The 56,039-nt window shown below is 43.7% G+C and overlaps 1 protein-coding gene across 2 annotated transcripts; it reads right to left on the bottom strand.

Annotated features, from left to right (window-relative positions):
- Positions 1-13,761: 13,761 nt before the first annotated feature.
- On the bottom strand, positions 13,762-55,672 carry LOC115515720 (solute carrier family 22 member 4). Of its 2 annotated transcripts, XM_030317802.1 has the most exons (10): positions 55,062-55,672; positions 43,062-43,165; positions 41,478-41,632; positions 32,662-32,833; positions 28,124-28,250; positions 24,044-24,144; positions 22,198-22,412; positions 19,463-19,645; positions 16,325-16,460; positions 13,762-14,194 (listed from the first exon to the last, which is right to left on the bottom strand). In XM_030317802.1, the coding sequence occupies exons 1-10, from the start codon at positions 55,452-55,454 to the stop codon at positions 14,119-14,121; spliced, it is 1,662 nt and encodes a 553-aa protein (XP_030173662.1). In that variant the 5' UTR covers positions 55,455-55,672; the 3' UTR covers positions 13,762-14,118. The 2 variants fall into 2 exon arrangements, with proteins under 2 accessions (XP_030173662.1, XP_030173665.1); XM_030317805.1 differs by lacking the exon at positions 19,463-19,645.
- Between the last annotated feature and the right edge of the window lie 367 nt (positions 55,673-56,039).

Here is a 56,039-nt window from a genome sequence, read left to right as displayed (position 1 = left end):
AGTGCACTTAATCCTTTCTAACATCTTATCTCAAGTAACAGTCCTTTTCTGGAACTAACTGAAAAGGAAAACCAAGCTTCTTGAAAATAAACTTTTTTTGTATCAATTCTCAAAATTGTTTCAATATTTCAAAATAAACTAAAGCTTCTCTGAGAAGAATGCTGACCTGCGCCCAGACCAAAAAAAGTGAAAAGGTCTTAAGAAATATCACTTGGACATCAGAAAACACTCCTGAAGGGTCTGAAAACAATTCAGTAGGTTACCAAAAAAGATTTTAACAAAACAAATCTTTTGCCAAAAAAGGCTTGTCTATGTGTACAAAGCAAAGAGCAACCTGTAGCAGCGGCTTCCAGTTCTAGGTGGGGCAGTGATTACTCTCTGAATGTTATTATTATTGAAACTGCATCTTTTAAAAGAGAGATTAAGAGGCACCTGGGTGACTCAGTCAGTTAAGCGTCAGTCAGGATATCACTGGTCATGGGTTTGAGCCCCACATCGGGCTCTGTGCTCACAGCTCAGAGCCTGGAGCCCACTTCATACTGTGTGTCTCCCTCTCTCTCTGCCCCTCCGCCACTCATGCTCTGTTTCTCAGAATAAAAAAAAATGTTAAAAAAAATACACAGATTATTAAATAATGGATTAAAATAAGGAAGAATAAACATCTATAACTCCTTGATTTATCTTCTATTCAACAAGATAGAATTTTGGAAACTTTATAATTCCAGGTTAAGAGACAATACAGTGCATTAGTTAAGAGCATAGTCTCTGGGTATAGCTGTCAGCATTCAATTACTGACTCCTTCAAGTCCTAGCTTGTAAACGTGAGCAAGTTTATAAACTTTCCAAACCTCAATTTCCCAGATGGTAGTGGTGAGCTCAGTGCCTAGCTAGCACATGTTAAGTGTGAAATAAGTATTAGCTATAGTTATTTTTATTTTTGCTTATTGACTAAAGAAACACTTTTGGAACTACAAGTTCTCCATAGATTTGGAAATGTTTACATTAAGTGAGCTGAAGCAGGCAGCCCTTAACTTGCCTGAGGAAGGAGAAGCCTCCAAAGAAAGAACTCCTCTTTTGGGAAAAGAGAGGAGGTCCAGGCTTAGTCCAATGTTATAGCTTCATTATTGGAGTGAAGGATGATTCAGAGGGTCTGCCCAGGTAATGCTGTCAACTCCACAGATTGTGTACAGATTTTATAGAAAGTGAAATCTGGAATAGCTATTTTTTTTGACAAGATCTCTGTGACATTTCATTTGCCTTCGCCTCAGAACATCAGAGTATGACTCAAGAGTGGAGGAATAGGGGTCTATCCCCCTCATCAGACAACATCCCAAGTAGCATTTCATCACCCATACCTATCAGTACTTTGGGTACAGTAGAACAGCTGCAGTTGAACTTGGCATAGCAAGACTTCATTTGTCAGTGGGAATGCAGTACTTTTGTGCCACTGGTGCCCTGGTGTCCACTGCAGACACACCTCAAAAATAATGACAGAATAGTCTATATTCATGGGCCCAACTGTGGTTAGAGGTTTGACTTTGAAGGAGTTTGGGGTTGCACAGATAGAAGAGGCAGAGAAATCACATTTGTGCTGGTATATGGTCCTGCCTTTTAAGTCCCAATTTATTTTGTCCTGGACAGATAGATAACTAACCGTGAAGAGAATGAACCGTGAAACATTCTTAGGACTAGAAAAAGTATGTAATGAAATACTTTGAACAAGTTTTTAAGGACTTAGATGTCTGGAATTTTACTTTTTTTTTTTTTCAACATTTATTTATTTTTGGGACAGAGAGAGACAGAGCATGAACGGGGGAGGGGCAGAGAGAGAGGGAGACACAGAATCGGAAACAGGCTCCAGGCTCTGAGCCATCAGCCCAGAGCCCGACGCGGGGCTCGAACTCACGGACCGCGAGATCGTGACCTGGCTGAAGTCGGACGCTAAACCGACTGCGCCACCCAGGCGCCCCTGGAATTTTACTTTGAACAAGTGTAATTTCCAATGTGAAAACCTACAATCTGGCTTCAAGAAATACAGGACAAGTTTTAAATTCCAGGTAAATAATTACACATTGCTACACACTTCAGCAACAGTAGGAATGTAAACTCATTCCCCTCAGGGTATACCTGCATAAAATGAAATGTCAAATATGTTGCTTGCCTTTTGAAGACTGGTTACCACATTCTAGAATAGATAGAAAAGATATTGGTGATGGCTAATGTTAGAAATATCAGTTCAGCCAAAAGGCTTTTATGTCTGTATGTGATATAGAAGGAAAATTGAGTCATTGATGTTACTTACTTCTTCCTTCAGTCAGCAAATAGGATGTAATGTGCCCAACAGTGTTCTGGGTTCTGGGAATGGAGGAAACAAACAAGGTATCTATTCTCACAGAGCTCACACTTTAGTGGGGGGTGGGGGGGAGATGGTGAAACTGACGATAAACTTGTGAAAACAAATAGGAATTTCTAGTAGTGGTAAGTGCCAAGAAAAGATAGAAGAGAATGACAGTGTAAAGAGTGACAATCAGTGGGTGGCTACCTTAGATTGAATGGTAAAAGAATATTTTTCTGAGAAGGTGATAGCTAAGTTGAGACGCAAGGCATCAGAAGGAACCTATCATGTGAAGATCTGGGAAGAGAGTGTACCAAGCAGAGGCGCAGCAAATGCTAAGTCTGCAAGGAAAGGGCATGTGCTTGGGGGTGTTGGAACAACAGAGGGAAGACCAGTGTGACTGGAACATAGTGATCAAAGCTAGTAGTGATGGGACATAAGGTCAGAGACATTGGAGGGAGGCCAGTTTGTATGGACACCAGATCATCTAGCGCCCTGTAAACAGTGGCAAGGAGTTTGGATTTTATTATAGGTGCGATGAGGAACTATCAGAGTATTTTTAAGTAGAGAAAGAAAAACGGGTGGTTTCTACCATAAAAAGAGCACTCTGGTTGCTATACCAATTGACTGGAGAGGACAAGAAAGAAAACAGGTCAACTGCTTAGGAAGCCAGTGTGGCACCACAGGCCAGAGCATATGATGGCCTGAAGTACAACAGTATCTGTGAAAGAGATGAACGGATAAATTCAGAACATATTTCGGAAGCAAAAGGTAACACGACTTACTATTGGATATGGGCAGGAGGGGAGGAAATTAAGGATGAATCATGGAGTTTTGGACTAAGCAACTTGGTGCCAATTTTTAGAATAAGGAAATTGATGGGGTGGGTGGGGGTGTGGGAAATTACAAGTTTTACTTCATTTTAATTTTTTAAAAAGTTTATCATGGTAAAATACACATGACATGAAATTATCATCTTGACCATTTTAAGAATAGAGTTCAGTGGCATTAAGTACGTTCACATTGTTGTACGACCATTCCTGCCATCCATCTCTAGAACTCTTTTGATGTTGCAAAACTGAAACTCTGTCCCCATTAAACACTAACTTCCCACTCTCTCCCTCCCCCCAGCCCTTAGCAACCATCCTTCTACTTTCTGGTTCTATAAGCTGGACCACTCTTCGTACCTCATATAACTGGAATCCTACAGTCCTGTGTGTCCTGGTGTGACTGGCCAATTTCATTAAGCACACTGTCCAGAAGGTTCATCTGTGCTATAGCATATGTCAGAATTTTCTTTCTTTTCAAGGCTGAATAATACTCCATTGTATGTATAGACCACAGTTGGTTCTTTCATTTATCTGTCAATAGACACTTCGGTTGCTTCCATCTTTTGGCTACTGTGAATAGTGTTGCTATAGGAACATGAGTATATAAATATCTCTTCAAGTCCATGCTTTCAGTTCTATTAAGTATATACTAAGAAATGAGATTGCTGGATTGCATGGCAATTCTATTTTTATTTTTTTTGAGGAACTGCCATGCTGTTTTTGTAGGGAACTGCACCATTTTCCATTCCCATCAACAGCACACAAAGGTTCCAATTTTTACACATCCTCACCAACACTTGTTATTTTCTATTTTTCTTTAATAGCAGCCATCTTAATGAATATGAGATGATGTCTTATTGTGGTTTGGATTGGTATTTGCTTCATGATTAGTGATGTTGGGCATTATGTTATGTGCTTACTGGCCATTTGTGTATTTTCTTTGAAGAAATGTCCATGAAGTCCTTTGCTCATTTTTTTTTAATTGAGTTGTTTGTTGTTGTTGTTGAGTTGTAGGAGTTCTTTATATATTCTAGATATTAACTTCTTATCAGATAGGTGACTTCCAAATATTTTCTCCCCTTCCATGGTTGCCTTTTCACTCTGTTGATCATGTCCTTTTATGCACAAAAGTTTTAAATTTTGGTGTAATCCAATTTATCTATTTTTTCTTTTGTTGCCTGTGCAAGAGGTATACTTTAAATATAAAAATAAACTTATATGTAAGTATATTAATATTTTAAACTTGTATTTCAGTATAAGTTTGGAGATAGTTGGATATATGAATATGAAGTTCATAGGAGACCTCTCATAGGAGAGGTCAGAATGAGATATAAATCAGGGAGTTATCTGCATACGGATGGTATTTAAAGTCGTAAGTCTGGAAGAAATTAACCAAGAGAAAAGATACATAGGAACATTTGGTCTCCTTATGAGATAAGATGGGATATGAGTCATATTGGAGTAAGATTCCATAGGAAGATATCGGGAGACTTTGTTAAATTTGGATAATATAAGTTATTGATGATCTTAATCTTCTGAGCTAGATGCCAAGTTAGGGTGGAAATTAGTCCTGATCAAGTATCCATCCTCTTTGATGTTGCGATGTTACAATAATAATAATATCAATAGCCCGTGACATCATTTAGTCCTCACATCAGTTCTATGAGGTAGATATTCTCATTGTCCTCACTTTACAGCCAAAGAGAAGTTCAATAATTTATGCAGTTGCTCTGGTTAGTATGTGACAGGTCCCAATTAAAACTCTGGTGGGTCTGCCTCCTTGCCTACACTTTTAATTATTAATGCTACATCTCATTATGTTTAAAACTGAAATCTAAACTTTTGCCCATGCCAAGTGACCGCATTCAGCCTCCTCAGGTTTCATATCAACATGGTCACGTCCTTGGTGAATAGTCTAAGAGAGATGGGGCAGATTCTGACACCTTAGGCTGATCTGCACTCTAGCTCTAGATCTTAACACTGTGCCAGGTTCTCATACACCTTAAATAAAGAAAAAAAGTGGATGGACACAGCATACTAGCACAACAGAAGTTGTCATGTTTTTTTCCCTTTCCTCTTGAATACTATGGTCCTTTGGCTCAGTCAGTCTCAGTTCCTCTACTGTCTTGTCATTCTGTTCACCTGAACTACAAACCCCAAATCCAACCAGGTGTGCATTTCACTCCTACCCTGGGATACTGGAGAAAAATCACACAACCATGTGAATTGGCGTCTCTACACATTTCCATTTCCAATCACAGCTGGACCCTCAACCCATTTGTCACTCTCCCAGCCGACACGTTCCTCCAACCCATCGGTGATCTCCCCTCTCTTGTATCTTTTTTTAAGTTTATTTATTTTGAGAAAGAGAAGAGAAGAGAGAGAGAGACAGAGAGAGGGAGAGGACCAGCAGTGGAGGGGCAGAGAGAGGGAGACAGAGTCCAAAGCAGGGTCTGCACTGACAACAGAGAGCCCAATGTGGGGCTCAAACACATAAGCCACAAGATCGTGACCTGAGCCTAAGTCAGACACTCAACCGTTCAACCTTCTGAGCCACGCAGGTGCCTGTCCCCTCTCCTGTATCTTAATTCAGCATCTTGGATTGAGAGTGAAGAGTAAAATGGTTTGAGTAAACAAAAGGCCCAGAGTTAGGTGACTGAATTGAGGGGATCATGAAGTATAAACTGGAAGCAAAAGGAACCAAGGTCAGAACTGAAGGGTTGTGAGGAAAACAAAAGGTACTGGAATGAGGCAGAGTTACTGTGATTGTTGACAGGGACGAGGGTGTGTCCTTGGCAGTGAGGGACTGAAGTACAGGTAAAGGTCAAGTACCCTGAAGCTGAGGTAGGTGTACGATTACTCATGCTCCTGAGCACAAAAGTCATCAGTATCTCAGACTGGGTTCCAGAGAGCTCACAGAATGTGGATAAGCAACTGGGCAGATTGTTGGTAACAGCAACCATAAGGGTACAGCATTAACCTTGAAGGAGGTATTTCATGTACGTGAAGGAGAAGGGGTTCTAGTTTGGAACCACCAGTGAACATCTAGGTAAATGCCGAGAATTTACCTGGCTCTGAATTTCACAGGAAGTGGGAAATAAATAGCCTCAGTGATACAGGACCAGAAAGGAAGTGGGGTGCTCAGGGAGAAGCTAGGTCTCTGTCAGGGTGAGGATGTGGAGAAAGCACCCAGAGATATACTTCAAGGAGGACAGATGTTTGTCCAGAGTGGAACAGAATGGCAGGAAGGCGACAGAGGGAGCGTGAAATGGTGGGCTTTGCAGGGATAGGAGCACAGAGGGAAGTTAGAAGGAGAGTGTTTGACAAGGAAGGTCAAATTTGCAGCATTAGATAAAAGTCTCACGGTTCTCAACATCAGGTTGAAGACTTCTGTGCCAAACTGAGACACTGATAGTTCACATCCTTATAATTTTTTTTCAAGTCCTCATAACTTTTTATAAGCCATTTGGCGGTCTGTTAAATAGAACCCCAGTGATAAGGTAATTTGCTTCAGCAGAGCAAGTGTGGCTTGGTGAAACCAAATCAGGGTAGACGTAGGTGACAGCTGCTCAAGCAGAGAGGAGAGGTACAAAAATGCCCAGGTCTGGGGCACCTGGGTGGCTCGGTCAGTTAAGCGTCCAACTTCCGCTCAGGTCATGATCTCACGGTTTGTGAGTTTGAGCCCCACGTCGGGTTCTGTGCTGACCACTCAGAGCTTGGAGCCTGCTTCTGATTCTGTGTCTCCCTCTCTCTCTGCCCCTCCCCTGCTTGCACTCTGTCTCTCGCTGTCTCCCGAAAGTAAATCAACATTTAAAAAAAAAAATTTTTTTAAAAGCCCAGGTCTGGATAGCAGAAAATGACTTTGACCTGAGTTTCAGCTCCACAGAGATCAGCCCTAGGTCAGGGCACTGGGCTAGCTGCCAAGGCCACATAGACAGGAATTTATAATTTGGCTAGACTGAGCCCACTATGAGCAAGAATTTTGTATTCTTCATGTTCTTCATCTTTGGTCCCTGAGACCTCATACTTAGTTGACACTTAATAAAAGTTTATATTTTTTAACTTCTTTATGATTACAAAAGTAATATATTTGTGAAACATTTGTGAAGTATCGAAAACTACAAAAAGGAAACTAAAACAGAAGTCATCTAAAATCCCCCACCCAGACATACTTACTGTTAACACTTTGAAATAGTTCCTTCTAGTTGTTTTTTTTTTTTGTGTATTTTACACATATTTTGTTCAAGCATGCATTCATTATTTGGTTAATACTATTACATACTATTTTTTAATACTTGCATTATATCACAAGTATTTTATCATATTATTAAAAATAGTTCTTAGGGGCACCTGGCTGGTTCGGTCATGACAACATGTGACTCTTGATCTCAGAGACATGAGTTCGGGCCCCATGTTGGGTATAGAGATCGCTTAAATAAATAAGACTTGAAAAAAAATTCTTAAATACTGTTTTTAAATGCTGAATAACATTCTTTCAAAAAAACACACCATTACTGATTTATTTAACTGTATCCAACTTAACTTTTTTTTTATTGTGGTAAAAAAACACATAACATTAAATTTTGCCATCTGCACCATTTGTAAGTGTACTGTTCAGCAGTATTATGCATATTTTCATTGTTATGAACAGATCTCTAGAACTTCTTCATCTTGCAAAACTGAAACCCATGGAACGCTAACTCTCCCTTTTCCCTGCTCTTGTTAACCATCTTTCTACTTTCTGTTTCTATGATTTTGACATTTTAGATACTTTATGTGAGTGGAATCATACAGATTTGCCCTTTTGTGACTGGCTTATTTCACTCAGGATAGTGTTCTTGAGGTTCATACGTGTTACAGCATGCAGCAGGATTTCCTTTTTTTCCCCCAACGCTACATAATGTTGCATTGTACATGCACACCACATTTTCTTTATCTATTCATCTGTTGGTGAACATTTGGGTTGCTTCCAGTTCTTAGCTTTTGTAAATAATGTTGCATGAGTGTGCAAATAGCTCTCCTAGAGTCTGCTTTGAACTGTTTTGTTGAGTCATATTGTCATTCTATTTTTAAATTTTTGAGGAACCTCCATATTGTTTTCCATAGTGGCTCCACCATTTCACATTTCCACCAAGAGTGCACAAGTATTCTAATTTCTCCACATCCTTGTCGACACTTGTTTTCTGCTCTTTTTATAGCAGCCATCCTACTGAGTATGAGATGGTATCTCGTGGTTTTGGTTTCCACTTATCTAATGATTAGTGACGTTGAGCACCTTCATATGCTTGCTGGCCATTTGTACATCTTCTTTGGAGAATTGTCTATTCAAATCCTTGGCCCATTTTTAAATCAGACTATTGTTTTTGTTGTTGAGTGTAGAAGTTTCTTTTACATTCTGGATAGTGATCCTTTATTAGATATATGATTTGTAAACATGTTTTTTCATTCCATAGGCTGCCTTTTCACTCCGTTGCCTTTGACACTCAAGTTTTTAAGTTTGATATAGTCCAATTTGTCTATTTTTGCTTCTCTTGCCAATGCTTTTGGTGCCATGTCCAAGAAACCATCCCCAAATTCAGTACCCTGAAGTTTTTCTTCTTAGAGTTTTTTAGGTCTTACATTTAGGTCTTTATTCCCAGTTAATTTTTGTATTATGGTGTAAGGTATGGATCCAACTTTTTGCATGTCAATATCCAGTTTTAACAAAGCCATTTGGTGAAGAGACTGTCCTTTCCCCAATGTGTAGTGTTGACACTCTTGTCTAAAATAATTTCCCCATATAAGTAAGGGTTTATCTGGGATCTCTATTCTCTTATGTTGATCTATATATCTGTCTTTATGCCACGACCACACTGTCTTGAGTACTGTTGTTTGTAGCATATTTTGAGGCTGGAAAGTGTGAAGCCTCCAACTCTGTTCTTTTTCAAGGTTGTTTTAGCTGTTTGGGTTCCCTTGAGAGTCCACATAAATCTTAGGGTGTTTTTTCCTAGTTCTGTAAAAATGCCACTGAGATTTTGACAGCAATTGCATTGCATTTGTAGATTGCTCTGATTAGTTGGACATTTTAATAATATTTGAGTCTTCCACTCCATGAGCACAGGATATGTTACCATTTATTTATATATTCTTTGATTTCTTTTAGCAATATTTTGTATTTTCAATGAATACGTCTTTCACCTCCTTTGTTAGGCCATACTTAGTTTTTTAAAATTGCAAATAATAATGTAATAAACATCTCTGCATAAAGAGTACATATATCTCTGACTATTTCCTAGTTGTGGAGTTAATAAATTAAAAAAAAAATAATCCAGGGGTGCCTGGGTGGCTCAGTTGGTTAAGCATCTGACTCTTGATTTCAGCTCAGGTCATGATCTTGTGGTTTGTGGGATTGAGCCCCGCATTGGGCTCTGCCCTGACTGCACAGAGCTTGTTTGGGATTCTCTCTCTCCCTCTCTCCTTGCCCCTCCCCTACTCACTCACACACATGCTCTACCTCTCTCAAATTGAATAAACTTAAAAAAAAAAAAATCCAAGCATTCTAAGGCTTTGGAAATGCTTTGCCAATTTATTTTCCAGAAAAAATAATCCAATTTACACTCCCACCAGAAGAATATGAAAGTATATCTCCTCATACAATCATTATTATTGAACACTATCATTTTGTAATCTTTGTTAGTTGCAAAATGGCAGCACATTGCTACTTCAATTAGTATTCTTTCAATTACTTGTAAAGCAGAATGCTTGTTTGGTATGTTTATTGGCCAACATTTTCTTATTTGAAAACTAGTAATTACTTTTGCCAATTTAACTATAATAATGACCATAATATATTTATTCATTATTGATTGATTGATTCATTTATTTTATTTTGAGAGAGAGAGAGAGCACGAGAGCAGGGGAGAAGGGCAAAGGGAATATCAAGCAGGATCCACACTTAGCGCCAAGCCCGCCATGGGGCTCAATCCTATGACTCTGGTGGCATCATGACCTGAGTCAAAATCAAGAGTGGGACTCAACCAACTGAGCCACGCAGGCACCGCTATTTATTCATTTTTATTTTTTTAATGTTTTTTTACTTAAAAACTTTTTTTAATGTTTATTTTTGAGAGAGAGACAGAGTGTGAGTGGCAGAGGTGGAGAGAGAGAGAGAGAGAGAGAGAGAGAGAGAGAGAGAACCTGAAGCAGACTTCAGGCTCTGCACTATCAGCACAGAGCCTGACGCAGGGCTCGAACCCATGAAACGTGAGATCATGACCTGAGCCGAAGTCAGATGCTTCACCGACTGAGCCACCCAGGCGCCCCTATTTATTCATTTTTAGACAAATATTTTATCAAGTACCTGCTATGTGCCAACCACTGTTCTAACTTCTGGGGATACAGAAGTGCCCCTCATGGAATGTAAGCTCCAGGAGGAAGAAGAACATTTGAAAAAATGAAGAAGTAAATTAGTTAGGATGTTAGAGGGTGATAGGAACTATGAAGAAAAATGAAGCAGGGATGGGTGAGTTGAGGACAGACAGAGAACAGGATGCAATTTTAGACTGGGTGGTCGGATAAGTATTTAGGAAGCAGGTGACATATGAAGAAAGACATAGGGTGGGGACACACAGAATATGGCCCTATCAATTGGTGAGCATATATAACTCCAAACTGGGAGCTATATATGTTCCAAACTAGGAGCTATATATCAAACTGGAGCATTTTTAGCATGAAAGGTTGTGGGGGGTATTAATAATCACCCTGGGCCAGCTGTGGCTCCTCTGGGAAAACTGAGACATGTAGTCGTCCTCTGTATAGATTATTGTAAAGACTTTGACTGTTTAAAAACTTGACTGATGTGGGACATAACTCACATAATAAAAGTATGTGCTGTGGGAGCATAAAGGGGGGAAGAAAAGCACCTGGCTGAGAGGAGAAGCTACTGGAAGGTTTGGAGTAGAAAAGTAACATGATCTCATTAAAAAAATTTTTTTTTTAAAGTTTATTTTGAGAGAGAGAAAGAGTGTCAGCAGGGGAGGGGTAGAGAGAGAAGGAGAGACAGAATCCCAAGCAGGCTCCCTGCTGTCAGCCAGCGAACCAGATGTGGGGCTCTATCCCATGAACCATAAGATCATGCATGAGCAGAGGTCAAGAGTCAGATGCTTACCTGACTGAGCCACCCAGGTGCTGCAAGACATGATCTCATTTAGATCACCCACACTGCTATGCTGAGGATAGATTCAAGGAAGACAGGAGCAGAATTAAGGAGGAGGGACTAGTTAGGATGCTAACAGAATCCAGGCAAGAAACTAGATTCTAGAACATGTGGTGTAAGATTGGCTGCCAGTCTGAGATTGCTATTCATAAATGCAGGATAGTGCTTTGTATACCTAATTTTTTTTTTATTTTTTTTTCACGTTTATTTACTTTTGAGACAGAGAGAGACAGAGCATGAATGGGGGAGGGTCAGAGAGAGGGAGACACAGAATCTGAAACAGTCTCCAGGCTCTGAGCTGTCAGCCCAGAGCCCGACGCAGGGCTTGAACTCACAGACCGCGAGATCATGACCTGAGCCGAAGTCGGCCGCTTAACCGACTGAGCCACCCAGGCGCCCCTGTATACCTAATTTTAAAAGTAGTTTCTAGAGGCACCTGGGTGGCTTGGTCGGTGGCTTGATTTTGAATCAGGTCATGATCCCAGGGTGGTGGGATTGAACCCAGAGTCGGGTTCCATGCTCAGCGTGGAGCCTGCCTGAGATTCTTTCTCTTGACCCCTCCTTCTCTCTCTGCCTCTCTCTCTTTCTCTCTCTCTCTACCAAAATAAATACATAAACTTAAAAAAATAAATAAAAGTAGTTTTTAAAAATCAGCAATGCATCTTCAGTTTAATGAAATAGTATTTGGGTATGTATTGATCTACTTGATCTTTGAACTACCGAAGAGATAATCATGTCTGTACTTGTTGCCTTTATATAAACAGATTTTCAGAAGACATAAAGCAACTGCACAAACAGCAATAAAAGGTAATTATAAAATCCTCACTTTTCATATTTAGAAAAAGCTTTGAGAGCATTTTTGATATACGCATTTAAATTTTTTAATGTCTATGTATCAAACATATTCACCAAGCTAGATTTACAAAGTTTTTCAACTAAAATATTTATCAATGCTTGCTAAATGCAAGAAAACACTATGCTAAACAGATCTACAGAGGATAAAAAGACAAACAAGGTAATGCCCCTAGCCTCTGGAAAGCAATAAGACAAGAGCCCAACTGAGTAAGGGTAACAAGTACATGAGGAGCACAGAGGAGGGAACAGCCACTACCGGTGGGAAGGAAGTTCAAGGAGAGCTTCTTGGGAGACAGCGTGACCTGCTGTCTGTGGGACAGGCTACCTAGTGCCCAGCAAGGTAGGTGGAAAAATTATCCAGACAGGCTGCATCCATGGGGGAGACAAAAGCACTGGCTGGATGAAACTGTACAAATGACATGACATAAACTATTCTAGGATATTCTAGTGGATTTTAAAGTAACAATCAAAAGCTAGGATCAGTGTGTCATGAGGATATAAAATATGTGTTAGAAATACAACAATAAAGAGAAAGAATTCAGGGTTAATCAGAAAAGTTCAAGATAAGGAACTTGAAATACTATGGACCATTTATTAAAGAAGTTATATCAAAATTTCCTCTACAAAATATTTAGTGAAAATTTAATCTTGGGGATAAGTATTTTTAGGAGATGATGCCACCAAGCATCATATAAAAAACCAGAGCTACCTCCTTCTATGAGCACACCGTAGTGCTGGGGATGTCAAAGGCTCAGTTGCTTTTCACTGTGCTGCTGTCGCAGAAGCCACTTTCAGAGAAAGCATGCTGCCTCAGTCTCCAGGATTAACTCCTCGCTGTGTTATCATCTCAGCATGCCTAAAACATGCTGAGACAGAGACCTGACATTTATTTTCTGAGCTTATGATAACACATTACCCCATTAGTGACCATTATTTTTTACACTGCTCATTCATGGAACCAGATGCACCCCTGGTGAGAGAGAATGTAGCTGCATACCATGCTTAGGAAGGAATCTATTAATGGAAAGAACTGTTTTAAAAGTCTTTCCAGATTGTTGGCTTGGACAGCCTTCTTCCTGAGTGCTGATGTCTCTTGGCCATGGGGCATACAAACCATCTTTACCAATCTAACTGGTTTGTGGCTTTCCTGATTATCTGTTTACTAGCAAAATACCTTTTCAACCAGTCTTAAGAAACAGAAAGTTCAATCATGTGCCTCAAAAGATCACAACAAATACAGACCATTCAAAACACTGTGAGTTATAGCCACTGAATTTTAGCAGGGAACTGTCTTGGTTTCCTTCATAAAGGCCAACAGGTCATATGAGCCACATATCAAGGTTTCTCGATCTCTTACTGTGTTTCACTTGTAAAACACTATTAATATCTGCCATCAATTCCCCTCAAAGGATTGTATGAAATTCTCTGGATAGGAATACTGCATATAATCATTTAGTTACAGCAATGTATAGGTTCACTTCAAAAATTACTCTAATTTTGAATGTTCACTTATACACATACACACATATACTGTTATCACCTAATAGTTGTGTTAATACAAGAACATTCTTTTTATTTGAATAGTATTTGTATGTTTGAAAATGAAGGTTCATCTTTGTATGAATTTACCAGTCCTTGACCAATGCATTTTTCAAAAAAATCTTATGAACCCATTTCATTGAATTAATTAGGAAGGTGGACTATCTAGAAATGGTTTGTTTTTAAAATAAGGGGATTATCTGGAAGAGTGGCTTGGAGTTTGCTATGTGACAAGCATTTCTCAACAGCAAAGTCATCTTAGTGTTAATCCTTAGGGTTGGTCCATTTCATCAGGAAAGACTTTGGTTTCTTCATAGAGTCTTATGCATCTGTTTTTCAGGTCACCAAATGGGGTGGAAATTTTATCAGAATGAAGTTATGAGAACTTTGGGATTTTCTTCTTTCTCCGTTGAATCTCTTGTGTTTTTCCTAAGTCTGAACCTGAAAATAAGATAAGCACTAAAGAAAATTAGTCAAGACTCTTCTCCTTAAAATGCTAGAGTGATGCTGAAAAACATTTATCCAGTCAATGAACATAACTCTAGTAATAACTCAGGAGTCTAGAGTTTGTATTCTATAATTTTACAATTCTCCTCAGGAAAGGATCGAGTGGTAAACATGAAGTTCTTGGCAAGCTAAAGTTAATATTGAAATAGTCCTATCATTAGAAGAAACAACGTTTTGGGTACATTTTGTTGTACATGTTCCTTCAGGGACCAGAATCTACTCACATACAGATTTATGTTTTTCAAGGCTTGATGCTAAAGTTACTTCATCTTATGTAAACTCACAACAGCCATATGAACTATTCCTGTACAACAGACGCAAATACTGAGGTTCAGTGAAAGTTAAGTAATTTTCCCTCATTTATGCAATAGATTTGGGATTTGAAGCCAGACATTTTCACTCTAGAATCTAAACTTCTCCCACACTACCACTCATCTTTAATTGTTTGCCAGTCTGTGATATTGTATAAAGATATTTGATTTTTGTCCCTGGTTCCTGACTCAGCGCTCCTAAATCCTTTGTCATTTCCTGAGTGATAGGGGTAATAGGACTGTCTTGTCTTTTGTTCTAATGAGGCAACTCCTGGTGGGTCAGTTGATAGCTTCAGGATGGAGACTGGTCACCAGAAACACTAGGCCTTGGTTAGCAGCCTGGAACTTTCAGCCCCACCCTCCAACCTCCAAGAGAAGAGAGGGGCAACAGGTTGAATTAGTTATTGATCATGCTTATGTGATAAAACCTCCATAAAACCCTCTGAACACCGAGGTGTGGAGAGCTTCTGAATTGGTGAACATATCCATGGTCCAAAATGGCAGTGCTCCCCAGCTGCACAGGGACAGAAGGTTCCTGTACCCTGGACTCTTCTGGACCTCACCCTTTGCACCTCTTTGTACCTCACCCTTTGTACCTCACCTCTTCATCTGATTGTTCATATGTATCCTTTATAATAAACTTGAAATGGTAAGGAGAGTGTTATCCTGGTTCTGTGAATCATTCTGGACAATTACTGAATTTGAGCACAGGGGTTGTGGAAACATCAGACTCTGAAGCCAAGTTGGATAGAAGTGTGGATAATCTGGGGACCTCATATTTATCACCAGCATCTAAAGTGAGGGCAGTCCTATGGGACTGAGCTCTTAAACCTGTGGATTCTGATGGAAACTCTGGGTGGTAAGGGTTGGAATTGAATTAAATTACAGGACACCTAGTTGGGTAAGAAGTGGTTGGTATCAGGGGAAAAACTCTCATAAAATCTCACAGACAAAAAAATATATATTGAATTATTTTATTTTGTATCTCTTTATAAATATGGACAAGTATTGCTTTTCATGTATGTATCTGCCATTGAAATTTCCTTTCTGTCAACTGCTTGTTGATGACCTTTGGCATTTTTCCTACTGAGTTGTTGGTCTTTTTCTGACTGACTGCTGAGAGTTTCTTGTGTATTAGCTATATTAGCCCCAGGTACCTATTGTGTGTTGCAAATATTTTCCCCCTGGATTTTTGACCTTTGTTTTTAGTTATGGTTTCTTTTCTTGCTGTGCCAACAATTTCTAAAGTTTCACAATCAGACATAGCAATTTCTTTCCTTTATTTCTCTTTGCTTTTCATATCATATTCAGAAAGGGCTTCTCTAAGGTTATAAAAATATATATCTTTTCTTCTAGAACATTTATGATTTTACATTAATTGCTCTTCAATTTATCTTGATGTATTTTGAAGTAGGAGTCAAGTTTTTTTATTTATACAACATAGCTAGCCGAGTTCTCTAACACCTTTTACTGAATAATCTAATTTTCCTCACTGATTTTGAATAGCTACTTTTTAGCATATATTGACCTCTCATATTTTCTTGGATTTAATTCTGAACTCTATTCTATTCCAGGGATTTCTATCCTACACCAGTATCACACTGTTTTAATTACCTTTGCTTAGTAATATGCTTTATTATCTGATAGAGCTACCCTCCATTTACCACCCTTCTTTTTCAGAAACTTCCTAGCTATTCTTGCATGTTTATTCCTTCTGAGGAATTTTGGTATCAGTTTTTAAAGTTCCACTTACCCTTTCACTTTCTGCATCTGCTCTAAGGTCTCTGGTAGAGTTACTCCAAAACTTTCAGGGAGAAAGAGGGTGATGATTCCAATCAGGACAGTCAGGCTGCCCATGAGGATGTAGGGCAGAACTCTGTTGTACGCACCTGTAAGGAACAAGAACATCAATTACATATAGGGATTTTTCAGATGCTCTTGGGAATCCTTTTATCATGGTGAACAATGGTATTTGAGAGCAGTTTTAAATCTGAACATTGTCAGAAGGAAAAAGATATGTAAAATATCGCAATCACAGTTTCTCTTTGGCAGATGTCATTGCCTTCATGATTTCCATACTCATTTACCTACATGATGCTGCATAAGGTCTTTCATGCCAGTTCCATTCTCTAAGCCACTGTTTAACCATGTGTGACCCATGTTCCTTTGATGGAACTATTTGCCTACCAAGTTTTCCCCCTTACGGTGGAAGAAATTTGAGAGGAGGGATGAGAGGACATCAAGGAGAGAAAGCATATTGCAGGGACAGATACTAGCCATTATGACTGGTGTGACAAGGTGTAGCCTTTGCTTTTGCCTGCAAAAGTGGGCTGCAGTGGACAGCTAGGTCCAAAGAGCCATGAGACTCTTCTTTTTTTTTTTAATAATATTTTTTTAAGAGAGAGAGAGCATGAATGGTAGAGGGAGAGATAGAGAGAGAGAGAGAGAGAGAGAGAGAGAGAGAGAGAGAGAGAGAATCATATACAGGTTCCATGACGAACTCAGAGCCCGATGTGGGGCTCGATCTCACCGAGCCACTCAGATGCCCCTAAAGAGCCATGAAACTCTTAAAGAAAAAAAACCTAAGTAATACGTTCAATCCAATTTCAATCACTAAATGTCAGGCACCGTGAATGCATTCTGCCTGGCTTTGGTTGCTTTCTGCAACATTTGCATGTCTTGGTTTTGTATGTGATTGTATGAGCCATTCCACCTCTTCCTTATCAGGCATTCCTTGGACAGGAGAATAATAGATCCTCACCTTGCTTCCCTTCTGCATACAGAGATTACAGAGGAACAACACACCCAAGAATTTCATTTGACAGAAAACGTTAAACTTGAATCTTCTGCGAGGTGTCTATGTCACTAACAGGAGTAGCTATTGTGGAATAGAAAGCTCTGTCTTGGATTCCTCTGTTTCTTAGGCACCAGTGGTCCACCCTTTAGACCAAGTGAGCAGGGTTTGAACGTATAGGGAGGAAGAAAGGAGAAATGACACCATTCTATATAATAATGTGCTTTCTTAGGTGTTGTTCAGGGCAGCCATGTAGAGTATGTTTAAGACAAGAAAATGCTTCATTTTCTCTGTGAAGATTTAGAGTGTACCTTTCCTGAGGATTAATATATAGTCTTTGTGTGTGTGTGTGTGTGTGTGTGTGTGTGTGTGTGTTTGAACCAGTAGGTAACCAATGGATGACTAGGAAGAATAAGGAGGTATATCAACATCTCTCACCATCAGTCCTCAGTGGGATCTGACTTGGAGGGCCAGATCCTACATCCATTGAACAACCCACTGAAGCCCTCTGTCGTGTTATTCCAGATTGAGAATTTTGATTATATAAAAACTAAAATTTCCTGCATTACAAAAAAATATTATTAAGTAAAAAGTGAAGGATAAACTAGTAAAAATATTTACAACATATATACAAAGGGCTAGTTTCTTTCAATTACAAAGAGCTCTTACAAATCAAAAATAAACCATTCAAAAGATGAACAAGAGACATGAACAGTCAGGTCACTGAAAAACAGATGCAATGTCAATAGAGACACGAAAAACTGCTCAACCTTATTTATAATTAAAGAAATAGAAATGAAAGCAACAATGATATCCATTTTTCAGATAACAGATTATCAACGATTTAAAAATTGGATAATCCCCATTGTTAGTGAGGATATGGAGAAATAGACACTCTCATATACTGATAGTTGGATTGTAAATTAGTACAATGTTTAGAGGCCAGTTTGGCAATATCTGTGGAAATTTTAAATTGTTCCAACAATACATAAATCTGAATGTATGTACTTAAATGAACAAAGGGGCATAGGGGCATAGATGAATGTTCATTGTAGTATTATTTGTAATAACAAAAACCTGGAAATGACCTAAATGTCCATCCATTGAGCCTAGTTAAACACATTTTTATGCATATACATACATTAGAAGACTATATACTAACGAAAAAGAAGGTAAGAGCTATATATACTAATAAGGAAAGGTACTGTGATACAATGTTAAGTTAAAAAAGTTGTGAAACATACAAGGTATTTATACAAGGGATACAGATATGCTATTTTGAAGGGGCACATGCACCCCAATGTTTATAGCAGCGCTATCAACAATAGCCAAAGTATGGAAAGAGCCCAAATGTCCATTGATGGAAGAATGGATAAAGAAGTTGTGGTATATATACACAATGGAGTATTACTCAGCCATCAAAAAGAATGGCATCTTGCTATTTGCAACTACGTGGATGGAACTAGAGGGTATTATGCCAAGCGAAATTAGTCAGGCAGAGAAATACAAATACCATATGACTTCACTCATATGAGGACTCTAAGATACAAAACAGATGAACATAAGGGAAGGGAAGCAAAAAGAATATAAAAACAGGGAGGGGGACAAAACATAAGAAACTTAAATATGGAGAACAGAGGGTTACTGGAGGGGTTGTAGGAGGGGGGATGGGCTAAATGGGTAAGAGGCATTAAGGAATCTACTCCTGAAATCATTGTTGCACTATAGGCTAACTAATTTGGATGTAAATTTTAAAAAATAAATTAAATAAAAGGAAAAAAAAGTTGTGAAACAGTATGTACAGTTTTTTTTGTGTTTAATTTTATTTTATGTGTATGTCTGTGTATACTTTGTGTGTGTGTGTGTGTGTGTGTGTGTGTGTGTGTATGTTTTGCAATAAAAAACAACAGAAGGGCTATTCACTGAAGTGTTAATATTAGCTCCTTTTAGTTCTAGGGATGCGATTTGGGCTGCCCGAGAGTGAAGAGGTAAACTTGCCCTTTTTCCAGTAACTTTTATGCTGTTAGCATTTTTCACAATGAAAAAGTTATTCCTTTATATTTTAAAAAAAGAACAAATTGACAAGATGCATCTCACCGAGGTAAACAAAGTAGGGGGCAATGATGCTGCCCACTCTGGAGGCCATGGATGTAACCCCCACAGCCATATTCCTGACCAGGGTGGGGTAAAGCTCTGCAGTGAAGACATACAGCATGGAGAAAGCAGAGGTAATTCCGAACTTTCCTAACATCGCCAGACCAATGGACAAGAAGTTGTAATCTGGAAAAGAGACCCAGTGTAAATAGAGGTGGTGGGGATTTGGGGTGATGGTGGGGGTTCAGAGCTGACAGCCAAGAAAGAATTCTTGAAGACATCTTGGGTACAAAAAAGTGATTTTATTAAAGCATGGGGACAGGACCTGTAGGCAGAAAGAGCTACCTTGGGGTCATGAGGAGTTGCTAGTTACATATCCTCAGGTTGGGAGGGGGTTAGGGATAGAGTAAGTCTCTAAGGAATTTTGGAAGCAAGGTTTCCAGGACCTTAAGGGACTGGGTGTTGTTACGAAAATATGCCATTTATTACCATTTAGTAAAACCTGAGTCATGAAACGCTTCATATGTATATCAGGGGGCCATAAGCTTGGAGTATGATTGCCAGCATATATCTTGGGGGTGAGATAAAGGAAGTTACCAAAGGAATTTAAAAAATCTTTTTTAATGTTTATTTATTTTTGAGAGACAGAGAGAGAGCAGGAGTAGGGGAGGAACAGAGAGAAACGGAGACAGAATCAGAAGCAGGCTCCAGGCTTTGAGCTGTCAGCACAGAGTCTGATGTAGGGCTTGAACTTACTTACGAACCGTGAGATCATGAGCCGAAGATGGATACTTAACCAACTGAGCCCCCAGGTGCCCCAAGGGAATTTTTATATGTTAAAGTAGACTTACAGGACCCTGGGGTGTGGGGTGGGGCAGGAGAATGTTAAGCCAAGATTCCCTTTTGCCCCTAGCAAAGGGTCATCAATGAGGCAGCTCCTAGAGGAAGGTCACTGCTGGTTTCCAGGACTTGTCAGTGGGCAGTAGGCAGTAAGGGAATCTAATTTTTCATTTGCCTTAGCTTCCTTCATCACCATGGTAAGCACTTAAACCCCTTTCCTTTGTTCTTGGGTAGGCAGGAGTGTCTGAGGAATATCACACATATCCCATCCTGGGGTGGGTAGGTTACTGTTAGTCTGTACTTTGCCCTCAACTTGCCCTACACTCCCTCCTCAGAAGTGGTTTTAGAAGTGAGATTTTCTTAACTCAGTTGCTTTTGTTGTCCTTTTTGCTTGTTTGGGGATTGTTTTTATAGTATAAAGATATTCCTCAAGAACACTTTTTCTTTAAATATCTTTTTATTTTCTTTCTTTCTTTTTTTTTAGGAGAGCGAGAGAGAGAGAGAATGAGAGGTAGAGGGAGACAGAATCTTAAGCAGGCCCCAAGCCCAGTGTGGATCCCAACATGGGGCTCAATCTCATGACCCTGAGATCATGAACTGAGTTGAAATCAAGAGTCAGACATTCAACCAATTGAGCCCCTCAAATATCTTAATAATTAGACACAAAGGTGGAGAGTGACAGGTTGCTTCCTGTTTTTCTGTACTGTTTTTCTAGCTCATTTATTCCTTCAGCGACCTTTGTCCACTTTTATGTATAACAACAGTTTCAGAGTAAGTTGTTAGCACGCTAATATAGTTAAATTTAATCTTCAAAGGGAAGAACCAATCCTTTTTATCCTGTTAATTATTAAGAAATATATATTTCTATGTATAATACTATGTATCAATGATCTATTGATAACATTTTAATAATATGATAAAGGTTGATATAAAGAGAAAAAAGAAGCAAATGTCTTTATGTGCTCTTTAACAACTTAAAGATTACAGACCATAAAAATCACTGGCCTAAGGGTGCCTGGCTGACTCAGTCAGAAGAGCATGCAACTCTTGATCTTGGAGTCATGAGTTTAAGTCCCACTTAGAGATTACTTAAAAATAAAATTTTAAGGAGTGCCTGGGTGACTCAGTCGTTTGAGCATCTGACTCTTGATTTCAGCTCAGGTCATGATCCCTGGGTTGTGGGATTGAGCCCCACATCGGGCTCTGTGTTGACAGTGTGGTGCCTGTTTGGGATTCTGCCTCTCTCCCTCTGCCCCTCTCCCGCAGTTCATGTCCTCTCTCTCTCTCTCTCTCTCAAAATAATGAATCAAATCAAATCTTAAAAAAAAATCACTGACTTACACTGGACCTGGCAAGTACTACAAACTACAACACTGGAATATGTGCCTCACTCACATAAAAGTACCAAGAACAGTATTGTTCTTCCTCTCAGTGACTTCTGATTCTCTCAGGCTGACTCCTGTTTGGGCGGGGGGGGGGGGGGGTGGTGTTTGTTACGAACACAGGAAAATTATGTAGCTGTCTATCACTTATCTGATTGGATTGACTTATGAAGAACTTACGATCTAAAGGCTACATAACAACAGGGCACAGTGACAAATGATGAGTTTAGTCAAGGTGTGGAGCTTTTCTAGTAAGCTCTTTTTTTTAAAATTTTTTTTTAACATTTTATTTATTTTTGAGACAGGGAGAGACAGAGCATGAACAGGGGAGGGTCAGAGAGAGGGAGACACAGAATCTGAAACAGGCTCCAGGCTCTGAGCTGTCAGCACAGAGCCCGACGCGGGGCTCGAACCCACGGACTGTGAGATCATGACCTGAGCCGCAGTTGGCCGCTTAATCGACTGAGCCACCCAGGCACCCCTCTAGTAAGCTCTTAAAATTGGTTAACTTCTTACCTTCAGGTACCAGTTGAATTAAGAGAAGCACACCTCCTCCCAAGAACAGTACTCCAGCTATGATATAGCGTCTAGGCAGGGTTTGCAACAGGAGCCAGGCTGTAATGTAGGCTGGAACTTCAATCAAGGCAGAGAGGAAACAGTTCAAATAGGCATCTCCATGTAAATTAGGAGCGTTGAGAGACAGAGCAAAGTAACCCACTGAGGTAAGCATCCTGCAAAACCACAGAAAAACACAAAAGTGATGAGAGGATGACCCGAACCACTCAATAATTCCATGATGGTCAAGAAATTGTCTAGATCTTTCTGTCCTACAAGTAGCCACTAACCACATATGGCTATTTAAAAGAAAATAAGTTAAAATTAAATAAAATTATAAATTCAATTCTTCAGTCATACTTGCCACACTTCAACCCACTTAATAGCTGCATGGGGCTAGTAGTTACTAAAATGGACAACTCAGACATAAAACATTTTCATCATTGTGGAAAGTTCTATTGGATAGCCCTAGTCTAGATATACCAACATTCAACAATACCTACCCTGGTCTAATGAATTTCAAATTTCGTTATTTCCTGAACAGCTTGTGTACATCCTCATTCCCTTACAACTATAATTTGAAGAAAGATTGTCAGTCACGTCAGTGAACATAAAATCCAGATTTCATTCTTATCAAAAAGAGAAACGAAGATACATAGGTAATACTATGGGATTCACTTACGGTAAATTCCTATCAATTTATTAAAACTCACTTTGGGGAAAAGAATGAAAGTCCCCATAATGGTTCAAAGTATCACACAGTACACACCCCATATCCCGTCATTACAGTGAATTTCCACATAACTGTGAAGCTTTTCTGTGCAAAAAACAACTGCCCTTTAAAGACTCCTCTGTGCAGAAATTTGCTTATTATTGACATGACCGAAAAGCAGAGGACATTTGAAAAATGTTTTCAGGAACAATGTTGGATCTTTTTATACATATTCTACTGGGTTGGGTAGCACAAGGGCTAATGCAAAACAAAAGAAAAAATGGAACGTTATCAGTCTGAGGATTTTCGCGATGGTCGCATTTGGTAATAAGTATAATGCAGGCAAAACTAGGGACTAGTACTGGTTCAGTAGCACTCGAGATACATTTGCACCAATGACATACGCTGACATAGAAGAAGTAAGCAGGTGTAGAGTGAGGAAAGCCATGTGCTTGTGACACACTTGCTGTATCAAGGGGCATAACTCTGTCATTGATCTCTTCTAACTGCAAAACAGGATGGCCCTAAAAGCAGACTCACTGCAGTCTCTGAACCTACAATTTCTTGTGTTGCCACTGTCGGGTAGGCAGGTCTTCTTTTCTCCTTCCTCACTTCTTGGTAGATACATCATCAAATCTAGCCTACAGAGTCAATTCATTATTTCTATGCCTGAAAAATCACTGGGTAGTCTGCTATTGGCAAGGGTGAAAAGCTTATCAGAAGTCCGATGCAGTGGGGATGTTGTGACGTCACTGTTCAGCTGCCAGTCCAGCTTGGAGAAGCAGGAGCTGAATTACCCTCTCAGTCTCAGGCACCAGGAACATTAATGGTCTTCATCTCAACTACCCTAGGATTGGCAGACCCTTTCCATGCGGGCCACAGGACTGCAGACCTAAAGATTATCCCCTGTGACTTTTTTTTCAGCATCCAGTTCTGTGAATTGAATGGAGACATTTCCAAATGGCTTAGAATTCTATAATTTTTATTTTGTCTCAGGAAAACTCAGGCCATGCCCTGATGTTCCCGGTGGATTAAAGAAAATCAATTGTACACTTATGTGCTGCATGTCACATTTCTAGATCACTTGTTACTTACCACAACATCAAAGACATAATGGTAATTGTGGCAATGTTCCGAGTCCTGAACAGGCTGAGAATGAGAATTTTCTGCTGGCTTGGGAGTTTTAGTTCCTGTAGCTAAAATAATGCAAATAACCAAGAGATGAAGAGGTTAGTGAGGAAGTATCTTCAACCCTGACAGTGTGGGAAAGACCAATGCTTGTAACTCTGCTTCGCCTTGAGTATGCTCAGAAGTCTGGAATTTGAGGGGAATAAGGGCATCTACATATATGATGCTTATTCTAACACTTTAAAATACTTGTGGCCCATTTTAGACAGAAGCCTTTGAAATATGTAACATTGGCTTCACTGTCTCTTCATATAAAGCCTGATTGCTAACAGCGTTTTCTTGACTCATGGTCACATCACTGTGGTGACCTTAATCACACGGAGCTGTGATCCTTAGGACCTGTGCTCCTTAGGGCCAAGCAGCCCCTAACTGCCTTGGGGTTCATGTCTGCTTTTTATATTTTTCTTGTTGTTGTCTCAGAGTTAGAACGGATTTGGGTTGACTGAGGGACCTTGGGCAAGTGACTATTCCCCCTGAGCCTCAGTTTACTTGTATGTTAAAAAGGTATAATAATTGGGAGTTGAGAAGATTACATGAGATCATATATATGTATATAAAGCTTAGCATAGTACTTGAACCATAGTAAATACCCAATACATTTTAACTATACTTATTGCTAATACTGCATCACTGAGGAAAAGGTGCTATTTGGCTAGTGGCAATTTCTTACTGCTGTCAATGGGCTTCCCTCCTTTATTTTTAATTTAACTAAAGTGAATTTGCCATGTGTTAGGAATCTAGATAACCAAGCTCAGTGGAACTTGTAAAAAAGTTACAAGGCCCTGAGGTGGGTAATCTTTTTGGGATAAAGTGCAAGCACATAGAGTGCATGTGCAGTAAGATGCTGAGGGGCACCTGGGTGGCTCAGTCGCTTAAGCGTCTGACTTCAGCTCAGGTCATGATCTCACAGTTGGTGAGTTTGAGCCCCGTGTCAGGCTCCCTGCTGACAGCTCAGAGTCTGGAGCCTGCTTCGGATTCTGTGTCTCCTTCTCTCTCTCTCTCTGCCCCTCCCCTACTTGTGTCCCTCTCTCTCTCTCTCTCTCTCTCTCTCAAAAATAAATAAATAAACATTTTTTTAAAAAAAGATTAAAAAAAAATAAGAGGCCGAGGAAGGAGTGTGTACAATGAAGGAGTAAGACTGCCAGACTGGCCATTGTAGCAAGCGCTCCCCAAATATGAGCATCTGTCTTCCCAAGAATAACCACACTCCCTCCTGCAGTTCGCAGACATATCGCCTTTCTTCTACAGTATTTGGAGTGTGCAGCTCTAGAACATGCCCCTGGCAGTAGAACCCTGTTATCACAACAAAGCAAAGCCCCTGCATAAACTAGTGGGAACTAGAAGTCTTCAAGGGGGTTCTGGAAGTGGTGCCATGCATGGATAGGACTTGGGCACCAGGTCTATGCTAACACTTGGTGCTTTATGAAAATGCAGATCGCCAGGTCTTACCCTGGGTCTGCTGGATCTGAATAGTTCCTGTGGGCCCTGAAGCCTAGTATTCTGTATTTTTTTAAAACAATTTTTTTAATGTTTATTTATTTTTGAGAGACACGGCATGAGTGGGGAAGGGGCAGAGAGAGAGGGAGACACAGAATATGAAGAAGACTCCAGGCTCTGAGCTATCAGCACAGAGCCTCATGTGGGTCTCGAACTCATGGACCATGAGATCATGACCTGAGCCGAACTCACGGACCATGAGATCATGACCTGAGCCGAAGTCAGACATCCAAATGACTGAGCCACCCAGGCATTCCAAGGACAGTATTTTTAAAGCTCCTTGGGTGATTTTGATGACAGCCAGGTTTGGAAACCTCAGGACAAGAATATTTTTATATCCAGTGCTTGCCTCTGTATGGAGTCACCAAAATGCCTTTGAACCAGACTCGATGAGCAGGTTAAAGGTGCTTGAGAAGGAAAGCCAGAAAAGCCCCAGATCACTTTCCAAGATGATACTACTCTGTATTTTTTCCTGTCCACTGCCTCTACCATGAGATAAGAAAGCACAGTTGTGAAGAGCATGTACTTTGGCACCAGACAGCTCTAGTGAGACTTCTAGCTGTGTAATTCTAGGCAAATTACTTAACTTCTCTGTGCCTCAATTTCTTCTCCCGAAAAAAAGAGCCTAGAGTAGTATCCACGAGCTATGGCTTGAATGAACATCAAATAATTTGAATACCATGCCTGGCATCTGGTAGACTCTCCATTATCGTTCTGAGCAGGCCGCACTTGCTGACGCAGGGCTCTGTGGACCCTCCTTAAGAGGACCCCTCTCCACTGTCACCAGGAGGTGAGCAGCAGAGATGAACACTGGCTCTCTTTCCTCCAACAGGCTTGTCCAATTCAGGCTCCAAATGCCTCATGGTAGGAAGAAACAAGATGCTATCAGAAGCATGTGTTTTGACACTGGACTTTATTCTTATTTGCCTCTAACTATCTCTTGTAAGTCTGACTTCTACTACTAAACTGTAAATTCCTCAAACACAGGAATCAGATCACATATCCAATAAATATCAACAAACAACCACCACAGTCCTGAGATGCAGAAGAGTTCACTGGACACTCCCCATGTCTAATAAATTATCTAAGGCTGGGAATGAAATTCTTTTTTTTAAACATTTGTTTAATGTTTATTTTTGGAGACAGAGAGGCCGGGGGGTGGGGGTGGGAAGGGGCAGAGAGAGCAGGAGACACAGAATCTGAAGCAGGCTCCAGGCTCTGAGCTGTCAGCACAGAGCCTCATGCGGGGCTCAAACTCACAAACCATGAGATCATGACCTGAGCTGAAATCGGATGCTTAACCAACTGAGCCACCGGGGGAACAGAATTCCTGATGTGAAGAGTGAAGGATTCAGCAATCTCTGTCCCAGCAGCCCTCTGGGACCTTGGGTTCCTGGCACTGTAATTAACGCTCCAGCCATTGCCAGGACATCTGCTTCTGACAGAGGTGCCAAAGGCCAGGGACGGAGGAAGCCCTTGGGGTGGAGCAGTGGTGTGCCCACCACCCTCTGAAAGTTCTGCTTTCTGTGGAAGCCAGCAGTGCGGACTTCAATGTGGGCAGGCATACTGTTGCTGCAGCTGCTCTAGTCTTCTTTGGGTTTCCTGGGCAGACACCTACCCTTCTCCTAGCCAGGAAAGCCCTGCTCCATTCTTTCCATTCATCTAAGGGCCCCCACCCCTGGTTCAGACCTGCCTCTTCAGCTCTGAGTCTGTCTGTTCCCTTTCTCTGCTGGCACACAGCATCTACTCCTTGGATACATAAGCATTTCCTCCCTCCTGGCATCATTTATGTTTCATCTAATCTTGGTGACACTCTTAGCTACATGCTATGCTCCTTAAGCATAGGAACTGTATCTCACTTTCTCATTTTCTCTAGGACGTGGCACAGGGCATGAATGGGGACACTGCAAGTCTTCACTGACTGTCAGGAAGTGTGGCTGCCACCATGGAATATCTTTTTCGCATGGTCTCTTGCCTTCAGGGGTGAACCTTCGAGCCTTTTGGGGTGAACCCTTGAGCCTGTGCTTTCACACCTTTAGGTTCTAGACATGACACAGCAAGACTAACGGCATATACAACTTCCTCAGCAGCTTTGGTACGATTCAGAGTACAGTGGGTAAATCCTGCATGGAATTTCCCTCAACTACATTTTTTTCCACTTAATGTGGACATTTAGATTATGTGATATGCAACTGCACCAGTGGTTTGGAGCAGTACCAGTAAAAAGTTGGAAGTAAACTTGCCAAAGGAAAGGGAATTAGTATTTAATCAACACTTGTATGCTAAGCAGTTTACATACATGATCGCACCTAATTCATACACAGCATTTTGACGTGGGTTTCATCTCAGAACTTAATCATCACTATGTCTCTAAGGACTCATGCAGCACGTGGTACATAGTGGGCACTCAAAACACATCGGATTAAATTACATTCCCTGAAATCAAGAATGCATGGCTGACCTCAAGAGGGCACATCTGCAAATGTTTACCTCCATAGGATCAAAAATCACCACAGGGGCCGCTTTGTTGTTCATTTTTGCAGCTTTTTGGATGATATTTTCAGCCTCTATAAATCTTCTCTGGGATATCAACCACCGGGGAGATTCAGGAATAAACCTGGAATAAATTTTTAAGGGTTTATAATTTTTCAGAATAGCAAGCTTTCATAGTGTTCACCACAAGTTCCCCCCAAATGATTTTTATTTTGTGAAATTGTAGTGTGCCTGTTTAAAGGAAATCAGGAAGGGGGGCACCTCATAAGATTTCCATTGATAATAGGAATAAACAAAAGCACCTCCAAGTTTCAAAGTCTTGATCAAACCATAAGACCAATCATCATCAGTTGGACTTGAAGCCAGGACCAGACCATAAGGAGTAACATTAACTGTGGGTGCGTGTAAGCCAGGGCAGTAGGAGAAAGTCATCTCAAATGTAATAGCCAGGGTGGGTCATAAAAGAAACACAATCTAGTGTCTTTTTAGTGTCTCCATCCCTTGAAGAATTCCTGGGGCCCCAGCTGACGAAGCTCAAAAGTTTATCAGGTAAAGAGTGGCCAAGGCATCTGTGCTTTCTGGGCTCTTCTTACAGTCAGAGGAGAAGATGTACATATGGACACCCTCCGATGGGCTATCCCTGTGGCTCTCAACAGACTCCCAGGCCAGTGAGTAACCAAACCAGTTTTTGGGAGAGAGTCAATGTTATCTTTTTTTTTTTTAACCATCTAGAAACTTTTTTTATTACACACACTTGACTTCTATTCTTTCCTAATTTTTCTATTTTTTCTATTTCTATTTATTTTTTCATACTTATATTTATTTATATTTTCTATTCTTTTCTACTTTTTATTTCTCAAAATCTCTTAGCCATTCTTCTGCCATTCTTCTCTTGTTTTTCTCACCTATTTGTCAGTACTCAGTTATCCCAGAAAATAAATCACATGTAGCAGGTATAGGGGCCTCCTATAATTACATGTGCCCCTCTAAAGCCTCAATAGGAATTAATCTCAGAGCAAAACACAACTTATCAAATGGTCAACCCTCAGCCTCCTCCCCCCGCCTATTAGCACATGAGTTGAAAAATGAACCCAGTTTATATTTTTTGGAATCTACTCTTAGTTGGTCCCTGTAGCAACTGTGATGTTAGGGCACTGACCTTCAGTAATTGACCTGTGCTGTCCAAGAGAACTTTCTGCAGTGTTCTATAGCTGTTTTGTTCAATATAGTAGCCAATAACCACATGTTGTTGAGCTAGTGTAACTAGTGTGACTGAGGAAATGAATTTTTAATTTTATTTACTTTTAATTAATTTTAATTTACATAGCTGCATGTGGCTAGTGGCTACTGTGTTAGTGCAGAATTTGAGGCCTTACTTCCCAGCCACTGTATACTTCATGTATATATACATGTATGCTTTACTTCTGATTCTGAGCAATGTCTTTCCCCCACTAGGTTGTTCTTAGAAATACTCTACCTTTCCTTCCACAGGCTTTCAGGGCCATCATTGACCTCAAGTTCCTAATGTTTAGTCAGCTAGATATTAAAAAGCTTCTATTGGTTCTTCAAGTTGCATCTATTGGCTCTTTCTCACCCCCTATACACATACTCCATTCATACCTGTAGTCACTTCTTGCCAAACCTTTTTAAAAATAATTTTTTTAACATTTATTCATTTTTAAGAGACAAAGAGAGACAGAGCACAAGTTGGGGAGGGCAGAGAGAGAGAGAGACACACAGAACCCAAAGCAGGGTCCAGGCTCTGAGCTGTCAGCACAGAGCCTGACGTGGGGCTTGAACCCACGAACCGTGAGATCAAGATCTGAGCCGAAGTCAGATGCTCAACCAACTGAGCCACCCAGGTGCCCCTTGCTAAACCTTTTAAAGGGAACTTGGGACAGGGGTGGCTGGGTGGCTCAGTTGGCGACTCTTGATTTCGGCTCAGGTCGTGATCTCACAGTTTGTGAGATCAAGTCCCACGTCGGGCTCTGTGCTGACAGCACAGAACCTGCTTGAGATTCTCTCTCTCCCTCTTTCTCTGCCCCTCCCCTGGTCGTGTGTGCCCCCCCCACCCCTGTCTCTCTCTCTCTCTCTCTAAATAAATAAGTAAACATAAACAAACAAACAAACAAAAAAGGAACCTGGGACATAAAAAATTCCCCAGACTACCTGCAGGGCTCTGCATGGGTTTACTCCCATTTCCAGGCCACCATACTCAGGGCTGCTGTGATCTCTATTTTTGGATTGCCATGGCTTTTTACTGCATGGAGAATTAAGTCTAGCTGATTATTTCAAAATTTAATGGAGTACCATATGAGGTTATACACCGTAGCCTCTCTAGGTATTGAATTCAAGTTGAACAGGGGAAGAGCATTGCTAGAGAGTCTCTATCATACATTGAGCAGACAGCAGGAAGTGCAGCAGCCCTAACCTGACCCCCCAATCACCCCAACCCCCCCCAGACTGATGAGTATGGCTTCCGGAAGTCCCACCCTCAGGGATGAGGCATTCATAAGAAAGCTATTCTGTTTTTATAGGGGAATGATAAGACTGTTGTTAAACTTTCAGCATACGCACTCAGCTTTGTAGTGCTGGCCCGGGGCTGCCTTCTGTCTAGGGCAGTCCTGTCCCTGGTACAGTGTGCCCACAGCCGGGAGCGCTCATGGGTCAGCCCATGGGCAACCAACAGAAGCAAGAACTCTCCTTAGGGCAAGAGTAATGCAGCTCCTCATGGGATGGACCTCCTCAGCTGGAAACCGAAGGGGCTGACCTACCAGAGTGGTTCCTTGCTGCAGTATCTGAGCCTGAGGCAAAGGTCCAAGCCCCAGAAATTAAAATCCATACTAATCTCTAATGGTCAGTCAGGGCCCTTCTATTTTTATTCTCTCTCTCTCTCTCTCTCTCTCTCTCTCTCTCTCTCTCTCTCATAGGAGCACATACCAATAACATATTATTATACCATATTTTAGAAATACTGGTGTCTTATGCCAAAACAGCAACCAGGAATCATAGATTATTAACATCATTTGTGTGAAGAGGCAGAAAATAACCTTTGAATAATCTTGTCTCATGTCTTGAGAGAATCTCTGGTCACCACCATCTCTTATAATAAATTCAGTTAGCAAGGGAATTATGGAAACAGAGACAGAAGATGTGATGAAGGTAATGTTGATGATAATGATGATGCTGGCTCTCATTCCAGGAAATTGCCCTTCTCTTGTAAATCTGGGGTGCTTCCTTGGAGACAGAGCTCTGTAGTTAATGGTCTGTCCTTATTTCCCATAAGCTTTCCTGACCCTCAGACTGAGTACCAGAAGAAACCTCCAAATCAGAATAGTAGCTAACCTTGAAAACAGTGTCTCTCAAATTCCAGAGAAGTAAGGAAAAAAAGTGCTTTCTCCTCCCAGGCACATGTATGCCAAGAATTTACACTGAAAAACATAGCAGTCTTAGAGGTGATAAAAAGACAGTAGCTTGGAGTGGTCCAACCTGAGCTATCCAGTCCAAGGAGGCCAAAATGTGCTGTCAGTCTGTATGGCTGTCTAACAATTGCAGGAAGATAAAAGACCTTCTGGCAACTTCCTAGGCTGTGTCCACAGGACAGGGAAACCATAAGAGCTAGTCTAAACCATGAGTTTTTAAAACTGGTCAAAGAAACTTTCATTGTGTGTAAGCAGGTACAGATCAAGCAGTTTGGTAAAACCTGTCACTGCGGGGAGATTTGATATTGATAACCTGAAACCAAACCAAGAAGGATTAACGAGAGAGAGAGAGAGACCCACCAGTAGAAGAAATCCCCTTTCCTCTTGCTTAAATATGGGGGGAGGGAACCCAAAATACAAAGAAATGGGGGAATCCCCCAAAAGAGGGTGCAACTGGAACCTTATTCCATGATTCTAATCTCTTCTCTCACCTGAAATTTCCCACATAATCATGTTGGGTGAAACTGGGAACCAGTATCTCCAAACTTGGTTATTCCCACACCAATGTGTCAAAATTGGGTGGCAGGATTATGGAAGGAGAGAACATTTCTCTAACAACTTATTAAACGAAAGTAATTCTTTCGCCCTTCAAGACAAAGCAGATAAATAGGAGCAACCTACATGTTAATCACCTTGTGATAGAGAAGCCTGAGGAAATGACACTAGATGAATCCATAAGGAGAAAGAGATTTCCTAGAGACAGAACAGTGTGGAAAGAGCAGGGTGGGACAGAGTTGGAAATAACAGAACCCCACAGTAACAACTCCACAAGCAACATCAACAACCAACATCAAGTTGGGTGAGCCTGTGGGGGGAAGCCTGTGTGTGGGGGGGCGTTTCCTGAGAACTGTGCTTTTCGGGGACCATGGAGAATCAAACCCCAGCACACAGGCCCACCCACAGCGAGGCAGACACTCTACGGGCTCCGAAACCCCAGCCTCAGCCAGCCGCGCTGAGGTCACGCAAGCCCACGCGAGGAGGATCCACACCAGGCTCTGGCTCCAGGCATGCTGGCCCGCAGCAGGGGGCTGTCTGGGACCGAGCCACACTCACCACCACAGGGGGATGCACAGCACCCCCGGCACCGTCAGCGCCAGCAGCAGCATCCGCCAGTCTCTGATGAAGTAAGCAAACAGTGGCAGCAGCATGTAGCCAACTGCAAAAAATGTGCACACTCCTAACGTAGAGAATATAATACGAACTGACTTGCCAAGAATTTCAGTTCCTGTTCAAAACAAGGGAGGAGTATTAGCATTTTAACTCACTTTAATATTTGCTGTTTTACATCAATTACCTGGCAGTTAGAGTTCAAACTGTAATTACTTGGAAAAGGGAAGTGGCACTTGTTTGCCGTGTGGCCCAGAGGAGGCATGATCAGGGTGAAGGAAAGCAGGAAGTGACCCAAGACTTGTCACCTTAGAGAAGGATGAGTTTTCATGAGATTTTAAAGGAGCCATAGATTTATCTTTTGAAGGCCATCTCATGTCACAGAAATATCATGCCCAGCCCTGAGGGGTAATCTCTTCTGAGAAGGCCACATTTCCAAAATGAGTGCCCCAGGTTGAGGAGCCGACAGGGTGCTCCAGGAGACAGTCGGGGCTCTTCTGGAGGTCTCTGTGGAGTCGTGATGCATGGAGCCTTTCCCAGAGTTCTGCACTATAAACAGACACGGGGTCCTGGGCAACAGTGGGAAGTTCATAGTTAACTGAGTCGCATTAGGACACCTTTAGCCACCCTTGAGCCCTGGGAAGTGATAAATAGGGTCCAGCTGGCTCCTGAGGTACATAGGGAAGGTTCCAACATCCAGGGCTGAATTCCCCGCAGCCACACTGTGTCCAGAGATCAGCCCCAGGCAGAAATAGTCTATTCAGACCATGGAAAGAAAAGAAGCAGCTGATTTGCTGGCCCAGCAGGTGACAGGCAGCTCTACAGCTGGCCACACACCCAGGGAACTTCATGGAGCCTCCCCAGAACGCCACAAAGGGCCAAGACTGCTTGGCGTTGGGCCCTAGTTTGGGGAGAGGACACACAGGTGGCTGTTGGCTCTTGCTGTGCTCAGTGCCACAGGTCTTCCAGAGACATTGCCTGCCTCTTGGAGCTCTCAGTTGATATGGGGGAGTCTGAGAAGAAGCTCCTTCTGTTGTCACAGAGTTCCAGGCCCTTTCCGGAGTCCACTCTTGGTCCTCTGCCCCGAGGCAGAGATCTGGCCAATGGCAACGGCTCTGCCTTTTATTTGAGATCTGCCCACCACTGCAGAAAAGTAACCCAGGAAACACAAAACAGCATTCAAAGGACCATTCAGGCTTGTCTTTAAAGAGATATTTTCTCAGATGTGTTGATATGCCCTGAGCCCAGGCTAAGGAATTAAGGGCTAATTCCAGAGAAGCAGTACAATTACTACTGTTGACCCTTGAGCAATGGGTTTGAATTCCATGGGTCCACATACACAAGGTTTTTGTTTTTTGTTTTGTTTTTGTTTTAGTAAATAAGTATGGTACTGTAAATATATTTCTCTTCCTTATGATTTTCATAATAACATTTTCTTTTTTCTAGCTAACTTTATTATAAGAATACAGTAATAATATATTCAACATAAAAAATATGTTAATTGTGGGGCCGCTGGGTGGCTCAGTCAGTTGAGCATCCGACTTCAACTCAGGTCATGACCTCACGGTTAGTGAGTTCGAGCCCCACTTCGGGCTCTGTGCTGACAGCTCAGAGCCTGGAGCCTGATTCGGATTCTGTGTCTCCCTCTCTTTCTGCCCCTCCTCCACTCATGCTCTGTCTCTCTCTCAAAAATAAATAAACATTAAAAAAATACATATGTTAATTGACTGTGTATGTTATCAGTAAGGCTTCTGATCAATGGTAGGCTCTTAGTAGTTAAGTGTTGGCGAAGTCAAAAGTAATACATGGGATTTTCGACTGTGTGGGTGAAGGAGGGGTCAGTACCCCAACCCCCTTGCTCATGGGTCAATTGTATTTGGCTAGTTTCCCATTCTCACCACTTGTTCCTTATCCCCAACCCATTTCTTCCTCAGCATGACTTAGAGGTTTGCCTCAGTGGTACCCTCTTGAACACCCATTGCTAAAAAGCAGACTGTTAGAAATGTGCGCCTCTCACATCCCAGACTGTGGGCAACAGCCCTAACCACCTGGGGCCTGTTATAGCCTCTCAACTAATTTCCAAAAATAGGGCCTAACTTCTCTGAAGATCATGAGTGTTAATTTCAGGTATTTTCTTACCTCGCTAAGGACCCTCCTACCACTCCATAGGCAGACTCACCATGCCATGTTTCTAAACACTTCGGCTGTAATTATTGTGATGTGAGAATGGATAGGGGGTGCTTCATTCCTAAGCAGAGATTCAGAAGTGAAGCAGCAGAGGATTTGGTTGTGGAAAAGAGAAAGTGCACAGGACCAAGGGAGAATCTTGCAGAATTGTGAAGCAAGGGAGCTCCCCCATACTTCCACGATCCTGATAAGAAAGAGAAGTGACACCACTGGGTTCCTGGATAATCTCTGTCACTAAGCTCGAGTGTCAGGGCAGAACAGAGTTGTTCTGACTTTGCAGAGTACCCATGGGAGACAGAGCTTTTTAAATCTACCACTCTGCCTTTCTGTGGAGCCACATGGATGGCATGAACCTGAAGAGTTCCTTATTAGCACGACTTCCTGCTCTGTGACTTTTAGACCATCACCCCTCTGCAAACATTATCATTGTCCTCATCATCACCATCATCTTCACACTAGCATTTATTTTGAGCCGGCACTTTGAGTCAGGTTCTAGACTAAGTGTTTACTCTATTATCTCTTTGAAGCATCACAATAATTGTGCAAAAATGAATATTACTTCTGTTTTACATATAATCAGCTGAGACTTAAACAGCTGAAGCAAATGGTCTCACTTCACACCATGTATAAAAAATCACCTGGGGGCAAAGCCTGGGCCTTCTCAACCAGTTCTTCACCTGAGACTCCTAAAGGAGACATTCATGGGAGATGGGTCAGGCCATGGTCTCCGTTCAAGAAGTGAGGATTTGTGTTTTCCCTTCCTGGGCTGGTCTTTGAACCAACTGGAGGCCAACCAGCCCTTTCAGAGGAACGCTAAGAGAGGAGCCTTGATTCCTGCAGAACTTTCACAGGCTGTAGCTGCCCCACAGGTGACAGCAGTGACTTCTGGTTCTCCTGGCTGGGAATGCCTCTCCTGGCCTTGTTTACACCCTAGGTTTTTGCTTCTAGTTGGTTTTGGTCTAGTTGGTTCTTGGAGTGTCTCTTGGAAGTAAGACTCTGTCATCTAAGCCAGAAGGGCCTGTCCTGGCCAGGAGTGTTTGCCTTTTGCCTGTCACTACCCCCTGAATCTAAGTACTCTCTCCAAGAGGGTACTCTGTCCAAGTGGGTGACTCAGGGAGGGTCAGGCTCACTTCTGCATTGATCAAGGCCCTTCTGTGGGAGTCATCCCAGGAACCACTGAATCCATTCCACATGGAGGCAGGACATGCTCTTCCATGAATGACTAACACAGGCCTGTGGCAGACCCCAGCTCAAGAAATAAGGTGGGGCAGTTGCCAGAATCAGAAGTAGGAGGCAGGGGCCCCTGGGTTGTGAGTACAGAAACCATATGCAGAGTGGCACCTGCAGAAAGCCTGGGCTCCTTGACACTCGCTTACTACTATAGTAACTTTGATAAGTCCTACTTCATGGAGTTCTTATTACAAGGACTGAGATACTGTGTGTAAAGTGCCTAGTAGAGCATCTGGCATATGACAGGTTCTCAGGAATAGCTAATTCTTTTATCCTTGTCAAACAATTGAAATATGCTGGATGTCAGAGGAATGATGGGAAGTACGGTGCCTTTGACCAAGAGGTCAGACAGTAGAACCTCTCTTTGCTCCCTGGAAAATACTCAGAATTCTCCTCAAATTAACAGATATCCCCCTACTCAGGGCTACTTCTCTCCCTTCTATGAACCTAAAGAGATCATTCTAGTTAAAAGTAACATTTCCTATCTCTGCATATATCCAGCATATAGCCACCCCTACCTCACCCATGTCTCATGTCCTCAGTAACAACTGCATTGACTGCCTCTGTTGACCAGATGTAAACTCCTTGAGAACAGACAAGCGTGAGTCCTTGCTCCTCCCTGGGTCCCTCCAGATCTTTCTTCACATGATGCAGTGCAAAAAAGGGGTGACAACAAATTTCTGCATCTTTTTAATGTATTTATATCCCATCTCATCCCTTGAAGTCTTTGAGGTAGCTAATAATTTGAATACAATAAGAAAATGGTAACATTAAAGTAAAATACAAAGAAAGGTAAAAGTTATCCCTCGGAGAAAAGAACAAAAAATATGCAACTGATCACTTTGAAAAACACTATGGCACTTCCTTAAACGGTTAAACATAAAATTATTACCATATGACCTGGCAATTCCACTCCTAGGTATATATACAGGAGAACTGAAAAACACATATCCACAAAAAACTCTGTACTCATATGTTTGATAGCAGCATTCTTTTTGATAACCAAAAAGTGGAAACAACTGAGACGCCCATCAACTGATGTATGGATGAACAAGATGTAGTAAATCACTCAATGGAATAATGATTCATGCTATAGCATGGACCAACCTTGAAAACATCAAGTGAAGCAAGTCAGTCACAAAGGTCACATATTGTATGATTCCACTTATCTGAAATGTTCAGAATAGATAAATCCATATGGACAGAAAGTAGATCAGTGGTTGCCAAGGGCTAGGAAAAGAGGAAAATGGGGAGTCCCTGCTAATGGGTACAGAGTTTGGGGGGAGGTGATGAAAAAGTCCTGGAGTTAGAAAGAGCTGATGGTTGTACAACTTTGTGAATATAGTAATAACCACTAAAATACACATTTTAGGGGCACCTGGGTGTCTCAGTAGGTTAAGCATCCAACTTGAGCTCAGGTCATGATCTTGTGGTTCACGAGATCGAGCCCCATGTTGTGCTCTGTACTGACAGCTCAGAGCTTGGAGCCTGCTTCTGATTCTGTGTCTCCCTCTTTCTCTACTCCTCGCCTGCTCATGCTCTGTCTCTCTCTTTTTCTCTCTCTCTCAAAAATAAAATAAACACTAAAAAGTTTTAAATACACATTTTAAAAGAGTGCATAGTATGGTACGCAAATGACACCTTAATTTAAAAACAATTTAGGGGTGCCTGAGTGGCTCAGCTAAGTGTCTGACTTCTGCTCAGGTCATGATCTTGTGGTTCGTGAGTTCGAGCCCTGCGTCAGGCTCTCTGCCATCGTCAGCACAAAGCCTGCTTTGGAACCTCTGTCCCTCTCCTTCTCTGCCCCTGCCCAGCTTGTGTGGGCACGCACGCTTTCTCTTTCTCTCTCTCTCTCTCTCTCAAAAAAAAAAAAAAAAAAAAAAAACAAAAACCTATTTTAAAAATATGTGGCTAAAAAAGACTGCACAATTGATATAGTGAAATTTCAATTTTGCCTGAGCTTTCTGGTAGCCAGAGTTATAAAGGAAGATGCCATCAGTTACATACTTATGAAAAGGAAAAACACATGTAGACACCAGAGGAAGCAGAGTTTTAAATCGTTCGGCATGCTGGCACAAATATTGCATAGGAGGTTGAAGTTAGGAGTACTAGGAAAATACTGAATTAATGGATTTGTCAAGACAGGAAGGCAGTTAACTGTGCAAAATAAATTTGGACAGGTAGTGATGAGGGATAAAGGAGGAGCCTGTGGCATTTTACCCAGAAGGCTGTGGACGGCTTGAAGGCATAACTTCTGGGAAACAGTGGGAGACGGTGGGGGGCAGCTGGAGTGTAGAAAGGGTCAGTGTCATTGGTCCTGAGTGGTCATTTCCTCCTAAACTAGCATGGTTGTGGCAGTGCCCTCACTTCCAGGGGTATCCACTTCATGTTCCTTTGGCTAGCATCATTCCTTCCCTTCCTTTTCTTGTCTCCTGAGATTCTGCCAGGTTTTACAATTTTTAAAAGGTCCACTTCTGCATCGTTTTGAGAACGGGAGTAATTCAGCTTCCTGAATTAACGTGAAGCCTCTTAAAATGAGATTATCATCACAGAGTCTTGCCAGTCCTTCCCTAGAGCCAGAGGGCAAAAAAGAAGGCCCAGACCCCAAACTTCAGTTTATTTTACTTGAAACCCGGAATTCGCTGTTTTAGCCCTGGAACACTAGAGAGCGCCGCTGTGCTGCAGGAGAAGCCAGCCTCCACCAAGTGCTCACACTCCACGCCAACCATGCCACCCGGCCGGCCCCAGGCACTGACACGAGTCCGCTGCTCCAGGGGGCACATTAGTTTTCAGTGATGTTCTTAAATGTGCATCCAGAGAACCCAACAAAAAGAGTCTCATACGAGGATACAAAAGTCGGCAGTTTCCTGCAAGTGCAATGAAAGCTCGATAGCCAAGGAGGCTCTGGGACCCAGGTGGATGGATGGGGAGCCTGTTGCACCCACCATCCAGCTCACTGATTGCTGGCTTGTACATGTGGGCTCTGATTGATTGTACATGATCTTACTTTCCCCTTGGCCCTGTCACTTCTCTTACACGGGGACCAGGGAGGGGAGTAGGTTGTAGTGTCAGGGCCAACTGGGCAGGATTTCCCTGTGGGATGCTCTTCCAGCCTCATCCACTCACACAGGGGAGGTTCCAAGGCTCCAGAAGCATCCTACGCCCCTGGAAAGGCAGGACTCAATATTGGCCGTTCAGTAGAACCTGGGGGACACCAGGTCTGGGACAAACCCCACCTGGCTCCCAATCCCAATGATAGGGTTTCTCTGGCTTCACCATGATTTTCTGCCCTTCCCTTTTAGATGGTCTTTTAGGCCCTCCTTAAAGGAGTCTGCCAATCTCAGGCAGAATCATCTGCTTTGGGAGACCTGTTTAGTCTCTGGTATGTGTCTGGCCCAAGTATAGCCACAAATTGGGTTTTTTGGACCTAGGGAGGATCACCCCTAGGAAGATGGATTCTGGGAGATTTTGCCCATGAGAACAAATAGGCTTTATTCAAGAGCCCTGTGTCCTTGCAGCCATGAAGCATTAGGAGGTTGCAATTTCATCCTAAATTCCTCCAATTTCTCATTTCTAGCACTACTGGCCTGAAGCTGTGTGTCCTCTACACAAAGGACCTTCTTTAAGAACACCTGGCTCTTGGGGCACCTGGGTGGCTCAGTCAGTTAAGCATCCAACTTCAGTTCAGGTCATGATCTCACGGTTCGTGAGTTCAAGCCCTGTATCGGGCTCTGTGCTGACAGCTCTGAGCCTAGGGCCTGCTTTGGATTTTGTGTCTCCCTCTCCCTCTGCCCCTCCCCTGCTCACACTGTCTATCTGTCTGTCTGTCTTAAAAAAAAAAAAAGAACATCTGGCTCCCTTCTTTCCCCACAAGGAAGAGGGAGGCCCCCCTCCTGCTGGGGCCTGCTGAAGAGGGTGCTAACTGCCAGGACCATGTGGCTCCAGCATGCTCTTCCCTTCCCCCATCTTCAGATACCTTGGCTGTGGGAGCTCTTCACAAATCATTAAAGGAGTGGAATGTGAGCAATTCCATCTTAACAACCTCACAGAGAGTGTACACGTCCTCAACTAAGAGAGCATAGCATCTCCAAATCCAGGGAGTCATTCAGATTCTTAAAAGCAATCAGACTCCATCTTACCAGACGCAGCAGGAAGAATTGTTAGACTTACATTAAAAGGGCATGTTAATAATTACACTGTGACAATAGGGGCAAACTGGGTCAGCAATGAATCAACAAGGATATATTGTCAGCCTAGAGATTATAGGAACTGTTGTCTATTGTTCCAGAAGGGCCCCTCATTTCCCCTTCTCTCAGCTGGTCAGAGTCAGCAGGTGGGCTCAGAGAGCATGTTGGGGTGCTTGCTCTCATGGGTGACCCTGGTCAGCCTGCTTGGAGCTCACCTCACTTCCTCTCAGGAAATGCTGGTGAGGGCCCTGGGGTCCTCCTCATGTCTTTTAGTTTGTGTGTCCCACTCAGCAGCCTGAGACTCCAGAAGTAATGCTGTTGTTAGGAGATAGGACTATTATCAGCAAGACTTCATCCTGCACGCTGCTGATAAGCTCTGGAGTGAGCTCCACCAGACCTGCCCAGGGATGGCAGACTGGCACTGAACTCCTGTCTGGCACATGCCTGCCTCTTCTACCTGTGTACCGGCTACACCATCTACCCTAAGTTCTTCCACAGGCCATGCACAGCTGCCAGGAACACTTTTGCCCTGACACAGGCAGACGTCCCAAGCTTTCAAAACTCAAGTCAAAGACATCCCCAGCACCCCAACTTTGTGCCTTTGCCAAGCCCCGTGTTGCTGAATTGTGCTCAGCTATTGTGTGGCTGGTTCCTATCAGCTCCAGCTTCTATCCACCACTACATTCCAGAGCCCAGCCTTGTGGGTGCCTGCCTTGCCTGCGACCAGATCAAAGAACCTGAGGCTTCAGCCCCCTCCCCAACACACATATGTCTGAGGCTGATCATGTTTTAGAAGCACAGCCCATGGGTTGAGGAGCCTCCTGCCGTCCTAAGAGCACTCCTTATGCTCCTCTTCGGTGGTCCCTTCTTCCTGGCCTCTCAAAAGGTTTGAAGGAGAAGGCCTGAGCATCAGAAAACATTCTTACCGGGGCGCCTGGGTGGCGCAGTCGGTTAAGCGTCCGACTTCAGCCAGGTCACGATCTCGCGGTCTGTGAGTTCGAGCCCCGCGTCAGGCTCTGGGCTGATGGCTTGGATCCTGGAGCCTGTTTCCGATTCTGTGTCTCCCTCTCTCTCTGCCCCTCCCCCGTTCATGCTCTGTCTCTCTCTGTCCCAAAAATAAATAAACGTTGAAAAAAAAAATTTAGAAAACAGTCTTACCTAGAATGAAGGCCACCACATAGTTGGAGATCTGTCCCATGCCCACGATGACAAATAACACAGTAAACATCTCCCAGTTGATGGAGAAAATCTGTAGGAAGCTGAAGCCAGTTTGCACAGCCATGGTCGCAAAGAGGATGTTCTTCCTGCCAAACCTGTAGAATACAGCACAGCACAAAAGATGGCATGTGCAGTTCACAGCCGGGCATGTGGCAAGCCCTGAGTCAGGCATCACTGCAGACTTTGTGTTTGTTTGTTTGTCTGTTTGTTTGTTTTCAGGGCTGTGTGACAGACTTTTCTCCCTGTCTCATCCTCCCACTTCTTCCTTGGTGAGGTCTTGGGCATCCATCTACCCAGGAGGTGACTTCTGAGATTCAAAACCTTCTGTAAAGGCCCCATATCTTGAAATCACAGAGCATCTCATGCAAGGACCACACAGAATTCTGCTCTTTAGAACAAGCCACAGGAAGAAGCTACCACCACATTTCTGGCAAATTACTAAGTACAGATTACAGATACATCTATCAGCAATACGGGAATTGTGTCAATCCAGAGTGAAGACTCCCTTTATGGCAGTGGTCTTCAACCTTAGCTGTACTTGAAACCCCCTGGTGCCAAAAAATGCTCGTGTCAGCATCTCACCTCCTAAGATTCTTATTGTCTAGGATGCAGTTTGCGTGTCAGGATTTTAAAAAAATTCCCAGATGAGTCTAATGTGCAAACAAAATTGCAAGCCAGTTCTCTATGGGAAAAGTAGCTGTTAACAGAAGACATGCTGAGAATTGGCTTAAGCCTTCACTTCGCTTTCTGATAGTGACCAATGAGTAGAATGGAGCACAGGCATGGGCAAAACTGTCTCCTACGTCATTTTCCAAAATCATATCTCAGGCTGTTGGGTTTGCTGTCCCTTTGGACTTGGTAAGTGGTGGAGTGATAGGCATTCCTCTGGGAAGCCTTCTCAACACTGCCGTTTAGCATTCCCACCTTCCTGCTTTGGTCCCCATAGACCATTCAGGGGCCAGTGGGGCACTTCTCCTGGAGCTGCAATGCTGTCTCCTCTAGATTGAGATCCAGGAGGTCCACAACCAGCCTCGGTCAGTCTGTGGCCCTGGTGCCCTGCATAGCAGTGATGTGGGCACTCACTGGCCCTTACTCTGACTGATGGCTGTTTGTGGACAGATCATCTGCCATCTGAGAGTTGGGGATAGGATGGGGAGGCAGTGGTGATGCCAGCAGGGTGTGTGTGTGTGTGTGTGTGTGTGTGTGTGTGTGTGTGTGTATTCTTTTTTTGAGAAGTTTGGTGATATAAAGACTCCAGTCTCCAGTGGGACCATTGCCTCCTCCCGACCTTTGGGCAAAACCCTGGAAGTGCAAGACTGGGAAAACTGAACAAAGTAAGGTTCCAATAAGTAAATGAAGGCAGGGAAGATGTGAGACATTAGGGCTCCTCCTTGCACTGACTTGTTGGTATGAGGGGCCTCTCTTTCTCTGGGTAGAAATACCCAAAATTCAGTTCAACTCCCAGACAGATAGTGAATGGACAAGGGGCTCTATCCCACCCTTTCTCCCTCCCAGCCTCCTTACCTGTCTGATAGCTGCCCGGACACGAAGGAGCCAAAGAGCACACCCAGGAAGAACAGGGAGGAGGTGAGGGGCGTCTTCCAGTCATCTTCACACACTAGACTCCACTGTCAGAGAAGACAACATGAAGTATGGACCTGGCCCTCCAGCAGGCCCAGTCCCAGCCCAGATCTGAGGGAGTAGCATGGCAGCTGGAAAGGTTCTCCTCCCCTGTGACAGGCTGTCAACTTTGTGCTAAGGGCCTAGGTCTCACCCTGGGGTTGACTCTTGACTCTAGCACTTACTGGGGCAAGTCACTGCCCTCCCTGAGATTCACCTTCCTCTTCTCCAGGTAAGGGAGGGTAATGCCTTGGCTCTTCTTGCGTCCCATAGCAAAAAGCTAGCCGAGGCCACGGCTGTGACCGGTGACCCCTCAGCCATGAAGCAGTATGAAGCAAGGTAGTATTTCTGCTTCAGAAGGCATCCAAGCATGGAGGGAAGGTGTTTGAAACTCCCCAGGGGCAGGGAAGAGGGCCTGGTCCCTTGGTCCAGGCATAGAAGTTTCCTCTGCCTTGTTGAAAAGTGCAAGTGGTCTATGATTATATTTTCTGAACAGACTCCTCCAGAAAACCCTGTGTTCACTGCTCTATTCACACCATAGGCTGAGTTTGGAGCCTAAATTCAGGACCCACTGTGTGGTGGGGGGTGGGTATCTATACCTCCCCAGCACCCCTTATCTCCCCTCTACACTCCTCCACACACTTTCCTACCCTTCCTACCCAGCCTTTCCAGAAAGGTGGTTCCTCCAATTCCCCAGGGCCTGTGGGCTGTCACACCCCTAACAAGTCCCTGCTGGTAGATCCATAACATGAGGGCTTCAGCAGGAATTTCAGCTCCCAGCTCTTCAATTTAGTCAAGTCAGCAAAATTTCAAGGGAAGTTGCAAAGATTTCAAGGTGTGCTCAGTGAGCTTTCATATATATATATATGAATGAAATATATGTGTATATGTATGTATATATATGTATATATGAAATATATACATCCACATACACATATATACTGCAGGTACCCATAGATATTTTGGGGGCTCTGGGTCAAGGGATTGCTATGTGTGGCAAGATGATCCAGTCTACAGGAAAACCCCCTGCCTCCTACCCAATCCCCCCTCCACTTGGTGGTAGAACTGCTTCCATGACATTCATTAAGCAGTTCAGTTCTTAATCCTCACAACTTCCCTAAAATAGATTTAAAAATGAATTCACATATTTATATCACACTTCAGTCTCCAGCAGGACGCATCCAAGAGAAAAGTGTAAAACAAAAGGCTAAGGAGTCAGGGCACACAACAGAGGGGAGGAAGGGTTGCAAAATAACCAAGCCAGGATTAGACCCACAGCCAGATGTCCTGCCCAGGGGCCTGCATGCTTGCCAGAGACGCTCTGAAATCCAGCTCTGAAGATCCCTGTGGCTCAGCTCGCAGGATCCCCATAGGCAAAGTGATATACTCGTTCTGCAGAATTTAGTTTTTCTAAGTACTAAGACCTGAGAGAAGTCTCTCCTGTAGACTTCCTTCCACAAAGGGGTCACGCTGTGATGTTGAGGATAAGGTCCTTGAGAACACTCCCGTCCTAAAGACAATAACAAGATTCATGAGGCCGCCTCTCCTGGCACCCACGATCCTGGCTACAGGCAGAAAGCCCAAGCATAGCTCTGCAGAGGAAAAACAAAGTGGGCCAGGAACTTGACTCTCTGTCCCCCAGGCACAAGCAGAGGATGAATCTGAGACCATGTCCAGAGTACAGTTTTTCTTCAACTGGGGTTCCTGAATGGGCTTCAGGGGAAAGGGCACAAACCCTCCAAAACTGTATGCCTGGATTCATGTGCCCTGTCATGCCATGGGTTAGAAGGCATAAACAGGACATACACCTGAATTAGTGGCCACCCACTTCTGAAAAATCACTAGCCAAGGTGTCAGAAAAGAGCTTGGAATCTGCCCCAGCACACAGATTCATAAAACTGAGATTCCAAAGCCTCCTAACATGTTGTTTTGCCTGCTTTGTGTAAGAGTGAACTGAGGTTCTGAGACTGGGTTTGTCTGAAGTCATAGCAGTAAATGGGCTTGCTAGATACCAGCTCAGGCTTGATCTTGTACCAACCTTGCACCCATGTCATGCTTTGGACAAGAACTCCAAAGGTCAGGCAAATGAGCTTATTAAATACCATCCCCTATAATTCTTCATGGAAGACACTAGGACTAAGGGCAAAAGACCTCTACCACAGCCTTTAGTGCTGGGCAGAGCTGAGAAACTCTCAAGTGTGGTAGGGGTATTGATGTGTCTATTGTTCACTGTCACCATTCCATCTGCAGTCAAGCAGAAAAGCTCTTCAAAGAGAATGTGCTCTCCTTTGTGGTTTTTGAGTATTTTTCTGTCAGGATTTTGCCTTAGAGTAGGATAAATAAGACTTAAAGACAGGGGCGCCTGGGTGGCTCAGTCAGTTGAGCGTCTGACTTCAGCTCAGGTCATGATCTCACGATTCATGAATTTGAGCCCCGCATCGGGCTCTGTGCTGACAGCTTGGAGCCTGGAGCCTGCTTTGGATTCTGTGTGTCTCTCTCTGCCCCTCTCCTGCTCTCTCTCTCTCTCTCAAAAATAAATAAACATTAAGGAAAAAGAAAGACTTAAAGACAGAAAGGAAAGAGGAAGACTGTTAGATGTGGAGCCAGGGATTACATGGCAAAGGTAGCGAGCAGGATTGGCTACCTGGTACAATCTGAAAATGCAAGACCCTTTGTTCAAAAACTATGAAGAATTTCAAGATGTTAGTAGCAGAGCATTACAAACAACTTTGGAGCCCCATATGACTGCACAGTTTGCATGCCCATAAAGAAGGCCTGGCAGTGGGTCGAGCCTGGTACATTTAGGGAATGGAGCAGGACAAGTTCTGAATTGGGGTGCTGGGAAGGATGGGTTAAGGGCCAGCTCCCCATTGCTCTCCTACTGGAGCCCACACAGCCATGGCTCTAGGTCCCCCTTCTTCCCTGAAGAGGGGCCCAAGAAGCCCTATCAGCATCATGTGGCACAGGAGGTAGTCATGTGCACACAGCATCCACCTGTTGCGGGTTCATGGAGGGTGTTTTTGGCCTTTGGAACTCCTGCTCATACCCAGCAGAGGAAGGCAGCTGGACATCATAGCTACCCATGGTTCATTCCAAGGTTGGGCCCTCTCTTGAGAAGTTACTATGCCCAGAAAATCCGTTTGGAAAGCTGAAGCAGACCTAGTAATAGGATACAGGATTTGTAGACAAAGTTCCAGCAGCAGCTCATGAGACTAGAGTCCTAGAAATCAGCTGCCAGCCTAAAGAAGGGCCCTTTTCTCCATGGGGCTATTGTGGAGGCCAGGCCCTACCTGTGACCAGCCCCTTGGGACTTGAGGGGTGCATCTTGGTGCCCCACTAGCCAGAGCCCAGGGAACTCCCTGTGGTTAGCAATGGCATTGTAGGCTGAGTGGAAGATAGTCTTAAAAAAATCTTTTTAATAGGAAAATGTTTATTTTATTTAATGTTTATTTTGAGAGAAATTTTTTAAATAAAAAATTTATTTAAAAATTTTTAATGTTTATTTTTGAGAGAGAGAGAGAGAGCGAGCAGGGGAGGGGCAGACACACACACACACACACACACACACACACACACACAGAATCCAAAGCAGGCTCCAGGTTCTGAGCTGTCAGCACAAAGCCCAACACAGGGCTCAAACCCACAAACTTGGAGATTATGACCTGAGCCGAAATCAGACGCTCAATCAACAGAGTCAGCCAGGAGTCCTGAAGAGAGTCTTTTCTTAAATAAGACAGAACTGTCCCTTGGGTCTCTGCACATATGTGTACATACATGTACACACAAACATGCATAATGTGATTTGCTCAGAGACTAGTGGTGGACGGTCTGGTGAGGAGCTGGCTGGTGTTGCTCTGGAGCTGTGATTTCAGGTCAAGCACTAAAATTTCCAAAATATAACCCCCTCCTCCACCACACACACACACACACACACACACACACACACACCACATTGGACACAGTGTAATGTAGGAACTAACTGGCCCAAGCTGTGTAGGGTGGGGGCACCAGATATGCCTTCTCAGGGTTACCATGTCTGCCTCATCCCCAGGGTCTTAGACCTCAGGGTCTTAACATTCCTTAACATAGCAGAGTGAGTCGTTGTAGCTGGGCCACCCTTCAGCTTTGCTTTAAGAAACAAAAACCCAGGTCACAAGGTAATAGAAGACGGAAGGCCACTCTTGGCATAGAAACGCATGTCTCTCATGCCCCTTCACAGAAACATTGACTATAGTGTATTGGGTGCTCATTGTGTGCCTTGTATTATCTCATGGGATCTCAAGGTTGTCATGTGAAATGAGTACTCTCTTTATCCCTACTTTATAAATGAGGAAATGAAGGCACAGGGCAATGAAGCAACCAGCTCGAGTTCTAGTGGATTGGTAAAAGGAATTGCTTAATTATTTATTCAACCGTCATTGAGCACCTGCTCTGGGCCAGACTCTGTGTGGGGCACAAAACAGACATGGTTGCTGCCTCCACAAAGCTCAAGGTCAAGCATACTTTATAGGACAGATCAGGTGTGCATATGTGCATGCATGAGCCCAGTAGTCCCGGTCAGGGCAGGCTCTGTTCTGGGCCACTGTGCCCTTGATCTCTGGCTAGAAAGAAAAAGAGACACCCCTTCCTCATCCTCTTTCAGATGGACAGAGTTCTAAAACCTGAACTCAATCAGGTAATCATTTTAGATAACTAACGCTTGCACCAGGCTAGGCAAATGGTGTATATTCAACAAATTGTTCATGAATGAATGCTGAATGCTGAACAATCAGGTGTAATGGAAAATGAGTTTGGGGAAAAGCATGGTATCACACCCTGTCCTTTGAAAATCACCTTTAACCTTGAACTGTGAAAGTAGCCAGTCTAGCTAGCAGTTTTACCCTTTACCAAAGCCATAAAAGAACATAAAGATAAGAGTATCCCTGTGACCTCCATAATACTGAGAACTCCAGAAGGCAGCCTGATGTTGAGCAAAGAGCACAGGCTCTCTTGGGCTCTACCACTTCTGGTTGTGTGACTTTGGGCATTCATCCACCTCTATCAGCCTGCTTTCTCATCTTCAAAGAAGTAACAAGAATACCCCTTCCTGGGGTTGTCATGAGCACAGGAAATGTAAGTACAGTGTTTAACACAGTGTCTGACACATTTCAGGCCTCATTAAATGGTCATTCACTTTCTACTAAGCTCATGCCTTTGTTCTCACAGCAAAATCATGACTTAGAACAAACAGTATGAATGAATAAGTAAAGCAGGTTACACTTAAACCTGACTAGCCAACAGAGATTCTTGGATATAAGAACTTCTTCGTCAGTGACCGAAAACCAAAAAAGCTTTTACCAGAAAGCATAAAATCCTTTTATAAATGGATATCAATCTCAGAGATTACTGTGAATGAAAAGCTAGCAATAGTCCATTTAAGAATGAAAAATAGGTTTCCATTATGTCATCTTACACGTTTCATTCCAGGGGAAAAATAGGAAGTAGTAGTTAGTTAATAACAGAATACACATCCACTCCAATTTCTTTTTCATAACTTTGTTGTGACTAAGCTAGAAATTTCCCAGCCACATGATGGGGATGGGGGTGGGGAAATCTAGATTTTTTGTTCTTTGTGTTTATAATAGGTTCATTGAAATACAATTTACATACCATAAAATTCACTCTTGTAACATGTACAATTCAGTGGTTTTCGGCATTATTTGAAGAGTTGTGCAGCCATCAGCACTATCTAATTTAAGAACATTTTCAGCACCTCTGAAAGAAACCCCATACCCATGAACGGTCACTTCCCATTCTCTTTCCTTGGCCTCTGGCAACCACTAATATATTTTCTGTCTCTAAGGATTTGCCAATTCTGGACATTTAAGTGGAACTATACAATATGTAGTATTTTGTGACTGGCTTCTTTCACTCAGCATAATGTTTTCAAGGTTCATTCATGTTGTTTTAGCATGTATCAGTACTTCTTTCCTTTTTACAGTTGAATAATATACCACTGTATGGATAGACTACATTTTACTTAGCAGTCATCAGTTGATAGACAATGGGGTTGTTTCCACTTTATGGCTTTTATGAATAATGATGCCATGGGGGTGCCTGGGTGGCTCAGTTGGTTAAGTATCTGACTCTTGGTTCAGCTCAGGTCATGATCTCATGGTTTGTGAGTTTGAGCCTTGCATCAGGCTCAGCTCTGATAGTGTAGAGCCTACTTGGGATTGTGTCTCTCTGACCTTCTCCCCTCCCTCAAAAATAAATAACAAACTTAAAAAAACATTAAAAAATAATGATGCCATGAATTTCTGCAGGCAAGATTTTGTATGGATATATGTTTTCATTTTTCTTGGGTATATACGTAGGAGTGGAACTGCTAAGTCGTGATAAATCTACATTTAACCTTTCAAGAAACTCCCAAACTATTTTCTAAAGTGGCTGCACCATTTTACAATCCCAACAGCAATGAACAAGGGTTTCAGTTCTCCATCTTCCTACCAACACTTGTTATTGTATGTCATTTTAACTCTAACCATCCCAACGGGTGTTAAGTGTCTCATTGTGGTTTCAATTTTCATTTCCCTTATGACTAATAATACTGAACAAATTTTGTATTGAATCTATAGATAAATTTGAGAAGTGCTGCTATCTTAACAATATTATGACTTCTACTTCATGAGCAGAACATGACATGTCTTCACATTTATTTATGTCTTCCTTTTTTTTTTTTTAATTTGAGAGAGAGAGAGAAAGACAGTGCATGTGCACACGCGAAGGAGAGGGCAGAACGAGAGAATCCCAAGCAGGCTCCATGCTCAGCACAGAGCCTGACTTGGGGCTTGATTCCACAACCCTGTGATCAAGACCCAAGATGAAATCGAGAGTCAGTCCTTTAATGTACTGAGCCACCCAAGTGCTCCTATTTATGTCTTCTTTAATTTCTTTCAAAGATGTTTTTTTAGTTTTCAGATCTTAAGTTGTTCATTTAAAAAAATTATTCCTGAAGAATAAGTTGTAAAAACTTTCTCTCAGTTGTGCGTTTTTGTATTTGGGAATATCTTTACTTCATTTTTGAAAGATAGTTTTGCTAGAACTAAGATTCTTGGTTGACATCTTTTTTCTTTCAGCATTTTGAATATGTTACCCACTGGCTTCTGGCCTCCATTGTTTCTGATGAGAAGTCAAGGGTAAACCTTATCAGGCTTCCCTTGTATGTCACAAGTCATATTTTCTTTGCTGCTTTCAAAACTTTACCTTTGTCTTCGGGTCTCAGCAGTTTTACTATAATGTATCTGTGTGTGGAACTCTTTTTGTTTCTTCTACTTGGAATTCTTTGAGCTTCTGAGCTGTGTACATTAGTGTTTTTCTTCTTCAACTTCTAACAAATGCAGTTATTTCCCGTGGGGACAGCCTCAGAGCTCCATTCTTATGGCCTACCTGTCCGCCTGGACAAAATCTCTGAGCCCTTGCTCCAGAGCCGGTAGTAGGAAAAGTGGCCCTCAGAATTGGATTCTGGGTGAGGATGGTAGCCTCTACCTTTTCGGCTTGACTCTCCTGGGATGGAACATCTTACCTTACAAACAATCTGGGACAAGCACAACCAGGGCCCCAGTATTCTCAGCCTGTGGAATCTGGGCTTGAGCTGCCACTATATGAGTAGGAGCCAAGTAGAGGATGGGATTCCCCAATCTCTTGGCTGTACTCACCAGGAACAAAGCCTCTACAACTCGGAGCTCAGGGGATAGTGGTGGGGGGGGGGAAGGGGGGCACTAAACCTTAAAATGTCCTCAGTATCCTTCCTTCTTCAGATTACAGGTAAAGAAAAAACAACCATAGGTGGGGAGGCCTCAGTGGAGAGCTCTGTGGTCACTAGAGGCTGAACCAAAGCAAAAATTTGAGTGGGGTGGTAAGGATGGGAGTGGAGGCACCTGAAAGGAAAGAGAAGGGGACTCAGAGACCCGGCTCTCCCCTGTGCAGCCTGGCATCGGATCCACCACACATCTCCTAGGCTCCACTCTGGGAACAGAAGTGAGTGAGATGGGGTCTGTATCAGCCCTCCAGCACTGAGGGGAAGCTATGGAAGGTGCCACTGTGAACCTGACCTCCAGTCCTACAAATACACAGCAAAAGCCGCCAGCCTCAGGCTATCTGTGGCCACCGCTAGGGCATGTGAGTCAACCTGGCCCTTCCCAAGAGCCTCCAATCTCTCTCCACCATCTCTACTCCAAATGCATGCTTTTCTTGCTCTTCTTTTGGGCTCCAGAGACATACTTAAAACCAGACCAAAGTTTCAGATAACAAGGCAGCCCTGCATTAGCCCGGAATATGAAGTGAATTTAGCTTGCTGCGAGGACGAAATTATAGTCCACTCAGAGGCATGTGCAGCTCCTGCGACCCACCCTGCCAGAGCCTTGTTTTTGTCAATACACCACCCTACCTCTTGGACTCTGTGTGAGCGTTCTGTTGTACACCAGGAGGGATGGACAAAGTTTGTTTATCCAGAAACTTGGCAGGAGATGTGGGTGAAGAAGCTTCCGGACAAAAGCACATTCTGAGATCCTGGTGGCCATTGTCAGAGGAGCACAGCTGAGAGGCAACGCACAAACTGTTTGGGGTGAGGCAGCTGATAAACAGGGAAGCAATTTCAGATCAGAGCTAGGGGAAGCCCCTGAGTCTCTTTTATTTGTTTTCTGTGCAAGATCTTTCTGAAAATCTTGCTGGTGTTGGCTGGAGGCGTAGATCCCATACCTTGTCCCCTCTGGAATGTGACAGAGAGCTAGAGTGTGAACTTGGTTAATAAAATTCAGGCTGTCCTGACAGCCAAGCTGCTAGTCTCTACACTCACCAGCAGCATTTCCTGGTAGCTTCTAGGCCTGACAGAAAGAAAACTGCATAAGCCTGCCTACTGCTCAAAGTTTTCACCTTTGCCAGAGGCCACCCAGGCCTCAGAGGAGGCACATCCTGTGGTATGTAGTCCCATGTAGTAGCAACCAGATATCAACCTTAGTCTATTTCATCGTCCCTCCTCTGCTACTCCCAATGCCTCCCATAAGCGCCCTATTAGCAGAGGATGAGGCCCTCATGTTCCTACCTCATACTTTTGGGTTATGGGTGGAGAATCAGTGTGTCCTCCTCTGTCTGTGCCCTGACCCCAGGTCCCAGGAAAGATGGCACGAGTCTAGTGCCCCTAGAGGCCCAGGCCCTTTGCTGGAGGCTGTATCATGCTCAAGGGCATAGCCACCAGCAGCTCCACCCACGGATTCCTAGAGGATGCAGCCAACTTCAGGAGAGGACAGAAGCCTGGATGATGGAGCAGCATGCCTGCCTCAGGCCACTGGCAGCCTGCCACAGAAAGCTGGTCCTTACCAAAAAAAGGCTCTCACAGGGCCTCTGGAGCATGGGGCCTGGGAGAAGTGGTACCCAGCTCAGAAGTGACTGCCTAGTTTTCCCAACTTGTAAACTACTTGTAATTTTGTGAGGAACTGCCATACTGTTTTTCATAGTGGCTACACCTTTTTACACTCCCACCAACAGTGCACAAGAATTCCAATTTCTCCATATAACAGCCATCCTAATGGGTGTGAGGTGATACCTCACTGTGGTGTTGATTACATTTCCTTACTGATTAGTAATGTCGAGCAGATTTTCACATGCTTGTATCTCCTCTCGTAGTTAAGGAAACTGAGGCTTTGAAAAGTGATGTAACTGCTGAAGTCAGCCAAGTGGCTAGGGGTGGGCTCAGAACTGGCCCTCCAGTCTGACTCCAGAACTTCTTCTTGTGTCACCATCTCTCTGTGGAGAACCACCTCCCCCTACTCACCTACTCAGAGGTGCTTCTCCTCTCCTTCCTTCCAAACACCAGTATCCATTTGTCTTTTATTTTACTCTTCCACCAAAAAAGAAGCAAGGAAGGGAAAGCCTGCTGAGAAAAGCAAACCCTTTTTCTGCGTGTGAGTGTGTGATGATGTGCATCCCCAGAGGTGCCCACAGGATCCTTTAGTAGGGCACAACAGGGGGAGCTATGGCCTTGAAGGTGAGCAGCTACCCACCCTTCACACCATGAGGTCAATGACACCAGCGAGGAAGAGAAAAGAGTTCAGACCAGCTTTTAGGGGGGCTGCAGCTAGTGGGGCCAGCTTTAGCTCAAGTTCCAGGAATTGAGGTGGAGTGAGCTGATCCCCAGTCTTAGATACCCCAGGACCAGGCTGTGGGAAGGGGGTGGGCACTAGGAGCCCCTGCTAGGGGATCAATGCCAGAGAAGCACAGTCACTTCAGGGTCCAAGGTAGGCCTGGTGGCAATGCTGGGGGATCCAGAGGTGGGTCACAGGCTGAGCCCACTTTCCACAGGTCCTATAGATCCTGTAGCCACCACCCCTGGCTGGCCACCAGTCTCTTGCCAAGGAAACTCCCACAGATTCCTCACTGGTCTTCTTGCTTTTCATAGCAGCTAGAGTAAGCTTCTGCTGAAAACCCAAATCTGGCCATGTTACCCCTTGCTTAGAACCCTTATTATTTCCTCACTGCTCTCAGAATAAAGTCAATTACTCAACATTTTTACAGTGACCACTGTGAAATGATCTCTGTAGGCATATCTAGCCTCACCTGTCATCCCCTGAACACCAACTGCCTGGATCTACGGGAATTCCTTCCACAGAATCTGCCATGTTCTTTGCTTGGGCAAGTTCTACTCATATTTCCAGACTCAGCTCTAATTTTATCACTTTTTCTTGGAGTATTCCCTCACCCATCTGCACAGAGACAGTAATATACTGCTCCAGGTCACACAGCAGGTCAGCCAAACTTGAATTCAGGCTCCAGAATCCTATTACTAACCAGAGTTAATGTTAGCCCTCTCTGTAACCTGGCCAGTGTGCCCCAGGGGCATGTGAGTTTTGAAAGCAGCCCCTACACCCCAACTGTCTTTAGCCTAGTGCCTAGCATAAGGCCAGACATGGTGTCTGATGATTGCTACATTGGTCTGAGACAAGAGGATTAAGGACTAAGAGGGGCCACACTGGGGTTTTTCTTGGGAGGAACATAGAGCAGGGGCAGGGCCAGAAGCTGGGAAATCCTACCTGTCTGATCAACAGCAGGAAACTGGTCTGGGTATGCCCCCCTCAGAAGGACGCGGCATCTTGTGGCCCATAGCACATGTGAAGCAAGAAGTGTAAGGGACAAAGTATGTGTGTAGCCTGACTCCTGAAACAGAAAACTTGCCACCAAACCACTTAGGATCCTAAGGTGCTAATGGCATAAACTGGAACCCCTGCCGGCCCCTGCATCCTATGCTCAGAAGAGTCTCTGTGAGTCAGTCTCTTTATCAGTACATTGGGGCCAGAGTTATGGCTCCTGTGGCCCCTGTAGCCAGTCAGCATCAGAAGGTCCTCTGCTCCTTTTCAGAGAAATTGGAGCCTCAAGATAGGACCCCAAGCTTCACCAAAATGTGTATGGCAGAGCAGTAGACCCTTTGATTCTTCCAGACCTCTGTGGCCAGGAAACAGGTCAAACCTGCCCACAGCCTGCCATGCAACAAGGCTCTTCTCTGTGTATGCACTTGGGTTCAGCAGAGATCCCCACACCCCTCCTCATGTGAGTAGCAGGAACTTGAATCAGACTGTACATCTGAGCAGCCTGGGACTGGGCCTCTTGGGAAACAATTTCATCTGTTGTGAAACTCAAAAAGGGAAAGACAGTTGGCGACAACACTCCCTGCTCCATCCCCTCCATATTAGACTGGACCGCTCAGGAATAAGCCTCACTCGAGCCCTGCTCATGCGCAGCACACACGTGTTTGAGAAGCGTAACCCAGTTGCTTGCCAGTCAGGTTTGATTGCAAGTGGGAAACGCGGACCCAGGCACTGCCAGGGAGTCTCAAGGGGTATGAGGCAGATGAAGGATCATTCACACACCCACCTCAGTCACGATGGTGGACAGGTAGATGTCCTGGCTGAACTCCCAGCCATCCAGGCAGCTCTCCTGCTCCAGTTGCTCCAGATCCACATCGCGCCCCGGCTCCAGCCCCAGGGCCGAGAAGTTGGCGATCGCCGCCAGCCGGTAGCGCCGGCAGCTGTGAGGCACCTCGCGACCGTCCTGCAGCCGCAGCGGGATACTGTGGTTGCGCCACGCGCTGCTCAGGTTCGCGGTGTCGGGCACCCGGCAGCGGTGCTCCGGGGTGGCGGCCAGGAACACGACTGACATTCCATTGAAGCCGTTGGGGATGATGCTGGCGCTGAGCAGGAAGAAGATGAGGCGCTGGAAGGGCCCCCACTCGCCCAGAAAGGCGGTCACCTCGTCGTAGTCCCGCATGCTTCCCACCGTCTGTCTGCCCCAGCAACAAGGGGTGCGAAAAGCGGTCCCCGTACCGAGTCGTGCAGCAGAGAGCGTTCCCCGAGGGTGTCAGAACGTTCTCGGAGTCGTGGAAGGCTGCGGGAAATTGGGGCCCACGACCGGGGAGGGTTCCCGGGAAACAGGCTGCGTGCGTTGGAACTCTCCCGGTCGCAAAGCTAGACGCCACGGGAGGCACTACGGACCACACGCCCATCTCGGCAGGGGCGGGGAGGGGAGTGGAGGGCGGCCGCGCGGGAGGGGTGGGGCTCCCCGCCGGCTCCGCCTGGTGCTCCGCCCCCCTGCCCTTGCGACCCCGCGCCTGAGCCGCCCTGGGCTCCCAGCGGCCCGGTGAGGCAAAGCTCCGCTCCCTCACACCCTAAGTCGCCCGCGACCCCAAGTGCGGAGGTCCCAGGCCGAAGCTCCGAAGGGGAGAGCGGGCGAAAGGCAGGAGCCGAGGCCGGACAGCGAGGTCTTGGAGAAGTCGGCCCTTGGCCCTCTCCGTGGGCGTCGCTCCAGGCCTCTCCTGGGGCAGGGGTCTCTCCGTGCGTGGCCCTTCCAATCCTG

The sequence above is a fragment of the Lynx canadensis genome, chromosome A1 (assembly GCF_007474595.2).
Source record: "Lynx canadensis isolate LIC74 chromosome A1, mLynCan4.pri.v2, whole genome shotgun sequence".
NCBI lineage: Eukaryota > Metazoa > Chordata > Mammalia > Carnivora > Felidae > Lynx > Lynx canadensis.
The sequence above is the reverse complement of the archived record's forward strand: the minus strand, read 5'-3'. Positions and strand labels throughout refer to the sequence as shown.

What these genes read in the sequence shown, in the direction of transcription:
- LOC115515720 (XM_030317802.1), bottom strand. Translation starts at nt 55,454, where the DNA reads ATGCGGGACTACGACGAGGTGACCGCCTTTCTGGGCGAGTGGGGGCCC. An exon ending in TGATTTTTGATCCTATGGAG is followed by an intron (nt 24,145 to 28,123) that starts GTAAACATTTGC and finishes GCATTATTTTAG; the next exon opens with CTACAGGAACTAAAACTCCC. An exon ending in ATTATGTCTTTGATGTTGTG is followed by an intron (nt 22,413 to 24,043) that starts GTAAGTAACAAG and finishes GTGGTTTTGCAG; the next exon opens with GATGCTTACCTCAGTGGGTT.